The 72,089-nt window shown below is 36.7% G+C and overlaps 5 protein-coding genes across 8 annotated transcripts; 2 read left to right on the forward strand and 3 right to left on the reverse strand.

Annotated features, from left to right (window-relative positions):
* Window positions 1-1,431: 1,431 nt before the first annotated feature.
* LOC104215784 (uncharacterized) lies at window positions 1,432-5,582 on the forward strand. Its single transcript, XM_009765681.2, has 2 exons — window positions 1,432-2,760; window positions 4,682-5,582. Exons 1-2 carry the CDS (start codon window positions 2,240-2,242, stop codon window positions 4,893-4,895), a joined length of 735 nt encoding a protein of 244 aa, XP_009763983.1. The 5' UTR covers window positions 1,432-2,239; the 3' UTR covers window positions 4,896-5,582.
* Window positions 5,583-7,316: 1,734 nt separating this feature from the next.
* On the reverse strand, window positions 7,317-11,476 carry LOC104215783 (uncharacterized). 4 transcript variants are annotated; one of them, XM_009765678.2, is made up of 5 exons: window positions 11,332-11,458; window positions 8,954-9,063; window positions 8,577-8,680; window positions 8,236-8,312; window positions 7,317-7,558 (listed from the first exon to the last, which is right to left on the reverse strand). In XM_009765678.2, exons 3-5 carry the CDS (start codon window positions 8,675-8,677, stop codon window positions 7,419-7,421), a joined length of 318 nt encoding a protein of 105 aa, XP_009763980.1. In that variant the 5' UTR covers window positions 8,678-8,680; window positions 8,954-9,063; window positions 11,332-11,458; the 3' UTR covers window positions 7,317-7,418. The 4 variants fall into 4 exon arrangements, with proteins under 4 accessions (XP_009763980.1, XP_009763981.1, XP_009763979.1 ...); XM_009765679.2 differs by having other exon boundaries at window positions 11,319-11,449; XM_009765677.2 differs by lacking the exon at window positions 8,954-9,063 and having other exon boundaries at window positions 11,332-11,476.
* Window positions 11,477-13,406: 1,930 nt separating this feature from the next.
* Window positions 13,407-20,446, forward strand: LOC104215782 (mitochondrial import inner membrane translocase subunit TIM10-like). The gene is made up of 5 exons (XM_009765676.2): window positions 13,407-13,539; window positions 14,861-14,912; window positions 15,122-15,174; window positions 15,394-15,502; window positions 20,085-20,446. The coding sequence occupies exons 1-5, from the start codon at window positions 13,472-13,474 to the stop codon at window positions 20,133-20,135; spliced, it is 333 nt and encodes a 110-aa protein (XP_009763978.1). The 5' UTR covers window positions 13,407-13,471; the 3' UTR covers window positions 20,136-20,446.
* Window positions 20,447-43,939: 23,493 nt separating this feature from the next.
* LOC138886185 (uncharacterized) lies at window positions 43,940-44,404 on the reverse strand. Its single transcript, XM_070167230.1, has one exon. The coding sequence runs from the start codon at window positions 44,402-44,404 to the stop codon at window positions 43,940-43,942; it is 465 nt and encodes a 154-aa protein (XP_070023331.1).
* A 2,501-nt stretch (window positions 44,405-46,905) lies between these two features.
* On the reverse strand, window positions 46,906-49,448 carry LOC104215781 (UDP-glucose iridoid glucosyltransferase-like). The gene is made up of 2 exons (XM_009765675.2): window positions 48,860-49,448; window positions 46,906-47,951 (listed from the first exon to the last, which is right to left on the reverse strand). The coding sequence occupies exons 1-2, from the start codon at window positions 49,347-49,349 to the stop codon at window positions 47,068-47,070; spliced, it is 1,374 nt and encodes a 457-aa protein (XP_009763977.1). The 5' UTR covers window positions 49,350-49,448; the 3' UTR covers window positions 46,906-47,067.
* Window positions 49,449-72,089: the final 22,641 nt, after the last annotated feature.

Here is a 72,089-nt window from a genome sequence, read left to right on the forward strand (position 1 = left end):
GATAAAGACACCATTAGAGTTTTAATTCTTCTTCTTGTTATCATTATTTTGTGAATTATGAATGATTTTATGGTTTTATCTTGTTTTACATGAGTAGATAAACATTTAATCTAGGGTTGATGGAACCAATTGTTAGATAAAGTTTTGACTTAGTTTTGTTATAATCGAGTCGGGTTTATTATATGATTGTTGAACTATATTTTGTATGGTGATTAATTGAATGGACTTTTGATTAATCGTGTTTAATTGCCTTGTGTTGCTTGAGAAAGAATACTAGGTTAGATTGTTATTGAACAATACCACTTTTGGATAATTAAAGAGATTCATTACTTGAATTTAAAAGTGGGGTTAGAGATAACGAAACTTTGGTGGGATAATTCAGAGCTGCATAAATTATCAGCTAGAGTAGTTCCAGAGAATGCTCTAGTAAATTATCGTAGTTGATCGAGAGATAATTGCGATAACCCATAGCTCATAATCCTCATAGAGTATTACGGCGAGATTATAGCAAAAGAGTTAAGAATTAAACTACCAATTGGGGAAATCAATACCCTAGATCTTTTTTACAATTGAATTATCTTTAATTTGGAATATTGTTAGTTTTAATATCATTTTACTTTAGTTAAACAAAACTCAATATTTATTGATAAAAATCTTGCATCTGAAAATTGTTTGAGCTTGTACTAGCATCACTAAGAGTTGTAATAGATAGGTTAGTTCCTTGAGGATTCGACTCCAGACTTGTAAACCGGATTATATTTGCAACGACCGCTTTGTCTTTTATAAGGCATAGTTGGGCGTGATCAAAATATAAGAAGGTATAAGGGTGGTATAAAAATTTAATACTATCTTAATACTCTGTTTGGTTAGCAAACCATTTGACACCGGGATAACTTATACCTTATAGAAGGTGGGGTAATTAGCACCAGTATAACTTATACGTTCTTAATAGAAATTATGCAATTGTCATTCTTAATACAACATACCAAACAATGAATAAACAACAATCCCAACATAATTAATCCCAGCATAACTTATCCCAATATAACTTATACCGGCATAACTTATACCGGCATAACTTATACCGATATAAATCGTATTCCAACCAAACGACCCAAGTTATGCTGAGATTAGTTATTGACTGTTTGATATCTGTTTTATTAATTCTGAAATTGTCGATTTTACTGCTTTATCCAGGAATCTTAATTTTGGGATTACGATTCCACCGTTTAGTAGATATAAGTTATCCCGGTACTATTTTTAATTATGGGATAACTTATCTCAGAATTAATAATCAACAAGCAATAAGACAGTACTAAATATTTACCTTAGGATTATTTTGCTTATCCATCGTACAAATCAATACCCAAGAAAAATGGAGAAACATGAAATTTATGTTCCTAAGACTGAGCAGACACTTTTGGCAGTTCCCTTGTACAGAAGGGTCATTCTGTCCCTTGTGCACCACAGAAAAAAGGAAACTGTATGTACTCCATATAGCAAATTGTGTCTCCTTTTTCATCTCTTCTCAAATACATGTCCATTTGTCACAATTACTCATCCACTTTGAGAAAGCAAAGATAGCAAATTGTTAAAGCACTAAAAAACCCAACATACTCATAAACTATCTTCATTTCTTTCCCTCACGCTTCTCATCATCATCTTTTATCAACTCCTTTAAAAATTCTTCAATTGCAACATCTTCTCCACAACCTGCGATCTGAGAAACAGTTTCTGGAATACTAATAAATAGTCATTCTTCTCTAAATGCTTCAACTTTTCCATCTTTTCTTCAATCTTTTAGCTGCAAAAGAGATTCTTGGGTAATCAAATACAGGCCTTTCTTCAATCTGTGATCTGAGAAAAAAATTTTGTAGTAACAAAACAGAGTTTTTTTCTTTTATGAACTCACTTGAAATGCTTTAATAGTTCCATCTTTTTGCTCACTCTGAGCAGAAAACGGTTTTTTTTTTTTTTTGGGATAATGGATACTAAAAAAATGTCAGAATTTTAACACTTCACATCAAGAACTCTGGTAAATCCTCTAAATTCTACAATTTGTCTATCTTTTCTCTATCTGTGAGCTGAAAGACAGCTTTTTGGGTAAATGGTACTGAAAATTTTCAACTTTTAATGCTTCTCATCCTGAATTTTGATGAATTTCCTTAAACTCTTAAACTAATCCATCTTTTTTCTCAACCTGTGAGCAAAAAGATAGTTTTTTTTTTTGGGTTAAAAAATGTCAACTTTTGAAGCTAATAATGCTGACATAGAGAGAAATGGGAGTAACCGGAATGGTAGTTCCCGCCGTCACCGCCGCCGTAGACGTCGCCGGCGGCCGTCAATGGCGGCAAGCAGTGAGACAACAACTACAGATGGGAGTCTCAACTTCACTGATTCAGACTCTGACCAGTCTTGGCACTCACCTTTAGGCTCTATGGCTGGTGAAAGTGAGGGTATTTTGGTAAATTGTGAACCACAGAGGGACAACAAGCAAAAAAGAGGGTCATTCTCAGATGAGGAGATTGATTTGGAGAGTGGTGAATTGGAGTTGTTGAAATTGCATAATAAAGAAGAGAGGGATTGTAGGATTTGTCATTTGAGTTTGTTGAAAAGTGGTGGCATTAGTAGTAGTGGTGGAGATCAAGTGCAAGAGCATTCTATAGAGATGGCTATAGAATTGGGATGTTCTTGCAAAGGTGACTTAGGTGCTGCTCATAAACAGTGTGCTGAGACTTGGTTCAAAACCAAAGGAAACACGTGAGTACTATAACTCTCTCTCAATAGTCAGTCTCTCTCCCATTTTGTAGCTCCTTAATTTTAGTTTGTGTTTCGGTTGCATTACATGGTGTTTAGGAGTGGAGTCTTGGCGTAACAGGTAAAGTCGCTGCCATGTAACCAGGAGGTTACGGGTTCGAGTCGTGGAAACCGTCTCTTCTTACAGAAATGCATGGTAAGACTGCGTACAATAGACCCTTGTGGTCCGGCCCTTCCCCGACCCCGCACTATAGCGGGAGCTTAGTGTACCGCGCTGCCCTTTTACATTACATGGTGTTTGTTTTGTTAGAGACAGACTTGTATGCAAGTATTGAATAAGTGAAAAATTGACCGGAATAGAGTGGAACAAATATAGAGTAGCCAATGAAGGGCAGAGTTACCTTGCCTGAACAGGGTTCAATTGATTCACCTTTTTTTAGAAAGTTATATTGCACAAGTAGGGTAAAAATAATTTTCTTTTGTGTATAAATAAATCGTTGTATCCTATTAAACATAAGGAAGCTTCTTGTGTAGCGGTAAAGGTGGCAAAAAAAATTTCTTTAGATCACATGTTCAAAACCCAAATGTGGTGTTTTTATATTTCTGAGATTCCCTTGTGAGAATTCCGGGTCCGCCACTGACAACCAATCCCAATATTAGTGTAGGATTGACGCGTATTTGATTGATTGGTTAATCTTCTAATAGACTTGCATGATTGGAATAATTTTTATGTTTAAGTGAATCCTTATAATCTGCTTGTGAAGTATAATTTGTGATCTATTTCTCCTAATATCTGATGTTTTAGTGAATGTGAGAGACTCCGGGGTACTTTTTCCATGGCGCCATTTTCTCAATACCCTTTTCTTATTACATACTCTATGTGAACCACAAGTCGACCATCCTCTCTCTCATTTTCTAACTCTCTCAGTAGTTCCTCCACCTATGGTGCATCCATAGAGATATCCAATAACATTACAGTTCAAGAACCTGATAACAGTGGCGTGGTTTGTTTCAGTTCAGGATAAGTTTGTGAATGGTCATTTAATTGTTCGGTCGTGGTCTGGTATAATCCTCTCTTTATTTGAGCACCTGGATTCTGTTTTCTTCGTGGTAGCTGCTAATAGTGATAGAAGCACTGAATTTCTCGAATCTTTGTTATTTAACTGTCTCCTGCCAAGAAAGATTATGTTCGGAATTCTTCTGCATACCAGGCATCAATAGCAATTGTTGTTATATTCGTAACATTTGGTTCTTCAGTACACAGAATTCTTGATTAGTACTACTATGTGCTGGAAAATTTACTGAAGGAAGCTGAATTTAAGCTGTTACTTTTGTCATTTTCTAATAATTTAAGGCATCATCAGAGAATATCAGCTCAGACATCTACCTCCATCTTCCTATATTGAACGGATTGATGCATTTTGCTGATGTTTGACTCTATGTCCAAATAGTTTCTGCATTGCTCGTCCACCATTATTAACGTTTCATGTCGTCTTTCTTTTGCTCTTTTTGTTGTCATGTGGTATCAATTAGAGTGCAATTCTGTACTAGGAGCCGATTGAATTATCTATGGAACGCACCATTAATCATCACATGTTTCCTTCAGAAAAATGGAAAAGTTTCTAGTCTTAGTTTTTTAAGGGCCTTTAAATTTGTTGAATGTTCTTTTCTCACATATAGTTCATTTATATACTTCTGTTTATCTACTTAATTTCTTGCCTTTGCTTCATGCAGGATTTCACTATATAGACGATTTCTTACTATAAGTCTCCTCTAGTTGCTTATATCCTATCTGATGTAAACTGTAATTCTTTTGTGAGCCAACATGAAAATGTGTGATCTGATATGCAATCATCTGCCCTTGTGTGTATAATAGTATCTCAATTTGTTTTTCATATGCTAATTTCTTATATGCGTAATTCAGAATCTGTGAAATCTGTGGTGCCAATGCACTGAACATTGCTGGAGAGCAGACAAATGAAGCCAATAACGCTACAGTTGCCAGTGTTGCAGCACCTGTAGGCCTTTCTGAAACCCGAGTCTTCTGGCATGGACGCCGTGTCATGAATTTCCTACTTGCATCCATGGTTTTTGCCTTTGTCATCTCATGGCTGTTTCACTTCAATATATTGCCCTAGATGCAATTGAAGATAATTGTCCTGGCAGCAAAGGTTTCTTAATTTGCTACTTTAAACAACTCCACCAGCCGGTAGAGGTATGTGTAGGCAGAGGAATACTCAGATATTATCTTGGTCGCACTAGTGTATGAAAGGTGGCGTGGTATCTGGTACAGTTGCGTGGAAGTATCCGGTATGGGTATGTCAAGTTTCTTGCTAATTTTTAGTACATTTTGACGAATCCACATGAGATATCCACACCCTTATCACACTCTCTGGACGCGGATGTGTCAAGACAAATGAAGGACTCGCATAATATAGGTGTATCGAAAACAGCCTCTCTACCCCCTCGGGGTAGGGGTAAGGTCTACGTACACACTACCCTCCCCAGACCCTGGGAATTCACTGAATCGTTGTTGTTATTGCATAATATAGGTGTAATGGTATAGGCCATGCTGCAAACATATCGGTTTCAACCATTAGCTTCTAAATATTGTTCGCCGTGATGATTGTTTTGCTAGAATGTAAGATAGTTTTGTTCATCAAAACCTCTTGATGAATTTAAAGTTCTTCCCAGCTAGTGTACGTATGTAAGTATATGTATAGAAGTACGGCGATAAGGTATTAGCATTCTGTTGTATATCATCCTTCAAATTTCTGTACAAATATCTCACGGCTCTTAGTTGAATTGTAGCTATGTTAATCCCAGCTGTATGGTTGTTGCAATCAACTCTGTTAACACCTGAACTTTTTCTTTGTCTTCGGGCCACCTTGGGCTCATTTGGACTATTCTACGAGGTCAGCACAGATATCGGGCAACTATGCCCACCATGGTTTAGGTAGATAGGAAGAAAATCACCAATTGTGTTAGTGTGTATCCATGTAAGTTTTATCATTACAAAAATTGCAAGCTATGTGGAGAGCTGGTGCTTCATATGGTGAAGAATTTAACATGTATGATCAGGCTGAAAATAGATTTTTAGATAGAATTTAAGGTATATATACGGATAAATCTAAAAATTTAAGGTATATATACGGATAAATGTAAAAAGAATTTTTACATAATCAATGTATTTTTACCTATTATAGCAAGTTATTTACAATTTATTCTTAGTTATCAATTAATGCTTATTAAAGTAACTTGCAATTGAAGGGGAGACTTGGAGCAACAGTATAGTTGTCTCCGTGTGACCTATAAGTCACAAGTTTGAGCCGTGTAAGTAGTCACTAATGCTTGCATTAGAGTAAGATGCTTTGAGCACCGGACTACCCTTTCATAATAACTTGAAGTTACTTTTCAAGTGACTTGAATGTGTAAATATTTTGACACTTTCAGTACGTAGAATATGAATGATGGTTTCAAATATACCTTTGGATGTGAATTTAATTTGTCAAAGCAAAGGATGGTCCCAAATTCTCTCAGATGCTACGCAACCTTCATTGACCAGAATCATTTGCTTTGTGTTTGAATTTGTTTCACTGCTTTAGTATAATTATTATTATTACTTTCTAATATTTAGACAAACCAAAACTGGAGCGGACACAATTCTCACTTCAAAGGCTTTGGAACATAACTACTCAAATGGAAAACGAAGACACAAAATTCTTCTCCTTACACCTTTTTTGGCATAGGAAAAGGAACATCATAGCATACTGGTTCATACATGTAGCTCTAATCTTTGACAAAAAAACATTTCTCCTTACAGCAAACTGTATACACTTTTACGCGAAAGCAAGCTGATAAGAAATCCATTATTCACAAGCACATAAACTAGAACAAAGAACTACTACTTATAGCAAACTGTATAGGCTAGTAGTGATAATCCATCGCGACCAATGTGCAGATTAATATTTCTGAAAATGTTGGTTTATGTTTAGTCAACAATGGCATGCTGAAAATGTTGGTTTATGTTTAGTCAACAATGACATGCCAATTGGAAGAGTTGGTGGAAAGAGTTGGTGTGGATGCTAGGAGGAAGCTTCCTCCTTTGATGTCACCAATGACATCAAGAGGAGGTTTTTACCTCTATAAATAGATGCACTCCTTCACTTGTAGAAATCATCCCAAAATAATACAATACATTGTAGTGAGTAGAGAGTTAAGAGAGAAATTCTCTTAAGTGTAATTGGGAAATCTCCCCTTCCTTTGTTAATATTAAAAGGGCAATTGTTCTCTGGTGGACGTAGGATTATTTTGATCCGAACCACGTTAAATCTTGTGTTCTTTCTTTTACGTTTCCGCTAACAATTTCCATACAAAAAAGGTACATTCTTTATGTATCTGAACCTAAACTTGCTGATATTTGCACAGCCATAGATAAGAAGACTACCCAATTGGCAGTTGATGTGCGCAACAAAAGCATAAGCATTATCGCTAACAATCTGATGTAACATCTTTACGGGATAAAATGATTCTGCAAAAAGCAACTTTTTGTGCAGATATGCACGAAACAAATAGAGCACTCACATTTAAAAGTCTCGTTGTGTTTGAAAAAAGTGACAATTTTACTAGGATAAAAAGGTTATATAAACTTTACGTCAAAATCATTTCTTGAGATCCACAGCGCTCAGACCTTTTTCGGTTTTAAACGTTGAAATAGCCTGATCAAATGTGCCTCTAACGTGCTGGCAGATAAGCATTAGATCCTGACATGAATCATTCAATACCTCCCTTGCTGGATCCCCTGGAATAGAAGCCAGATAGACCACCAAAAGTTGCAGAAGATTTTAAGGTACCAAACTTAGAAGATACAAAACATTTCTCAAAATGTAAGTGTATACAAATATGGAAGCATAAAAAGGCTACTGCAAATTATGTTAAAGGATTTCCAAACGGTCGTATTATATGATGTATATAGATTAAGCATGTTGTAGCAATCTCTAACAAAACAATCTACTACATGGACTAGATCAAATAAGCTCGCAAAAGGAAATATATCAACAGGAAGGGCATCAAGATATTTCTCCAACAAAACAAACTGGCCAAAAAGTGATACCAACCAACTATTGATTAACAAGAATGATCCTGAACAAGCCATTTAGAAGTCTATGACGAAAGTTTTAGCAATTATCAAGCATGTTACATTAGTATGGAAAACGGATGTCAATTTGAATGATAAATAAGAAGCAAAAAAAAAAATTTGAAAAAAATATCAGAAAATCTGGTGACAAATACATGAGGGAAGTGACACAACCTCTAAAAGATTACCCCTGTATTCCTATCACGAGAGAAATATTTAAGCTATTTTTTTATAAGGTAAAAAACTGTTAAGTGTAAGTGAAAGAAATGTTTAAGCTTTTCTTTTTTACAAGTAAGAGAAACTGTTGATAAGGATAAATTTGAAAATTATTTAAGCTTTACCTGTAGTCTGAACTCTTATGTTTACTCTAGCATCAGAGGGATGTGGAATGCTGTAACCACAGAATGTTACTCTGGGACTGCAAGAAAGTAAATATCAGTTAATCAATGTCCTAAGCTTGCCGCAAAAACCACTTTTTTTAAAAGCTAGGGAAGAGACAAGATTAACAAAGATCAGCAGTATGTAACAAAATGAGATACAGAGGCCATCTATTTTACCAGTGGAGTATTAAATTTCAAGCAAAATTCTATAATATTATTTATATCAGGAAAAAAAAATAGTACTTGTAGTGATTACTGCATAATGAAAAAAGAAAGAAAAAAGGAAGAGATGAATTACTAACTCTTGATTTAAAGTGAATCGGATAGCATTTGCCAGCGTATGGTCCTCATCTGTCAATGAGAACGTTGCTTTTGATGGATCTTCGAATGAACCATGTTCCATTGACTGTTTAAACAAATGAGGATCATTCAAAAATTATTGCCAAATTTTCAGAATTCGAAAATAATGAAATTTATGTATACCAGGAAAAAAGAAAAGAGGAACCATCAAAAGAAGTGAGATTAGAGTTGTCCAATGGGTATGAAAGCAAACTTCTTTCATTACAAATGTTTCTACTGAATCCTGATTAGTGCTTTTCAGTGAACTATTATCTTAAGATCAAAACACACTGTAGTAGTAGTATTAGTACTATTAGAAAGCAGTCAAATCAGCAAGGACCTTAATGATGCAGTCCAATGTCTTAAAGGCCAAAGCATAAACAACAATGAATGTTCAACTGGTCCAAGTCACTGCTTCTAGCTTTTGTTTACATACAAGAATATTTGAACCTACAACAAGGGGGATGAAAAGAATGAAAGACTGCCAAAAGAATAGAAACTGCAGGAAACAAAGTAATCACAGACAGAATCGAAGTGGAAGAAAGTGCAGAGCCAAGCAAGCAATGCTCGCACTATAAAACTCAGGTTCTTTGCAATTATTTATCTAAATCAATCAAGTGATCTACCAACTGCCCCTCATTTGTAAACTAGTTAAGCTTGGATATATGAAGCTTCTGTATCCATAATCAGAGTTCATCATACTCGAGACTATATTTTTACTAGTTATCAATCTTCGCAACTCTCTTCCTTTATCTTTTTATTTTTTTAAATCAGCCGCAACTCTCTTTTTTGATCCAAGCTTGAGAATATGTTTTGTGAAACTCATAAAGGCATAATTAAATAAAATTTTATCCTTACTGCACAAATTAGTATTCCATCACAATTTTCAGCTATTATGACATATGAATTAAAAAAATGTTAACTTGTAAAATCAGAAGGAAATATCATATCAATGGGGTTTTATGTGTAGAAGGAGTTATCATATCAGCATCGAGACTTCCTTTTGAGAAATGAGAGAAAACAGAGCATTATAATCCAGTTAAGCACAACTCTTGTTTTTCCATTGAAAATCATTGGGGGAAAAAAAGGTTTCGGACAATAGGTGTTCATTGCGGAAAGAGATGGAAAGTAGTGCGTTTGTGCAAAGGAAGGATAGTGCGATTCTGAGGCTTAAAGCAGTTGAAATTCGTGGATATGTTTAGTTTATACCCAAACGACTAGAAGTAATTTCAGCTTCGCCCCAAACATCATTTGATTGGTAAAACGCATCACTTCAAATATAAGCATAAATTTCAAAAGGACTCTCTAATTGTTCCATTTAAAACAGTCTACTGTTTCATTTATTTCCCTACTCTCTGACTTCAAATAGTAAATTCCCATATGACCTTAAAAATCGATGATAAGGTCATTGATACTTCCACCAAAGTAAATAATTGTAAAATGCAAACTTTACCTTTTCCAACAAGAACAATACTAGCAAAAAGAAAACTTGAAAAGTTTAAACAGACATATAGACGTGCCAATTTAGACTCGGTGTCAAACCTAGAGTAAAATACAAGAGTTCTTTCTAGATTCAGGAATCAATGAAACAACATACAGCCAATTCCAAAACCAACTAATTCAAAATTTCGCCTTATTACCGAAGATTGTAAAATATAATCAAGGCAATTGAATCATTGAAAATCTTGATGCTTCACTGCCAGCAAAAGCTTAAATTTAGGTTGAGAAAAAGAACTATGAACTGAGAAGTGAATCAAAGAGGTGGCAAAGGACAGAGAGAAGAGTGTGGGAGGGACAAACAAGCAATAAGAAGACCAGAAAAATTAAATAGGCACATAGATGTGCCAATGTGCACTCACAACTTGTCTGGATGGTTGTTATGCATTGTTTCAATATGTATTGTATTATATTGTATTGTACTGTATTGTTTTGATGAATACAACATTTGGATACATTGTATTGTTCCCCGCCATTTCATAATGTCATGCACCAACAATTTGAATAATAAGTTTACAATATTACAAATAAAAGTAGAGTACAAGGTATATATTTATTATAAAAATGGGTAGAGTAAAGGGTAAAATATGATTATTAAATAATATTAAGGACAAAATGAGGGTAATAACGCGACCATACCAAATGGGACGTTATATAAAATGGAACATTTCATCGTTACGTAAACAATCAAAACAAATATTGTATCTAAAGTAACAACACGATACAATAAAATAAGTAAAAACAATGTCAAACCCAGAATAACACAAAATAATTCAATCTCCTTCTTCTGTTCTTTTCATATTCAGGAATCTATATCTTACTATTGTTACTACTTATTGCAATGTTTTTTTCCAAACTTTTCTTTAGCCGAGGGTGTACTGAAAACAACCTCTCTACCCTCCCAGGGTACGGGTAAGGTATGCATCCACACTACCCTCCCCAGACCCCACTTGTGTAAATTCACGGGGTTTGTTGTTGTTGTTGTTGTTGTTGTTGTTGTTTTTTATATTCAGAAATCTGACTCAACAATATGCTGTAGCAAATTCCCATAAAGCAACTACTACAATTAATCTAAAATTTTAGCAGAATTGTCCAAGATCGCGAAATACAATTAAAAAGATTGAATCTTTGAAAAACTTTCAGAAACGAAGCAAAGGGAATTAGGAGGTGCGAGATTTCAGTAATGGGAGATAAAAGTAAACACTTACGACAAATGGGTACCTTAAAGGCGTAAACTTTGATTGAAAAAACAACTCTGAACTGAGAAGTGAAGCAAAGTGTGATGGCAAAGGCGTGAGAGGCGTCTGGTCGAGGAAAAACCTTTAACCCTTTCGAATACAGACAGGGCTTAGGGTTTAAGCGCGAATATGTTGGTTTGATAATAAATAGATTTAGACAATTATTAAGCTCGTTTAAATTGACTTTTTTCTACTTATGAAATGGTTTATACTCTTTTCAATATTTTGGTTCGATAGGAAATAATAAGTTGTTAACAATGTCAAAATAACTCTAATTATTCCTTCCACAAAATTAACTTTAACAACGGGTTGAAATTCAAAAATAGCCAGATTTACAACTGGTCGTTTAAAAATAGCCCAATTTCAAAAGTAATCAAAATTTAGCCACTTTTCATGTAAAGATAAATCTGAGCGAAAACACTATTCAAAACCCGGAAAATATATTAGTATATTATGCTGGAGTTCCAGCATAAGTATAATTGAACTCCAGCATGTTATACTGGAGTTCCAGGATAAGTATGTTGGAACTCCAGCATAATATGATGGAGTTCCAGCATAAGTACACTAGAACTCCAGCATAATATACTGGAGTTCCAGCAAGTATACCGGTCCAGCATAATATACTGGAGTTCCAACAAGTATACCGGTCCAACATAATATACTGGAGTTTGGAGCACCGGTGCTCCAGTCTCCAGTATATTATATTGGAGCCAGCAAAGTATACTGGTCCAGCATAATATGTTAGAGTTCATACACAGTTGCACCGAACTCCAGTATATTATGCTGGACCGGTCTCTGTTGCAGCAAAATAGTGACTATTTTTCATTGACTTGGTAAATGCTGGCTATTTTTGAATGACCAGTCCGAAAACTGGCTATACCGTGCTATTTTTACTTAACAACGGCTGGAAAACGGAAAAGGACCAAAAATGTCCTTGAACTATTCGAAATAGCTCAAAAATATCCTCCGTTTATTTTTGGTACCAAATATATCCCAGCCGTCTATGTTTTGGACCACAAATGCCCCTAAACCGTTAGTCTTGCCATTGAAGCTGACATGACAGTCCAACTAGGTTAGATTTGCTTACATGACCATCCACCTAAGCAATCCAGCATGGCAAAATTATTTTTTCGAAAAAATTATTTTTTCGATTTTTTTTATTAAAATACAAAATCAACATTTATTCCCAAAAAAGTAAAAAAATATTTGGAAAATTTATTTATTTTGGATTTTTTTATTAAAATACAAAATCAACACTTATTCCGAAAATAGTAAAAAAAAAATATTTATTTATTAAAATATTATATATAATATACAAAATAAATTATTTTGGGGCGTGCTTTAATATATTGTTCCGGAATTTTTTTACTTTTTCGGAATAAGTGTTCGACCGTAAAATTTTTAAATTTCACTTAAAGTTAAATTTCGGCATTTTTGAAAATTTCAAAACTCCAAAAAATATAAGAACTTCGGATGAACAATTGATACTTACAGTATAGGTGTGCCTTTTGTGAAGCTATAATTGGTAAGTATCTAAAAATTAAGATAAAACTAATCAAAAATTCACAAAAGAGAACTATGAAGTTTTTTAATCAAATCATAAAGCCCAATCAAGAATAATGTTTTCGAATTTTTTTTACTATTTTCGGAATAAGTGTTGATTTTGTATTTTAATAAAAAAAAATCCGAAATAAATAATTTTTCTAAATATTTTTTACTTTTTCGGAATAAATGTTGATTTTGTATTTTAATAAAAATTTCCGGAAAAATAGTTTTTTCGAAAAAATAGTTTTGTCATGCTAGATTGCTTAGGTGGATGGCCATGTAAGCAAATCTAACCTAGTTGGACTGTCATGTCAGCTTCAATGACAAGACTAATTGTTTAGGGGTATTTGTGATCCAAAACATAGACGACATGGATATTTTTGGCACCGAAAACAAACATAGGATATTTTTAAACTATTTCGAATAGTTGAAGGACATTTTTGGCCCTTTTCCGGCCGGAAAAAGAAGGAAAAAAAACACTAAGCGGGTCAAGTGCTCCATGAACTAGAATTCGGGTCGGGTTCCACCCTCCAAAAGTTCTCCTTCACTTCGAATAAACCTTAGTTAAACCCTAATAAATGAAAAATCCTTGCTTTTCTCCCTTCCTCTGTAAAAGACGAAAGAGAACAGAAGACACCATTCATCGGTAAATTTCATTAGACTATTTGCTTCATGCTTGTTTAAACATGAATTAGCTACTTGCGTAATTGTGAAGATTTAGGAATTTTTGTCAGTAGCACGAAAATTATCACTGCACGCGATAATCTTTTGTAGAATAGATTCATATAATTGTGTGTTGAACAGATACATCAATGCGAAGGCGTTAAATAAATCCACACTAGTAACAAACTAGAGGTGAATCCAGGATTTGAACTTTATGAATTTGGAATGCCATTTTTTAGTCCTCTCCCTTAAAAAACGGAGCTGCTTGAAAGCAGATTTCGAAATTACATAGGTGAATGTTCGGTGTCCTACTCGAGACATTGTACTTGTCGTCACCAAACCAAAAGGGATGAGGGAAAAAGGCTAGAGAAAGAGTCCTTGGAAGGGGGAATATCGGAAAAATTGTTAGTGAATCCACCATTTGGGTTACTGGGTTCAAAATTTAATATTTGTACATATTTAGTAAATATTTTAATACATATAGGGTCTGAGCCAAACTACTGGGTTTGGCTCAATGCGTAGCTAATACTATACATCCGCTCCTTCTACAAATGCAGTAGATTCGTTGCCCACTTGACGTTGTCCTTACTTCGTACATGTAGTAGTAGTAGTGGTCAATGTGATCTAGCAGGTGAACTTACAGAAATGCTTATAGACGAGGTAGGCTAAGGGTAGTTTGCCGGCAAAAGGTGTGCGTATACACATATGGAGTCTAAGGTAGTGTTGTTGGGTAACACTAACATCCTGCCTATGGCAAGGCCCACAAGGGGGCTTGGGTGGCCCGAGTCGGAATCATGATCGAACATGGCGCTTGCTTGGTGGGCTTGGTTAAGAAATAAAGTTGCGCCCTTGCTATCAGCTATAACTTATGGCACAATGGTAAGCACTTGATCCTAACTAGTGTGTGCATTAACACTTGCTACACATATAGCAGATTCATTGTCCAGGGCATAAAGGGGTATGATGATTGGGCGTCATCCTTTAGCTGAATTTTTCTTAGCAGGTCTGCTGTATGCTTCTTAAACTGGATTCAGACCTGTAATAAGACTTCTTGTACACAAACATGTACACAACATCTAATTGAAGGCAGTGGGTGCAGTAGTGATTTCTAAACATACAGTAAATTCATTGCCCAGGACATAAGGGGTATTGCGATTGGAAAATGTCCTCACATTCCTCGATTTTTGTTTGGCTATACTGCTAAAGTTCTTTTAGCATATTTTGCCGTATGTTCCCTGTTTTTTTCATTGGGTTCAGACCTATAATTAGACTTTTTGATGTAAGTGTTGCTTTCTGTCTCACAGGTCCGTAAAGATGGGTTCCAATAACCTACCTACAACAGTTGACAAGGAGCAGGTTCTTTACTTTTGTGATGTGTTTATCATTTAGTCTTTGTTTATCTGTAAGGAAAAATGCTTTCTGTGTAATTTTCATACATTTGTTAGTAATTCCAGCTTCCAAATTTCAAAATATTTTCATTCTATGTAAGACGTTGAATGCAGAACTTTTCAAGCTAAAATGTTTCTGGTTCTTACACCCCCTCACCTCTTTCCTTATGTATGCAGATTTTTGGCATGGCCGAGAAGGAGATGGAGTACAGGGTTGAATCATTTAACAAGTAAGGTGTTCCACATTGTAACTGTTTCAATCATAAATCTTAACCTAATAGCACAAAAGAAATCTTAAGTAAAAAAAAACTAAAAGATTTGGTGATTATCCATATGATTCAGTTTTCCTTCTAATTCAGCTCCAGTATTGTTTCCTAGTTACTTCCATTGAAGGCATGTGTACAAAATTTCTGAATTTCCATACATTGATGTTTATTGTTGTGATCTAGGCTCACTCAGACATGCTTCAACAAGTGTGTCGATAGAAGGTACAAGGACCCTGAGCTAAATATTGGCGAAAATAGCTGCATTGATCGTTGTGTATCAAAATATTGGCAGGTAAATGATTCAATGATTTCATTCTAATACTTTTTTTGTTTCCTTTTGGTGGGATGATAAGTGATCTGGTTGCAGTTAAATGAGCTTTAATGTGGGGTGTGTTTGGTATGAAGGAACCAATTTTCCCATGTTTGGTTGGCTTAAATGTTATGGAACTCATTTTTCTCATGAACTCATTTTTCTCCAATTGGAGAAAAATGTTTTCCCTATCAAGAGAAGGGAAAACATTTTTCAAAACTCTTTTTTAACCTTCCCCGCCCTATTTCCCATCCCTTACCAACCCACCCACCCCCATAATCAAGAATATTTTCTTCCGTGCTTTCGCCCACCAACCCCCACCCTACCTAGAAATATTATTAATGATACTTTCTTTTCATGTTATAGATAGAGTACTTTTTTTTCATTAGAGTATTTTTCTTTTCATGATATAAAAAAGTATTTTTTTTCATGATGTAAAAAGTAATTGCTTTCCTTTCAACAAAATAATATAATAAAAGTATTTTCTTTCATTTCAACAAAAAAATATTTTCATCATGTTGAAAGTGTTTTCTTTCATTTCAACAAAAAAATATTTTCTTTTCATGATGTAGAAAAAGTATTTTATTTCATTTCAACAAAATAAGTACTTCATTTTCTACTCTCTAACCAAACACTAGAAATTATTTTCCGGAAAATTTTTTCCACTCACCAACCAAACAAGGGAAAATAAGGTATAAAATCACTCATTTTCCATGAAAATATTTTCTAGGAAAACATTTTCCATGGAAAACATTTTCCTTCGTACCAAACACACCCATAGTATTGTCCTTTTCATTGGATTTCACTTGGTTTGGTGTTTGTTGTTGCTGCCTTTTTACTCAAAAAACAGTGGAAACTATGACCATTTTCTTCCTTACATTTTGTGTGTCATGCACTTTTGCAGGACCTCTATCAGTTTCTAGGTTTGGATAATAGTTCATATTCTAACCTTATCAAAAGGAAAACCAGTTTATATACTAATTTTTTTCCAGGCTGTCTTATTGTTGTGGACTAAAGCAAACAAGTATTAATTTTTAATCAGAACAAAGCCTCGTACTGAATGGTACTTCCTACCTTTTTAGCATGGGGGTTGGGGTAGAGCCGTAAAGGTCACTGGATGGGGTCACCAGAGGTTGGGGAAAGGGATAGGGTGGATAGCCTCAAGAGTACTTTAGTCAGTATACAATGGATTTAGGAAAAGTTCCATTCTATAAAGTCTAGGGCGGGCCTTGTAATACTCATGCTAGTTTAAGATAGAAATTTATAGTGTGTTTGGTCGTGCTTCTAAAATCAACTTATTTTGAAAGGTTCTTTTCTCAAAAGTGCTTTTCAAAAAATTATTTTTTGTGTGAAGCAGTTTGTGTTTGACTAATCAATATGAAAAGTACTTTTGAGTAGCAATTAGTATTTGTCCAAGCTTTTAAAAAGTGTGTCTAAGTGTAGTTTTGTCAATAGTATTTTTGGACAGAAGCTACTTTTTTTTGCTTCTCATAAACTGCTTCTGCTTCTACTCAAAAGTACTAACTTCCTTCTAAAAGCTTGACCAAATGCCTCAATTTTGGAAAAAAGTACTAGCCAAAAAAAAGCTCGACCAAATTCATTTTAGTCCATGAAAGCTGATTAAGACTTGGGAGTACATATTGCAAGGTGAAGGGTACTATGTCTTCGAAGTTAAGTAAAATAACTAGACTCTAGTTTGTAGTAAAAAGATTTTTATTTTTTCTTTTGTTTTTAAATGAAAGCTAGTTGGTAGAAGAAATTTGAAAACAGGTAATTGAATAGTTTAGTGGATTCCGGACTAGTTACTTAAGACTTAGGGGGGGCAATTGGAAGGCAGTTTATTTCGATATTGTGCAGGTCAAAATGGGCTGAGTCAACAAGTAGATCATCGCGCAACCTGCCAGTATTTGGACCTAAATGAGTTGGGCACAATTTGACCTTTTTGTTCATTCTTTTTTGAGGCATCAATTCAGATTCTCAACCTGCCCTCAACCAGTCTTGTTTGTAAAATCAATAGCAGAGATTCATTTTTTTCATACCTATTTCTCTTATTTATATAACATTTTCTATAATTTCCGTCGCAGTTAATTGATGTATTTAATTTTAGCACATAACTGAAAAAACATTGTGAAAATAATAGCCTCACCAATAATGTTGAGACTTCAAAACTTTTTAAAAATTGTAAAAATGCTACAAACATATTAAATTAGCTCTTATTAGTTACTGCCATCACTTGACATTTAGGATGTGGCTTTACTAGTGTCAACAATCAAGCTTAGATAAAATCACTTCCAGGAAACTAATACGTGGGACCCACTTATCCTTCAAGAAAGAGAATTGAAAACAATTTTTCATATTCGTAAATAATTTGAAAATAATAATGAACAAAAAGTAGAGAGAAAACTGGAATATGACTTTTGGAAGATTTCAATTGGCAACTGTGTGGGTTTATAAAGCATATACGGGTATAGATTAGGAATAGAACTGAAGAGCAAGGGTTGATCTCGTTTTATTATTGGATTAGGCATGAGTGTAGGGGACTATTTACCTACTAATGCCTAGCCCAAGGGTGAAGTTAGGGCACGGGTCAGTATCAGACATGCACAGCTAATTCAGCTACTATTTTCTAATGGATTACTCTGGGCATAGCCCAAATAAATAGACCAATAAAACACATTTTGTCCTTGCGGTTAAATCTTTGGCAGGTTGGGTGAGTTTCATATTATTGGGTCAATTTTGCCACTCCTAAATTGAGATGATGATGCTTGCGCTAATAGAGAGTGAGAGGATGTCGTTTCATTATTTTGGAAGGGTTTCTTTTTAAATCTTGGGATTGCAAATTTGGTCAAAAGTCTAACCCGCCCCGAAATTTAATGGGTTGGATAAAATGTATTTTGCTGATGGGATGATTTGGGCTATGGCCAAAATAACCCATCAGAAAAGAGTTGCCCAAGTTGATCCGTGAAAATGTGCAAATTGGCCTATGTGATGCCTAAATCAAGATGCAGTTCACAAGCCGATAATCAACTTTCTATAATCTATATATCCTATTGCGCTAATTGTATGAGGAATTATTCATCTCTTGTGAATATCAAGATTTAGTTGATGTATATTTTTCGATATTTTGGGGAAAATAATCTTTGACTGGATAACAATAATTAGTGTTTAATCATGCTTCGGTGCAAATAATAATGTCATTGGCCCAAAGTAGTTGAATATGAAACTAAAATTTTAAAAGGAGCTTATGTCAATTTTGTATCAATATCTATCTATTTCTATGTATATATAATTATATTATTGGAGAGTAGTGAATAAGGATCTTAAGAGCATGTTTGGCTTAGCTAACTTAAAGTAGTTGATAAGCATTAGGTGGTGAAAAACACTTTTACTGCTGAAGTTGATTTATTAATAATCAGTTACGTATTTGAATAAAAGTGATAAAATGATAATAAGCAGCTGAAGTATTTGATAGAAATCTCCTTGAATGTAGGTGCACCTAGTTTGGAATTATTTAGGACTTGAGGGAATACAATGTAGGCTTTTGAATAGGGGGTAAGATAGAATTGTGGGTAGTAAGTGACTACTATCTTACTAAGCACTACACAATTCAACACTCAGGTTCTTTCCTTTTCACAATTTTCACGCTTTGCTTATTTTTCAAACTTTATCACCCCTTTATTTCACAACTCCTTTATTTTTTATTTTTTATGAAGACCTGAAGCACTTGGCGACGCAGGCTGAATTTTTGCTCCTTCAGTTCCTTCTTCAGTTTTGGCCTTCTTTGCTCAATTTTATGCGATTGTTTGATGCTATTCCATTCTTTAAGCTCTCACATCAAACCATAGTTGGTCAATTGATCACAGTAAATGGGGCATAAATTTATCAAAAAGCATAAGAGAAGTTGGTAAAAATACCAACTTATCACTGCAAACAATATAAATCACACTACTTCATCCAACCCCCCCCCCCCCCCCCCCAAAAAAAAAGAACCCGACCCCCAACCCAGAAAAGTGACAACATCATTGGCTCTGTTGGGATATGTGATTCAGGATCTATAGGCATGTCGATGCTATATGGTAGTTGATGCAGGTATTGGTCATATATTCTTGGTTAAAGAGCCCTAATTTGAGCCAAATCAAAGTTCAAATCTGAATGTAGTGAACAGCTATTTATAAGTCGCACCTCTTTTTAGTTGCTAATTTGTTGCTGCTTGAAAGATGAATTATGTTTTGTAATTGGACGCAGAGTAATTGTCAAACAAATCGTATAGGTGTTACTCTTATGTTTTTTGTGATTCTTCAGCTTGTGGTAAATTCATGCCAGTTGCCACATGCATACTTCTCAAACTCTATGCTACATTAACGGGGTTCTTGAGTTGAATATAACTTCAGCATACATTGTTATCCGTTTTTGTTATCCGTTTTCTTTCTTTTAACTAGTATACTGTTTAGTTCTTCCAACCATGTATCAGATATCTTCTGGTAATTTTATATTGAAAATGTTGATAGCTTTGGTACATCTATACTTGTCAAATATTCGAGTCACTTTTTATTTTTATTTTCAGGCGACAAACCTTATTGGTCAGATGCTTGGTAATGGACGATCACCGATGTGAAATTCTTCTACGCCTGACCATATAAAGTTCTGAAGAGCAGGATGACTTCTTGCCACCAAAGCCATGAAATTTTGATGTTTTTCTGAGATTTACAGTAATGTATTTTAGCGGTTGATAAAGAAATGCAGATAAGCATATAGGTTTTCCTTTTTTTTATTTTTAAAAAGGATTAGTTCCAGCGCCTCCATTCTTTATATGCAAGTATTTTAATTAAAGCTTTGCCATATGATCCTTCTAATGTAACTGAATTTCCTCTTTCCACATTTGTCATGTTAGACGAATTTCCTATCTAAACTTCCAATTTACTATGACCTTTCTTGCAAGCATGGTCCTTATTGATGTTAGAAATGTTATTCTGTCGACGGAAAAAGGCCAAATGTGTTCCTCTATTATCGAAAATTGTTTAAACTTACCCTCCGATACACTTTGGTCATTTCAGACCCTATTGTTATACTATAAATCACATTTGCCCTTACTTTTTTTATGGAGGGCTACGTGGCACCTCCTCACTAAAAGACCCACCCTCCAATTTAATCTACCCGGTTAACAACTCAACTACCCATGACCCGGCCCATTATGACTCTTCTCTTTTCTCTTTTTGTTTTCGCTGCCCTCTTAAGTTGGCCGTCCTTGCCGCTCGCCCATTTTCGGCACCATAGCCACCATTTGCTGCAACTCCAACCTGGCCACCTCCCTTACCACACCCACCTCGGCCTCTTCACTCTAACTGGTCTTCTAACCTGCAAATCTTTTCACATTTATTTTCTTCTCAACGGGTTTGATGAAGTTGTTGACTGCAGTAATACTATGATTTCTTCTCCTCATCTATCGTCCGCCAGTACACCTTCTTTCCACCTCTACATAAAGCCCTTTATTTTCTAGAAGAAACAGGGGTCCAAAGATGTTGATAGCGAAGGAGATAACAAAGTTCACATTTTTTGGGATCATTCCAAAGCTAAAGCAAACTTCGGCGGGAAAAAGAGAGAAATCTCAATTGATTGCATGATAGGGGGGGAGATCCAAGGTTGTATTTCAACGTGGACAACGAAAGGGTATTGTAGTTTAAGCTCTTGAAATGAAAATTCAGGAGCAGTGAGAGGATTGAAGTTGATATGTTTCATAGGATGTCTCTTGGTTGTTTGATGATGACGAAGAACACATTATTAATTTTTTTCATCTAACACAACAATATTCTATTGTTTAAGAGTGAAATATTAAATACACTGATACTGTGAAATGTACTTATCCAGCAATTGTAGCAAGAGCAACAACATATTCTTGAAAGATGGCACGCATACTCCAGGCTAGTCGGGAAGATCCATTAGGAGGATCAATTGGCAAAATATACTGAACGTTGGGAATATTGGAGGGCCATAATTACAAAAGTTGCTTTCATATCAGGAATTAAGAGATTTACTTAAGTCCACTTGTCCAAACACGGCAGAAACAACACAAAATAGTAGCAGTTATACCTTGAATATTAAGAAGTCCAAACATAGTACTGATGGAGAACGAAGCCCTAAGATGGCTTTATATACGTAAGAGTAAAATTATAATGTTATAAGAAAGCCCTAAGACTTTTACCCGAATAGTGGTATCAGGGTCAATTTCCACAGGGAGTTTGGAATGGAGTTGCGTATTTGTTCAGACTAGGAATGCGTGTTTGCTCCTAATTGTACTTCTGTCATTTTTTGGGTCGATTCCTAATTGTATCAACTACAAGTTTAAGCTAATTTATGCTAAAGGGAGATGTTCTAAGTTGTGATTAATATAGAGAAAGGCACTAGGGTCGTGGCATCACCTAGGTGGTTAACTAACGGGTAGAGACTACTAATAATAGATTGACATATTTGGGATCAATGTTATAACCGTTGCACAATTATACCCACTCTCACACCTCTCGGTAGAGTGAGCGATTTTGCCCAATTGACTCTCTCGAGACCAATTGGGTAGGCCAATTAGACCAAACAACTAGGGTTCAAGTAGGGTGATTACTCTCTCGAGGTTTAACCCGTTAATTGGGACTACCATTTCTCATGGGTCCACCCCAATTCCTTGTTGGGTCAATTTTGGGGTCATAGACTCTCTTTCTCAAGAAGAGTCAAGACCCACTAAGCTAGAATCAATGTTTGCAACCATCAATCCTTAATTAAACCATAAAATTAACCCAAATAACAAACACCCAATATCAATCTATCATTAAGAAGCAACACCCATTAATTACCCACACTAGGGTTGAGCCACAACCCTAGCTAATGGGTTTAGCTAGACATAATTAAAGAAGAAAATGAAGAAATAGAAGATGAAACAACCATATTAATTAATTGCTAATGTTAAACTACAATAATCTATGATGAAACTAAGCTAAAAATGCCCAAGATAGGCCAAAACATAAGTCTCACGAGTGCAGCAGCTATCAGATGTACCCAACTTAACCTAAAAATGGTAAAATATTCTATTTATATTGAGCTGGAAAAACTGAACAAAACTGCCCCTGCGGGGTTAGTGCGGACCGCACAAAGATGGCACGTGGCCGCACTGGGTTGCTTGACCTCTGAATCTTTCTCTCTGAAGATGGTGATGCGGACCGCACAAAGTTGGAATGCGGCCACATGAAAACTGGCGCGGACCGCACAAAGTTGTTGTGCGGCCGCATGAATGGTTTTGGCAGCTTCTCTGAACTTCACTGATGCGGGGCGCGTGACCATAGAGTGCGGCCGCATGGAGAGGGCCGCGGGCCGCATGAAGTCGGACGCGGCCGCGTGGTTTGCTTCTGGAATATGACACTCTCTGAACTTCTTGGACGCGACCGCATAGCAAGATTGTGCGGCCGCATGAGTAAAACGCGGGCCGCATGAAGTGGGACGCGACCGCATGAGCTTGACTTGTAGTTTCACAGTCTCTGAACTCCTATGGTGCGGCCGCATGACATGATGGTGCGGTCCGCACCAAGTTCTGAATGTCCTTACTTTAATGATCTTTGACACTTGAGCAGGTTTCACTCCGATTTGAGCCGATCTTTGACGATTTGTCACTTTATAGCTCAAACCTGCAATCAAGCGCAATCTGTAAGCATTTTAGGACTATTTTGTAGCAAATTACACTCAAAGCGCAGGCAAGTATGAGTATAAAACATGTTAAAATCTTATTTATCAGTCAACTTCACCTTGTAATAATCTACAATCTGTCGTTTTATGACCATGATTGTTGTGAAATTCGCACCAATGATCAGGATTGCGCCTGTTTGGATTTGATCTCATTTCTTTTGGCCACCGTACCTTATCTCCCATGCCTCTTAATACCGCTACTAACTCTGAAGTGCTGACATTGAAATTATAACCACCAAATCTTGCCTTCAAGTTTCTATCATCATCTCGAATTTCTCGTGTGTTTCGTTTGTTTCCAAACCTTGATGATGAACCCGACTCTCTATTTATCGATTTGTGATCGTACCTTGAATTATCCTACTTTGATCGTGAGTCTTTTCCTGCTGGGCCCATATATGGCTCGTATCTATTTTTATCAGACTGATAACTAGGGATTTTAACGTGTTTCATGCTCCTTCTTGCTTATGCTTTGATTATAAATTATTACAAAATAGTCCCAAAAGGCTCAAAAGTTGTGCTGATTGCAGGTTTGATCGACAAAGTGACGAAATGTCAAAGATTGGCTCAAAAGGAGTGAAACCTGCTCAAGTATCAAAGACAAGGCAATCTGAGAGCAAAAAAAGGCCTAGTGCGGCCGCATTCGACTTTGTGCGGTCCGCACTAGGTGGTTCAGAGAGTTGGAAAAAATGGGCTTCAGGTAACAGGACCGCAATACACATTTCGTGGTCTGCAGTGAAGGCTCCGCGACCGCACTATCATTATGTGCGGTTCGCGAATAGAGATTCAGAGAGGTGAAATTTGCCATGGTTCAAGCTGCGCGGTCCGCAGTCATACTCGTGCGGACCGCATTAGAGATCTCCGCGGTGCGGTTCATTCTTCGCGGTCCGCGGAACCCAAGTTCAGAGAGCCCAGAATTGAAGTCCAAGAGCCTAGCACGGCCGCGATCCATTTTATGCGTCCCGCGCTGACACCGCAGGGGTATTTTTGTCCAGTTTTTCCAGCCTAGTATAAATAGAACATTTTGCCATTTTTAGGTCATCAGTCATTTTCTAGAACGTAGTTGCGCTCGTGATAAGCTATCGTGTAGCCATTTTTGGCATCTTAACTTAGATTTTACGATAGATTCTCTGTATTTACATTAGTTTTTAAATTAATATGTCTTGTTCTTCATCTTATTTTCTATTTTCTCCTTCAAGCATGAGTAGCTAAACCCATTAGCTAGGGTTGTGGCTCAACCCTAGTGGCTCAACCCTAGTGTGGGTAATTGATGAGTGTTGCCATCTATTGTTAGATTGACTATGAGTGCTTGTTATTTGGGTCAATTTTATGGTTTAATCTATGAATTGGTGGTTGCAAACACTAGTTTGTGCTAAGTTGACTTGGATCTTCTTGAGAAAGAGAGCCTAAGTCTCCAAAATTGACCCAACAAGGAATTGGGAAGGAATCAAGAGAATTGATAGTCCCAATTAAAGGGTTAAACCTCGAGAGAGTAATTACCCAACTTGAACCCTAGTTGCTTGAGCTAATTTGCCTATCCATTTGGTCTCGAGAGAGTCAATTAGGCAAAATCACTCTCTCTACCGAGAGGTGTGAGAGTGGGTAAAGTTGTGCAACGGTTATAGCATATTTTCCAATCATGTCAATCGAACCTTAGAAGCATTTACCCGTCAATTAGCCACCTAGGTGAAATTCACTACCCTAGTGCCTTTCTACCCATTAGATTCTACTCTAGCAATTTTCTTATTAGCATAATTTAATTCTAATTAGTAATTGATAATATTAGTTTGTTAAAGAAAATTCAAAAGATGTTTGGAAGTGACATTTGGAATAATTACACAACTGTAGTCTAGATAGATACTCGACTCTATTCCTAGCTCCCTGTGGAAATATATCCCGACCCTCATATCGGGTAAAAGCTATTGCGACCCTCTCTTCCTACTTTTTAGTAGTGTGGAGTTGGCAGCGATCACAGACCTTTTTTGGTTTCTGAACGTTTTGAACTTACCTTTTCCTCTTTCTGAGATCGGGAGATAGTGTCTTCTTCTATCCTCAGCTTCGTGATGTATCTGTTATAAACATCATTCCAGGTTGTTGCTGGAAATTCATGCAGACTTTCCTTGAGTCGTCTCGTGGCTTCTGAACTTTTCTCATTCAAATTGTTGGCAAAGGCCATAGCCGCCCATTTATCAGGTACGCGTGGTAACGTCATTCTTTCATGCTGGAACCTATCCACGAACTCTCTAAGCATCTCTGAATCCCCTTGCTTGATTTTGAAAATATCTTCCATTCCTTTTCAACTTTTTGAGCTCCCGAATGCATTTTGATAAAAGAATCTGCAAGTTCAGCAAAAGAATTTATAGAATTTTCGGGTAAAAGGGAATACCATGTTAATGCTCCCTTGGTGAGTGTTTCACCAAATTTTTTGACCAACACTGATTCAATTTCTTGCTTGGTTAAATCATTGCCTTTCATAACAGTTGTGAATGCGGTCACGTGGTCTCGAGGATTAGTTGTGCCATCATACTTTAGAATATCAGGCATTTTGAACTTCTTCGGGATCGGTACCAGAGCTGCACTAGGCTTCCATGGTTGTTGTGAGTACTTATCCATGTCTATTCCTTTGATTACAGGTGGTACTCCAGGTATTTTGCTCTATACGGTCGCTTTTTTCCTTGAGCTACTTCTACAAGGTTACAACTAAATTCTGTAAATCAGAATTAACTATGTTACCTAGTTCGCCATCGCGAGATTCGTTTGGAGTTCCACCAGTGCTTGAGTTAACGAGCCCAGAACGTGGGTTTTCCAAAGTATTCTGATTCGGAGTTGGTGTTGGTGGTGCAATTGGCAATTGGCTGGTAAAAGCTCGGAGGGCATTGCTGACTTGTTGAGCAATGAGATTTTTTAAGGCATCATCAAGTGCTTGTTCGTTTGCAACTGCATTATTTTTATTTGCCTCGAATTCGTTTTGATTTGCAACCCCATTATTTGTTTTAGAGCCATCTGGAGTTCCTTCTCGTGACCGGCGTTGTGAATCACGCGGTGAGGGAAGTGGTGTCCTATCACTCGCATAATTCTCCTGATGTTAAGGATTTTGTTGGTTGTTGTCGTTGTTATTCTACATGGTAAGTTTTGATGACAGAATTGATTAAGAAAGTAAACGATTATCAGATTCCCGGTAACGGAACCAATTTGTTTAACCAAAAATAGTAATTTTGGTCAAAGCTTTATTTTAGAAGAACTCGGGTTACTGATAATCAATATATAAAATGAATAAAAGAAATTGGTTTTGATAATAATGAGATGAACAGAAGAAAGCCAAGTAAATCAGTATATTCCGATGATATTTTGTGTCCTTACAAATGATCAATCTTCTCCTTTTTATAGCTATTTCTAAGTGGTACGTTTCGTTTCTTCCATAATCGAGCCATTATTGTCAATTAATGGCATTTAATATATATTTAATATAACATTACAATCAACAATCATATTTGATTCAATACAGATTCCTTAACGTTCCGCGTTTAATGCTCAATAGTACGTATCTATTCCTTATTTACTGTTACATTCATTCTCTTCCATCATAAAGAGATTCGAGCACCTGTCTTTCTCGCCTTTTATCTGAATGTCTGCCCGTGCCCATTAAAGCTCGTGCCTCTTTGATTATTCTTCATCACTTATTCTTCTTTAACTGGTCCACGTGTCATGACATATCATCTTATATTGAATTCAACATATAAACTTAATTTTTCCCAATACAAAGATCTCAATAAAAATTCTTGCAACTAAACAATTCCAACGATAATTGTTAGAACCATAGCAACGTAAAATTATGCGGTTCTAGAGGAGTGCGATGCAATTTTTTTTCAAGAATATTATACAGATTTTTCTCTACTCCAGGTATGTTAAGGCTATCCCTTCTTTCTTTTAGGCATGATCCAAGTAATACAAATAAAACGAGCAAAATACACAACTTTCATAAATGACTCAATTCATATAAATACTAAGGAGTGTCAATATTCTTGATTCCTCATGTGGATTATTATTATATCTGCCGTTCATGGGTCTCAGACGAGGTTGCTACTTAATCGTTCTTCCCCATAAGAATTAGTAGGTTCTTCACAAATCGAGAGCATTTCTAATTTTATGATAAATGCATAACACATATTTTTCTACAATAGAAATGATCCTTTAATAAGGATAAAATAAAGTGCGCCAAAAGATGTATTGGAATATTTCAGAAGCATTGGTTCTCTAAATCCAAGACATAAGGTGAATGTCTCTTTTGTAACAAGGGGTTTTATTTAGTCCTCGTGACTTATGGATAAGTCAGTGTTTGATAAAGTTCATCTGAAAGGCATATGAATTTTTATGGCATTCCAAAAAAATCTTATTAACGTATTTCATATGCATTTCATGCATTTATACATATACATTTACCCATGACCAGATGGCATTATATATGCATATATATGTATATTATATTTATATGGGATACAGGAAAAAGGTTACGACGTTATATACGCACCACCACCTGATCAGTTGGTATATGTTGATGATGTTGCCCACAGTGGCCAAGACGATATGATGAAATGCCCTCAGAGACTTGATGATATTATGTACACCTATACACATGCATGACATGACATTTATATGCACGTGCATGACATTATAAATATTTCAGAATTTACAAAGTTATTCAGATTTCTAGATGGATTTCTTTATTCCATGTTTCATCTATGTCTTGTTACGTACTGATTTTCATGCCTTACATACTCAGTACATTTTTCGTACTGACGCCCTATTTTATGGGGCCTGCATTTCATGCCTGCAAGTGCAGGTATGCAAGCTGGCGGTCCCCCTTCTTAGGATCCTTGATCAGCGAGCGTTGGCGGGCGCCACTTGATCCGGAGCAGCTTTTGATTTTTGTACGATATGACATGGCTCAGTCCCGTCTTCTTACAGTTGTATTTCTATTAGAGGTCTGTAGACAGTATGTCTAGTTGGATAGTATGTGGCCTTGCCAACTTCCAGTTTTTGAGGTATATAGTTGTCTATAGCAGCCTTGTCGGCTCGCCCTACGTATGTTGCACGTATATGTACATATGTCTTTTGGGCAGGTTTCCTTCATGTATATTATTTTTGTAATTCAGCAGATGTTATTCAGGTTTAGATCCTAGACGTATGCTTAGGGGTGTTTGACAGGTAGGACTCGGGCACCCGTCGTGGCCCATCGGTTTGGGTCATGACAAAAGTGGTATCAGAGCAGTTCTGTCCTAGGATTGTCTACAGACCGTGTCAAGTAGAGTCTTGTTTATGGATGTGTTGTGCACCACACTTATAAACAGGAGGATACAAGACATATAGGATGTTATCCTCTAGATCGTGCAATATAAGAATTCATGTTCCTAGCGATATGTTATATTTTCAGCGATGCCTCCAAGGACTACAACAGTCCAAACGGTAAAGTCCGTGGCTGGTGAGACCACTAGTCAAGTGCCACGAGTTACCAGGGCTCGAGGAGAGTCTCATAGTGAGATTCCATCTCAGACTTCACATACCCCGCCCTTTCCAGAAGATTTACGAGGGGCACCAACTCCAATGACCGCCCCTGTATGTCCCGCTCCTCAGCCAGATGCACCGGGTCAAGAGATGAGAGATGTTATTAAGCTATTAACCCGATTAGTAGCTACACAGGCTCGGCATTAGGAAGCAGGTATTGGTCATGCAGATAGGTCCGTCAGTGCGAGGGTTCGTGCTTTCATTAATTTAGACCCTCCGGTATTCACTGGGGCAGATCCAAACAAGGACCCTCAAGTATTTATTGATAGAGTGTAGAGGACGTTAAGGGTAATGAAGGCCACTGCGACTGAGTCAGTTGAGCTAGCTTCCTATAGACTCCGAGATGTTGCGGTTAATTGGTACGAGTCTTGGAAATTGTCCAGAGGTGAGAATGCCCCTCCAGTAGTATGACAGGAGTTTACAGAAGCTTTTCTTCATCATTATCTGCCACCAGAGCTTAGACAGGACATAGTTGATAGGTTCTTGAACCTTCAGTAGGGTAACATGAGTGTTTGGGAGTACAATCTTCAGTTTGATTCGTTGTCTAGGTATGCTCCCACTATTGTATCTAAGATGGAGGATCGGGTTCACCGATATGTGATAGGATTAGAGCCTCACTTGCTTAGTGATTGTATGCCGGTCTCACTTCATCCAAACATGGATATTTCTCGTATTCAGGCATACTCTCATGGTGTAGAGGGGCGTAAGCAGAAACAGAGGACCGATCGTGAGCATAATAGGGCCTAGAATAAGAGAGCAAGGCCTTCGGGTCCTTCCGGTGAGTTTTGAGGTTATCCGGGCCACATTATGAGGGATTGTCCGACGAGAGGTGATGCAAGCATAACTCAGCCAGCAGGATCTGTAGCTGGTTCTTTATCATCAGTACGCTCTCCTAGGCTAGGTCCACAAGCACCAATGAGTCATGGTAGAGGCAGATGCGTAGCATCTAGCTCGAGCAGTCCTCAGAACCACATTTATGCGTTGGCAGGACGACATGACCATGAGTCATCGCCTGATATTGTTATAGGTGTATTATCAGTCTCCTCATATGATGTATATGCACTGATTGACCTAGGTTCCACCTTATCATATATTACTCTGTTGGTTGCTAGTAAGTTTGGAATAAAACCTAAATTGGTTAAAACTTTTGAGGTGTCTACACCTGTTGAGGACTCAGTGATAGCTAAGTGAGTATATAGGGGTTGTATAATAGTAGTTCATGGTCGATCTACCGTAGTAGACCTAATCGAGTTAGATATGGTAGAATTTGATGTTATAATGGGTATGGATTGGTTGGCTTCTTGTCATGCCAACGTTGATTGTAGATCAAAGATAGTCCGATTTCAATTTCCAGGGGAGCCTGTTTTGGAATGGAAAGATAATACGGCGTCGCCGAGAGGAAGATTTATTTCATATCTCAGGGAAAGAAAGATGATCAGAAAGGGCTGTATTTATCACTTGGTTTGGGTTCAAGATATGGAAGTAGAGTCACCAACCATTCAGTCCATCTATGTAGTTAATGAGTTTCCCGATGCTTTTCTCGATGAGCTTCCGGGTCTCCCGCCAGAGGGAGAAATTGAGTTTGCTATTGACCTACTACCAGATACTCATCTAATATATATTCATCCCTATAGAATGGCCCCCGCAGAGCTGAAAGAGTTGAAAGAACAACTAAAGGACTTGCTTGAAAAAGGCTTTATCAGACCTAGTACATCACAGTGGGGAGCACCTGTGTTATTTGTAAGGAAGAAAGATGGTTCCTTACAGATGTGTATTGATTATAGACAGTTGAATAAGGTGAAGATCAAGAATAAGTACCCGCTCCCGAGGATTAATAATTTATTTGATCAGTTGCAAGGTGCCAAGTGTTTTTCAAAGATAGATTTGAGGTCCGGGTACCATCAGGTAAGGGTTAAGGAGGAAGATATTCCGAAGACAACATTCATGACCAGATATGGGCATTTTGAGTTGCGTGGTATGTCATTCAGTTTGACAAATGCCCCAGCAGTATTCATGGATTCGATGAACCGTGTGTTCAGGACCTTTTTAGATATGTTCGTAATTGTATTTATCGATGATATATTGGTATATTCTCGTTTAGAGGCTGAGCATGAAAATCATCTTCGTACTATGCTCAGAATTCTACAAAAAGGGAAATTGTATGCAAAGTTCTCTAAATGTGAATTCTGGTTGAACTCTGTAGCTTTCCTTGGGCATATCATTTGGGGTGAAGGCATCTGGGTGGATACACAAAAGATTGAGGTAGTAAAGACTTGGCCTAGACCGACAACACCAACAGAGGTTCGTAGCTTTCTCAGTTTGGCAGGTTATTACAGGAGATTTGTAGAGGGATTTTCTTCCCTTTCAGCACCTTTAACAAAGTTGACTCAGAAGGGAGCAAAGTTTTAATCTATTGATGCTTGCGAACGGAGTTTCTAGGCATTAAAGGACATATTAACTTCAGCACCAATTTTAACGCTCCTAGAAGGGACCGATGGTTATGTGATCTATTGTGACGCTTCAGGCGTTGGATTGGGTTGTGTGCTGATGCAACATGGTAAAGTTGTAGCTTATGCTTCTAGACAACTAAGAAAGCACGAGAAGAACTACCCGACCCACGATTTAGAGTTAGCCGCGGTGATTCATGCACTAAAGATGTGGAGGCACTACTTGTATGACATTCATGTTGATATCTATACAGATCATAAGAGCCTCCAGTATATCTTCAAGAAAGGGAATTAAATTTATGTCAAAGGAGATGGTTGGATCTACGTAAAAACTATGACGTTGATATTTTATACCATTCGGGGAAAGCGAACGTAGTAGTCGGCGCCCTCAGCCGTAGATCTATGGGTAGCCTGTCATATTTACAGCCGGCAAGGAGGGAAATATCCCATGAGATTCACCAGCTAGCTGGTCTCAGAGTTCGGTTACTGGACTTAGGTGATATTGGAATTACTATTCAGGATACAACAACATCCTCTTTAGTAACTAAAGTGAAAGAACGCCAGTACGAGGATCTTGTGTTAATTCATTATAGGGATATCACCCCTCAGAAGGAGAAGACACCGTTTGAGATTACAGAAGATGGGGTTCTCAAATATCGAGGACGATTATGTGTCCCTAATGTTGCAGGGCTACGTCAGCAGATTATGGGAGAAACTCACTATTCTCGTTATTCTATCCATCCAGGAGCAACAAAGATGTATCATGATATCAAGAAAGTATATTGGTGGGATGGAATGAAAAAGGATACAACAGATTTTGTGCTTAGTGCCCTAACTGTCAATAGGTCAAGATTGAACATCAAAAACCTGGTGGGTTATTGCAGGCTATAGAGATTTTGACTTGGAAGTGGGAAGTAATCAATATGGATTTCATCGTAGGCTTACCTCGTACCCAGCATAAGTTCGATTCGATATGGGTGATTTTTGATAGGCTTACAAAGTCAGCCTATTTTCTGCCCGTTAGAACTACATATTCCTTAGAGGATTATACAAGCCTTTATATTAAGGAGATAGTATGACTGCATGGTGTCCCTTTATCTATTATCTCGGATAGAGGAGCTCAATTTACATCTAACTTCTGGAGGTCCTTCCAAAAAGGATTAGGGACTCAAGTAAGTCTTAGTACAACATTTCATCCCCATACAGACGGACAGGCTGAGCGTACTATTCAGACACTAGAGGATATATTACGAGCTTATGTGATAGACTTCAAAGGTAGCTGGGATGATCATCTGCCGCTTATTGAGTTCGCATATAATAATAGCTACCATTCCAGTATTCAGATGGCTCCATACGAAGCTCTTTACAGACGGAAGTGTAGATCGCCTATAGGATGGTTCGATGTTGGGGAAGCTACGTTAGTAGGACCAGAGTTGGTATAGTAGACAATCGAGAAAATTAAGCTTATACAGGAAAGGCTATTAGCAGCTCAAAGCTGTCAGAAATCTTATGCGGATAATCAATTGCGAGACTTAGAATTTTAGGTTGACGATTGGGTATTCCTAAAGGTATCACCGATGAAAAGCGTTATGAGTTTCGAAAAAGGGAAAAACTTAGCCCTCGGTACATTGGACTATATAGGATTATACGCAAGGTAGGCCAGGTAACATATGAGTTAGAATTGCCCTCGGAATTGGAGTCTGTCCATCCGATTTTTCACGCATCTATGTTACGGAAGTGCATTGACGATCCTACCTGAGTGGTGCCCACGGATGATGTACAGATTACAGAGGACTTGTCATACGAGGAAATTTTGGTTGCTGTCCTAGACCGATATCCGCAAGCTACAAAACAAAGAGGTAGCTTCCGTGAAAGTACTTTGGAGAAATAACAATGTGGAAGAAATGACTTGGGAGGCCGAAGAAGACATGAAGTCTAGATATCTTTACTTATTTCCTCCTCCAAAGAAAGGTCCGGCTGGGACATCACAACCATAACGTACGTGCATAAATTCTTGTGTTGGTTATTGTCCTTGGTCGTGTGAGGCCATTATCGTTATTGATGGTTGTGGTCCTATGTGGCGTCGGATTATTGAGTTTCCATAGGAAAAGTTGGTAGTAGTATTGTTACAAAGGCGACTCTGCCAAAGTTATATAGATCCCGAGGAGTTGAACATTCGAGGACGAATGCTTCTAAGGAGGGAAGGATGTTACATCTCGCATTTTCGTACGTTAAAAGCTTCATCTTCAGTTAATCGACGTAGACTTGGAGATAAGATTATCTTGAGGTTAACGTATTTGTGCTATTTATAACAAGCAATAAGTAAGTGTCATGAAGGATAAATGGTACGCGAATTAAAAAAAAAACGAGTTTCGTTGAATGGGGCCGATTCGGGATAAAATAAGGGTTCGAGCGTTAATACTCGATATTTATGGAGTAGTAACATACAAGGTACTATATGACCACGATAGTATGATGTATAAAGTATATTAAAAATAAGTAATATTTTAGGTAATTGGGATAAATCTTAATTATACGGGTAATTGGTTAATTACCGTATAATATGACATTACCTAGTTAATTACTAAATTGTAAAAATAAGACGTGGCAGCAAGCCACTAATATGGCCTATGACTCTTAGTCATAGTAGGCTTAGTGTCCATTTAGAATCATAAGACCACTTAGGTGTAAGACCTTATGAAAGCTTGATTCCATACTATTACAAAACTTTGTTTCTTCCAAATATCATATTCAAGACATCTTCAAACCATAATTTGTTTCATAGCCATCACGGTTCAAGCTCCATCTAGCAAGATCTCAATAAAAATTCTTGCAACCAAACAATTCCAACAAGAATTATTAGAACCGTAGCAACGTAAAATTATGCAGTTCTATAGGAGTGCGGTGCAATATCTCCGAGAATATTATACGGATTTTTTCTTACTCCAGGTATGTTAAGGATATCCCTTCTTTCTTTTTGGCATGATCCAACTAATACAAATGAAACGAGCAAAATACACAACTTTCATAAATAACTCTATTCATAAAAATACTGTGGAGTTTCTATATTCTTGATTCCCCATATGGATTATTATTATATCTTCTGTTCATGGGTCTCAGATGAGGTTGCTACTTAATCGTTTTTCTCCATAAGAATTAGTAGGTTCTTCACAAATCGAGAGCATTTCTAATTTTATGATAAATGCATAGCACATATTTTTCTACAACAGAAATGACCCTTTAATAAGGATAAAATAAAGTGGGCCAAAAGATGTATTGGAATATTTCAGAAGCATTGATTCTCTAAATCCAAGACATAAGGTGAATGTCTCTTTTGTAACAAGGGGTTTTATTTAGTCCTCGTGACTTATGGATAAGTCAGTGTTTCATAAAGTTCATCTGAAAGGCATATGAATTTTTATGGCATTCCAAAAAAATCTTATTAACGTATTTCATATGCATTTCATGCATTTATACATATACATTGACCCATGATCAGATGGCATTATATATGCGTATATATGTATATTATATTTATATGGGATACAGGAAAAAGGTTACGACGTTATATACGCACCACCACCTGATCAGTTGGTATATGTTGATGATGTTGCCCACAGTAGTCGAGACGATATGATGGAATGCCCTGAGAGGCTTGATGATATTATGTACACCTATACCCATGCATGACATGGCATTTATGTGCATGTGCATGACATTATAAATGTTTCAGATTTTACAAAGCTATTCAGATTTCCAGATGGATTTCTTTATTTCATGTTTCATCTATGTTTTGTTACGTACTGATTTTCATGCCTTACATACTCAGTACATTTTTCGTACTGACGCCCTATTTCATTGGGCCTGCGTTTCATGCCCGCAGGTGCAGGTAGCCCTTCTTAGGATCCTTAATCAGCGAGAGTTGGCGTGCTCCACTTGATCCAGAGCTGCTTTTGATTTTGGTACGATATGCTTGTATATATATGGGTATGACGTGGCTCAGTTCCGTTTTTGTACATTTGTATTTCTATTAGAGGTCTGTAGACAGTATGTCTAGTTGGATAGTATGTGGCCTTGCCAACTTCGAGTTTTTGAGGTATATAGTTGTCTATAGCAGCCTTGTCGGCTCGCCCTACGTATGTTGCACGTATATGTACATATGCCTTTTGGGCAGGTTTTCTTCATGTATATTATTCTCGTAATTCAGCAGATGTTATTCAGGTTTATATCCTAGACGCATGCTTAGGGGTGTTTGACAGGTAGGACTCGGGCACCCGTTGCGGCCCATCGGTTTAGGTCGTGACATATAATTTTGATAAAGCTTATTGAATTATCTGTTAAACCGTTAATAAAATAAAATAGGACAAATCGAGACCCGAACCGATAACTCAATAATCAAATGACACAAAACCGTTACCGAATCATTAACTCAATAACCCGATATCGATAATCGAATAATCTTTTTTCGGTTCGGGCTATCGATTTTACCCAATATATTCCAGCCCTGGAGCTGAGCTAATTTAGTTCCAACCAAGGAAATTAAAGTTGCAATTGTCTTCATTCACTAACAGGTCGGGTTACGGGTAGGTGAGTTGTGAATCGGATAAATTAAATTGGGGGATGGGCCTTTTATCTAGGAGTTGTCACATGGCCCTCTGTGATAAAACAAGGGCAAATGTGATTTATAGTACAGCGATAAGGTCTGAAATGACTAAATAGTGAAACGGAGGATAAGTTTAAACTATTTTTGATAGTAGTGGGGTATATTTGACTTTTTTCTATTATATCAAGCCATCCTTTACTCCAAATGAAAAATATATAGAACTTGTCGAGGTGCTTGCACGTTGATTACAAAATTAAAAAGGCAAACTGGCCAAAATTGGTGTTAATGATATTAGTGGTAAACTAGTAATTATTTAATTTTATTTTTATCAACTTTAACTATTAGTAATTGGGTAAAGGATAAATTGTTAGATAAATTTATGTTGGACAAAATCATCATTTAAGTTTATCCCTAATATTAGGTGTTCTAAATCATCTAAATTTTGTACATTAAATCTTTTTTTTTAATTTGAAATATTATGTAAGAAATTTTAATATTTAGTACTTTAAAATCAGTTAAGATTTGTCGCATTTAGATTCTTTTCAAATTTGAACTTATTGTTTACATAAAATTGTAGAGTTTACATGGAAATTTAGATCATTAATGCGTGGTGTATAACTACAGCACCTTTTATAAGCTATATTTTCCGAAATCCAAGTTTAGCTAATATATAATTGAGGTTTATTTGGTTGAGTATTTAAATCATTAAATGTTGGTTCATAGGCAAAACACTCAAACTTTTGTCCAAACTAGAATATACTGATCTTTTGCTAAGTCTTTTTAATATTTATATAATGTTTAATCAATAAATCGAAACTAAAATATATGGCTCATACTCTCTTTTCCGGAATTCTTGTTGAGGATGCAAAGAAACCAGCATTCGTGTGTGGTTTTTATCTTTCATTCATATTGCCTTTCAAGGCTTATTTTTATTAAGCATAAATGGATGTGTATATATGTTTGAGTGTGCATGCGTGCATGCATGCATACATACATACTATATATATATATATATATATATATATATATATGTATATTCTAGAAAAGTTAAGGATTTACCTCATTATGGAATGATGAAAAGGCGAATCTGTGTGCCTTTAATGAGATGATCCGAATCTTCTGCATTTATGATGGTGAGACCAATTCAATGCACAATTCGATAGTAATTTATTGGTTATGTAGAAATATTATTAAAAAGATTTTCTTTTAATACTGGCATGAAGACAAAAATCTTTTTATGAATTTTTTACTTACGGGGAGGGAGAAAACAATATATATGTATATATAGGCGTTCTTTACTGTATGTTAGAAGCAAGTCATCATTTAAATTTGAAGCAAGTTAGTGAGGCAAAACTTGTAACGAGGAAAAGCAGAGTTGCGAGTTCATTTCTATTGAACCTTTGAGTTTTATCCTTGGAGCAAATGATGGTGTCAATAAGAGCTGCATTTTAAGAGACGCTACGCTGCGTGGAGCGTTAGTGGATAAAAACACTAGGCCAGACGGCATAGAACCGCTGCAGAAGGATACTGAGTCTTCTTTTGTTGACCCGGACATGGTGATGGAGCCGATGAAAGTGGGGCTATGCAAAGCTTGTAAAAGGGGAGAGGCGAGGGTGATGTTATAGCCTTATCATGACCATATTTTGTCAAGGTTATGACATCATTTTCGCGTCTTCCCTTTTCACATGCTTTGCACCAGCCCATTTTCGCCCGCTCCACCATCCTGTCTATGTCAACAAAAAAAACTCAACATCCTTTTGTGGTGCTTCTGAGCCATATGGCCCGGTGCCTCCATCCACAAACGCACCGCGAAGCGTAGCATCTTAAAATGCAGCCCTCGTTGACGCCGTCAGATTCTCTAACGTTTTTAGGTTGGTCTATAACATATGGGCTTGGTTCATCAACCGTGCAACCATTTGTCCCACTTTGGCAAGAGACTCGTGAAAAAAAGGATTTTTTTGTATATATATGAAATTATAAACTCATTTACTCGGTTTTAACTAGGTTTTTTCATTTATAAAAGGTAACTATAGTTTTTAAAATGTATACAAATTCGATCAAAAACTACAATTATATACAACTTAAATATAATTTTATTATATTTTCTTTTTCGAGTTTCAATATAAAATTTTAACCAAAACTAACTCATCATCACCAAAATTTCTAAAATTGAACTATAAACTCCAAAGGATATTCTCAATTATTTGGAACAACACCCAATCCAAATAAATAATACTTTTGCAAAATACGATTTTCAAATTCAAGGCTTCAAAACTTTTTTATGGGCGTCAATAAAGTTTTAAATGGATTAACAGGTTTCAATTCAATCTGCTTGGGCGGTAGAACGACATTATTTTGAAGTTCATACAGAAGCTGAATAATGAAGACTGGTACTGGTTCGCGAGTTTGATAGAGATTCTAGTGGGGAAGAAAGCAGATTATCACTAATTTGTATATAATCGTTAATTTGTATATGAGACTATAATTAAGTGATAATTTCTTTACTAGGGATAAATAAATTTATAATACAGTATAGTTGGGAAAAAACAGTCAAAAATAGTGAGTGATCCATATACAATTACCCGGACTGCGCACAGAATTAATGAAACTATTGGAGGCTTCGAAACACAGAATTAAGTTCTAAACTCTAGATGACCTATCGGGTCATCACACCGGGTGCCGGTCACGTGAATTTGGATCGTGACATTTTCTTTGCTCTTGGTAAATTGGAATTTCGATTGCAGGAAAGAAAGAATGGTGATGGAACGGTGAGAAGCAGATCGCGGGAGGACAAGGAAGAGGTCAGACAAAGGCAAACATTTTGGCATCTGCTCGGTAAGTCTTATCTTTCTCATATTCTCTAGAACAATCAGGTAAATGAAATCTATTAGAGTATGAGTGCTATATAGTGATGTTGCGTCATAATAACAGCAGATTATTTCCAGAAAAGAACCATATGAGACAGTATGTGTAGTTCCAGCAATGTGACTACAAGCTACCCTTGAGTTTTAAAGTATCTATTGCTCATTTCCTTTCAATAGTTTTTAATTGGATGAAAATTGTTAAACCATGCGCAGCGGAAGCAAGCATACTAATCAGCCATCAAATACATGTAAACTAGACAACGCAATAAAAACGAGATTAGAAGCACTAACCTCTTGAAGTAGTTGCACAAACCTTCCAAGCAACAAGAATTTAGGGCTGCAGTCTTCTGCTATTTGCCTAGTAAAACCTTGGACGATTTTGCTATTGGGTGGGCAAGAACAATACAAATGAAAAGTAAGTTATTAGGTTGAACTAGTCTTCCTTTAATAGACCCGAAATTAAGCCACAATAGGGGCTCAAAAACGTGTAGGATTCTGCAAGTAGAATCCTACTCTAACTCAAAAGGATAATTTTTCTCCCAAGCTACTTTTTACCCAAGTCTGTCCAGGTTTTTACTAGGTATAGCAGGGACCACAGAAATAATAAGAGGCTACTAATTCGAAATTAACATGACTTAACATGACTTAATTCTTACTATAATTAATTACAATTGATTCCACTAAAAAACTGCAATTGAACTCCTCAATATGAATTTCGAAAATTCATTAACACTTATTTTAACTCCCCATGTTAAGATTTCAAATACCAGTTAATTAAATTAAATCACATTTAATTCAATTAACTAATTAAATCCTTTATAATTCCGCTTAAACTATATCATGTGATGGATACAAAATTCACCGGCCGGGTTTTCACATGAAAACCTATAAGCTTACATAGAGGGGTATCATCAAACCCAAAACCGAGCCATGGATTCTATCAACTAATTATTATTCACAAATGTTATTTGTTTGTCCAATCTATTAGGCATATACTAACTCTAAATAGAGTCGTACCTTTTGATAAACAAAACAATAAATAAATTACATTGATCATAATAATTATATCAAGATTAGGAGTACAAGCTCATTTAATGAATTAGAGAAAATGTTTTATATATTCAGTACAAAAACATCTTTTCTCTACTTGGTTCGTTCAATATACACTGAGTATACTAGCACAAAAAGTTGGAGTAAAACTACTCCCATAATCAAGATAAGTTATACGATAATCTTGTGCTACAATCATCAAGATATTTGTCCAACAATATCTTTTCTTGTGAACATAATTTATTAATTATGAGAACCAACAATTTAATCTTTTGTGCATGAGCTAAGACTCCATACACTAAATTGTCTACTACATAACTAAAAGGACACACATGTAACAAATGATCTATTTAAAATAGTACTTTATTGAATTGAATAAATTAAATAAAAAATTGTTCCATAAAAAATAAAATATAATACTATGTCTAAACCGCATGCTTAATAGTATATCCCAACTCATAACCATGCGTCTACTACTCTAACACCCATTCTTTCTACATGATTGTCAAAAATCTTTTGTGTCAAGCTCTTTGTAAACGGGTCTACCAAATTGTCATCTGACGCAATCTTCAACACTCTTGCATCACCTCTCTGAGTTATGTCCCGAATTAAGTGATATTTACGCTCAATATGCTTACTCCTTTTATGGCTTCTTGGTTCCTTCGAGTTTGCAACTGCACCACTGTTGTCACAATAAAGTACAATTGGTGCTTGAACCGAAGGAACCACATTAAGCTCTTTCAGAAAGTTTCCGAGCCAAACAGCCTCTTTAGCTGCCTTAGATGCAGCCACATATTCGGCTTCCATGGTGGAATCAACAATACATGATTACTTGATGCTCCTCCAACTTATGGCTCCACCTCCTAAGGTAAAAACATATCCTGAGGTAGATTTTCTAGAGTCTCTATCTGACTGAAAATCTGAATTAGTATAGCCAATGGGTGCAAGATCACCTGAGTGATACACCAACATATAATCCCTAGTCCTCTTCAAGTACTTGATTATATGCTTAACAACAATCCAGTGTTCTTGACCAGGGTTAGACTGAAATCTACTAACCATGCCAACAACAAAGCAAATGACAGGTCTAGTACATAGCATATATAAGACTCCCTACAGCAGAAGCATAAGGGACCGCCTTCATATTTTCTATCTCATCAGTCGCTTTTGGGGATTGATCTTTTGACAGAGAGATTCCATGTCTAAAGAGGAGAAACCCTTTCTTGGAATCTTGCATGCTAAACCTGGTAAGAATAGTATCATTATAAAGTGCTTGGGACAAGCCTAATATCCTTTGCTTGCGATCTAGCATAAGCTTTATCCCAAGGATATGTGCTGCCTGTCCCAGGTCTTTCATATCGAAATGTGAGGACAACCATTCATTTACTGAATTCAACATGCTCACATTATTTCCTATGAGCAAAATATCATCTTCGTACAAAACCAAAAATGTAACTTTATCTCCATTCCATTTCTTATAAACACAAGACTCATTTTCACATTGATCAAAACCGAAGGTCTTAATCGATGCATCAAAACAAGTGTTCCATGTCCTAGAAGCTTGTTTCAATCCATAAATGGATTTCTTTATTTACACAACATGTGCTCATTGCCACTTTTTATGAAACCAACTGGTTGTGCCATATAGATGCACTCATCAAGACTTCCATTTAGAAAAGCGGTCTTGAGATCCATTTTCCAGATCTCATAATCGTAATGAGCAGCAATGGATAAGAGAATCCTAATGGATTTAGGCATGGCTACCGGCGAAAAAGTTTCCTCATAATCGATCCCTTTTTTTGAGTAAACCCTTTTGCAATAAGCCTAGCTTTAAAAGTTTGCACTTTTCCATTCACTCCTCTTTTTTTCTTATAGATCCATCTACAATCTATGGGTTTGACTCCAGTAGGTGGTTCTACAAGATCCCAGACTTGATTGGAGTACATGGACTCCATTTCAGATTTCATAGCATCAACCCATTTATCAGCATCTGTATCATGTAGTGCTTCGTCGTAATTAATAGGTTCTATATTAGGCTATTCAGGGATTCTATCATAAGATTCTCCCAAGAGCGCAAACCGGAGAGGTTTTCTAATAATTCTCCCACTACGAGTAGTCACTACAGGTAGAGGCTGATTTTGTTGTTGAATCACAATATCATTTCCTGGAACTAAAGCCTCAATGTTATCCTCCACACCTTGTAGTGCTTGGATATCATTAACTTCTTCCTAGAGTGCAGGTTGCATAACAATTTCAGGTTGCTCAACAATCTGAGGTTGCTCAACATTACTCCCACTACTTTGGGGTAGTGAGATGTCATGCAATTGATCTTGTGCAATCTGCTGCCTATTGACATTTCTCCCACTACGATAATGCAGTGGTATGTCAATACTGGCTTCCGGGATACGTTCTAGAGATGAGTTTTTAGTTACTCCATTGTTTAATTCCTGTAAAACTAGTTTACTTCTAGGAATATGGTTCGTTAGATAGTCCTCTTCAAAAAATCTGGCATTTGTCGCAACAATTACCTTCTTTTCTTTGGGACAATAAAACAAACTGCCTTTTGTTCCTTTTGGATATCCAATAAAAATGCATACTTCTATCCTTGATTCCAATTTATCCGCTTTCTCTTTCAACACATGTGTTGGACAACCCCAAACCCGAATATGCCGTAAATTTGGCTTGCGCCCATTCCACCATTCTACTGGAGTTGAAGGTACTGACTTTGAAGGAACCAAATTTAGAATGTAGTTTGTTGTTTCTAAAGAATATCCCCAAAAGGAATAAGGCAAATCGGAATAACTTAACATTGATCTAACCATTTCCATAAAGGTCCTATTTCGTCCTATTTCTTCTTTCTACCACACCATTTTGTTGTGGTGTTCCTGGGGAAGATAATTGAGATGTAATTCCATTATCTGATAAGTATTTTATGAATTCCGCAGAAAGGTATTCACCACCACGATCAGATCACAATGTTTTGATATATTTATCATGTCGTTTCTCCGTTTCCGTCTTAAATTCTTTGAATTTCTCAAAGCATTCAGACTTACGTCGCAACAGATAAATATATCCATATTTTGAGTAATCATATGTGAAATTCACAAAATACTCAAAACTACCTCTTGTTTGTATATTCATAGGACCATACAAATCAGAGTGAATTAATTCTAGCTTATCACCGGCTCTATTTCCTTTTGAGGGGAAATGTCTCTTAGTCATTTTGCCTTCTGAACAGGACTCGCATGTTGGTAGTGACTCCACTTTCATGAACTCAAAGGTCCATTAGAGACCAATCTCGAAATCCTATTTAGATTTATATGGCCTAGACATAAGTGCCACAAATAAGTTTGACTCAATTCAGAAATACGTTTTCTTTTATGTGGTAGATTAATGTTATTTAGTTCTTTTGGTTGTTGTAGCACATGAGGAGATATATAAAGAATAAAAAGGTCATGTACTCTAGCAGCAGTGTAGATAAAATGTTTATTAAACTTAATAACAGCAGAGTTGTTAGCAAAATAAACATTATAACCAGCATCCATTATTTTCGAAACCGAAACCAAATTCCTTCTAATAGAAGGTACATAGAGAACATCTTTTAAAACATAAACTGTATCACTACTAAACGAATCTCTAATATCTCCTAAAGCTAAAGCTGGTGCTGGCTCGCCATTGGCTTGAAAAATGCAAACTTCATTCTCACTTAGCCGTTGCGTTTCCTGAAACCCCTGTGCAAAGTAATTTAGATGTGATTAGTGGCTCCCGAATCTACACACCAAAACATGGTAGAAACAGCCGCTAAACAAGTTTCAACGACATTTAAATTTGAATTACCTTGCTTATTCAACTTTGCCAGATAGGCAGGGCATTGCTTCTTGTGATGCCCAGGTTGCTTGCAATGATAGCACTTGCCTTTGGGCTTTTTCACACCTGCCGCACCACCAGGTGCCAGAAACTTTTGAGCCTTCTTCTTTTTCTTATTGCCTTTCGACTTAGAAACCGAAGCTTTTTCAACATTGAGTGCCACAATTGGAGCTTGTTGTTTGATAATAGATTCTGCCGCTTGTAGCTCATTCAACAATTTCGCTAGTGACAAATCCATTTTGTTCATATTATAGTTCAATCGAAACTGTTGAAAACTGTCAGGCAAAGTCTGCAGGACCATCTCAACTTAAAACTCCTTATCAATCACAGCTCCAAGGATCTCCAGTTCATTCAGAAGACTCACCATCTTCAGAACATGGTCTCTGATCGATAATCCTTCAGCCATATTGGTGTTCAAAAGGGCTTTCATGGATGTCTGTTTAGCTGCACGATTTTGTTCATCGAACATCTCTTTGAGACTTTCGAGCATATCATAAGCAGACTCCATAGACTGATGCTGATGTTGCAAAACATTCACCATAAAGGAAAAAATGTAACATCGCGTCATCTCATCAGCCTTAACCCATTTGTCATAGGCCTTAACCTGATCATCAGTAGCATTTTCAAGTTTTTCTGGGCACTCCTCAATGATTACAAATTTGTAACCTTCAGCAGTTAGGACATTATCAAGGTTCCTTTTCCAGTCAACATAATTCGGTCCTTCTAACTTGTTTTGGTCCAAAATTGAAGTAAGTGGGTTGAATGAAGACATGATTAATCAGAGAGATATTCACATTAAATAGATCATTAGTTATGCATTTAGAATGATTAAATTCAAAATAACACATTACACATATAACCATGCTCATTGAACAGTTAGATTCGTTAGGGAAACTTAACTATTCATGCAAAATATATGAGTGATGTAAGATTAACCCCATAAATTTAAACAGGACCAACTCAGATGGAGAGTAAACTGTTAATTTAAGATAGTTAAATTTCACTTTTATAAACTCTAGTTTCATTCAATCAATATGTAACTCGGTTGGAGAGTTAATACAAGTAATGAAATAACTAGAGGCAAAACTACAGTAATCATCTATAATGAATTTATCCGATGTGGAAGAAGACCTATGTCAACATATAAATTCATTATATTACTGTAAAACATGATTGGAAATAATGGGAATTGAACCCTACCATCACAGATTTCTATTAATATTTTTTTATTAAAACAAATTCCAGAAAATAGAAAAAGGGCCAAAACTCCATCTAAACGACCCCGAATGCCCAAAAATGACGTACATCATTAGCAAATTTGATGAGTTTTTTAAGTTGGGCCGTTTCCGATGAACCTACCAAATTTGAGGTCAATCAGAGTTTGACAGAATTTCAGAATTCTAAAATTTCTAGAATTCTGTTTTTGGCGTTTTAAGGGGTTTTAATTATTTTGACTTGTTCAAATCACATAATATACTGATGTTTGTTAACACATGATTTCAGAACTCAAAATATTTTTTTATTTTATAATAAAAACGTGTTTAGACAGAATTGTAAAAATAATATATTTTTCACTAGTCAAAAATGGTACTGTCCATAATTCTGTATATTAATCCAAAATTACAGAACTAATACCATACAAAACAGTCAAGTTTTTATTAATATAACACTGTGATTATGGACAAAACGCAACTAAAACAGATTAATGGTATTAATTCACTGTTTATGCATATGTATATTAACGCATAATTACAGAATTAATATCATTCAAAAACACAATCACGTTTTTATCAAAAAATTGCTATTCAGCAAAAAACGTAATTTAAACAGACTGTTATTTAAATATAACACCACTGTTTATACATGTGTATATTAATTAATAATTTCAGAATTACAAAATTAAGATACTAATAAATACAATCACGTTTTTAACAAAGAATAATCATCACAAACATGTATCAATAAATAACACATTTTAATATTACTCTATGCATGTTGTATTACATTATCTAGTTATATGTAAGACGACGTCTGATACCAATTGTTAAACCATGCGCAGCGGAAGCAAGCATACTAACCAGACATCAAATACATGTAAACTAGACAACGCAATAATAATGAGATTAGAAGCACTAACCTCTTGAAGTAGTTGCACAAACCTTCCAAGTAGCAAGAATCCGGGGATGCAGTCTTCTGCTATTTGCCTAGTAAAACCTTGGATGATTTTGCTATTGGCTGGGCAAGAACAATACAACTGAAAGGTAAGTTATTAGGTGAAACTAGTCTTCCTTTAATAGACCCGAAATTAAGCCACAATAGGGGCTCAAAAACGTGTAGGATTCTGCAAGTAGAATCCTACTCTAACTCAAAAGGATAACTTTTCTCCCAAGCTACTTTTTACCCAAGTCTGTCTAGGTTTTTACTAGGTATAACATGGACCACAGAAATAATAAGATGCTACTAATTATAGTATTAATTCAAAATTAGCATGAATTAATTCTTACTATAATTAATTGCAGTTTATTCCACTAAAAAACTGCAATTGAACTCCTCAATATGAATTTCGAAAATTCATTAACACTTATTTAACTCCCCATGTTAAGATTTCAAATACCAGTTAATTAAATTAAATCACTGAAAATTTAATTCAATTAACTAATTAAATCCTTTATAATTCCGCTTAAACTATTTCATGTGACGGATACAAAATCCAGCGGCCGGGTTTTCACATAAAAACTTATAAGTTTACATAAAGGGGTATCATTAAACCCAAAATCGAGTCATGGATTCTATCAACTAATTATTATTCACAAATGTTATTCGTTATTGTCCAATCTATTAGGCATATACTAACTCTAAATAGAGTCGTACCTTTTGATAAATCAAAACAATAAACAAATTACATTGATCATAATAATTATATCAAGATTAGGAGTATAAGCTCATTTAATGAATTAGAGAATATATTTGATATATTCAGTACAAAAACATCTTTTCTCTACTTGGTCCGTTCAATATACACTGAGTATACTAGCACAAGAATTGGAGTAAAACTACTCCCATAATCAAGATAAATTATACGATAATCTTGTGCTACAATCATCAAGATATTTTGTCCAACAATATCTTTGATTGTGAACATAGTTTATTAATTATGAGAACCAACAATTTAATCTCATGCGCATGAGCTAAGACTCCATACACTAAATTGTCTACTACATAACTAAAAGGACACACATGTAACAAAAATAGTACTTTATTGAATTGAATAAATTAAATAAATAATTGTTCCATAAAAAATAAAATATAATACTATGTTTAAACCGCATGATTAATAGTATATCCCAACAGGAAATATCGTTCCTTTGTTTAGCATTGCAACAATATTAATACACAAGATCTTTCAACTTAGATCTTGATCATAGATTCTTCTGATTAGAATGAAGAGATGAATTCTGTTAAACTCTTCAAGGAATTATGTGACGAGCCACCATCTTGAAAAGACATCTGGAGTTCCTGTTTCATATCAACTACTCTTTGCCTCAATTCTTTGCCTTCTACTTCCACCATAAGTTTTCTTATTGTACTTTCTATGACACATCTAGTCAAATCATCAGATCCTATTTGAAGGCCTACTTTCCATACGTGCGTTATGTATCTTGCATTCACATTCTGATCACCAAAACATGGCCTGCAAATCATGGGAACCCCTTCAACAATACTTTCTAATGTCGAATTCCATCCACAATGACTCCAAAATCCTCCAACTGCACGATGCGCCAATACTTCTTTTTGTGGTGCCCATTTTACTATACGACCTCGATCTCCAACTGCTTCCAAGTAGCCATCAGGTAAGTCATGTTCAATCGACGTTGAACCATCTATAGAACTTTGCCTAACTACCCACAAGAATGGTTGGTTACTATTGAACAATCCCCAAGCTGTCTCAATCAACTCCTTTTTATCCATAACAACTATACTCCCTAGGCTTACATAAAGAACAGAGTTAGTGGCTTGAGTATCAAGCCACGAAATGCAACTGGCGTCCTCTTCTGCTAAACTCGTTTGCAAGGAGGACGCCATTTTGTGTAAAGGTCCTATTGTGAAAATAGGAACTTGATAATGTTGTCGGAGCCATAACAATGCTCGGTTCTCAAGATTCTCAGTAGTGTTCCCAATGATAGCCACAGAAGATCCTATTTTAGTCACCTTTTCTAATAACTGCAATAGAGGCTCTGGAATTTCGGACGTCAGAGCAAATGGAAGATCCTTGAACCTGAGGGCTGGTATTTTGGGCACTGGATCCAGCAGCTTAGCCTCTGTAATTGTATAAGTAGGTAAATTAGTCTTAAAGCTCAAGACCAGGCTGTGACAATACTTTGTGAAAGACTCTAATTTGAGAAATTGTTTTCTAGGTTATTGATTGCACAAGATATATACAACAACCCAGTATAATTCCACAAGTGGGGTTTGAGGAGGGAAGTGCGTACGCATACCTTACCTTTGCCTTTAAGAAGGCTGAAAAGCTGTTTTTGGAAGACCCTCGGCTAACGAAAGGGAGGGGGAGGGTCGCACAACATATATACGATAGTAAATTAAAAAGAATGTTTTATTAGTGATAAGTTTGAATATTAAAGTCCGATGAAGCTGATATGAACTAAAAAACCGAGATATTTATAATCCCTTCCCGGAGGCACAACTTAGATTTTTGGAAAAATCATGTTTTGTATCTGAAGTTGTTGGCCCATGGTCCTCAGTGAGGAAAGGACCTAGAACAGAGAAGAGGACCGATAGGAAGTTAAAAGCAATTCTTATTTCTTCTTTCTCGAAAACCTGATGTGAGGGGGCCCACTGGGATGTCCATAACTGAAGCATTTTTCTTCGTCGACTGTCGGTTTTTTACCAGGTGTAAACTTGATGGTGTTCAATCTCTAAGTTTTATAGCACTAAATTCATTTTACTTTTAGGGTTCAAAACTTAATTTATTTTGGAATGTTAGTGGTTTAAGTTTATAAACATACATAAATATTCCATGTCGAAAATACTTGGTACAGTTGAACTCATTGATCAAAGGATTCATGCCTAGCTCATAAATGGAGTTATTTTTCCTCATTAGGGAAAAAATATTTTTATCGAAGAAAAGATTTTCCACGATTCAAAATAGCGATACATTGAAACTATAACACATATTTTTAACGTACCAAACACAGTATTCTCCATAACCTACCTGGCAAAGGAGTAAACTTTTCTGCCTGGAATTGAAGAAAGGCACAAATAGCTTCCATATAAGCACAACTACTGGACCGGAGGAGAATAGTTGGAAGCTCAAGGTGATCAGCCACTTCAGTTATGAAGTACATAAGATGGTCATAGATTATGCAACAGATTTGACCATAGAGCTCTGGTTTTTCCATCATTTGGACCAAATAGTCTTGAAATGGAACTCTGCAATTCTTATTCATTGCTGGTATAATGTTCAATAGATTCAATAAAGAAGGATCGCCGTTTGACAGGCCATCCTTCAGTGGCAAGAATGTAAATTCAGGATGTTTGGAGCTATCTGGAGGATTCAACTCAGAATGGTTTATAACAATGGAGAATCCCTTAGCATGAAGCATCGAGGCCAGTTGAAGCATAGGCGTTATATGCCCTTGGAACGGAGATGGTACTAAAACCACACAACGCTTTTCTGCTTCTTCTACAGCCATCTGGTTCATCAGTGGCGAATTCAGAATTTAGACGTTGTGAGTTTTGAACTGAGAGAATATTGAGCTCTGAAATATTTGTTAAGTAGTATGTTTATAATTGTTCTTCACAAATCTTTATATGCAGTACATATTGTTATACTATTTGTTTGATCTTTGAATCAAGGAACCCTATTTGGGTGTTGATATGATAGGCAACAGATATAGTAAGCTACAAACAGCCGGCTTATGCTTAACTTTACTGCTTGTCTTTATATGGTTAGACAATAGCTAGGAGTACAGCATATAATAGTTAATGAAAAATTAGTAGTAACTTTTACTGCTTGTCTTTCAATTGATTAATATGGTGGGAGAATAGAAAAATGATAAAAACCATGCAGCTAGCGAAGACTGCAATGTTAGCCGGACCACAAGAGTCTATCGTACGTAGTCTTACCTTGCATTTCTGCAAGAGGCTGTTTCCACGGCTCAAACCTGTGACCTCCTGGTCACATGACAACAACTTTTACCAGTTCCATCTGCACAAAGAGACATATAAATTGAAGGTAACGCCGTAAAGGCATCAGCTGCAACCATTGTCTTCACTCAAACTTTACATATATATAGTTGAAATCTTTTAAATGCATATTTTTATTAAAGCCAAATATATTATTAGAAAAGATATATTATAAAAATCAGCATTAATTCCAGGGCACATGCCTCAGCTAAGGTCAATTGTCTCATTTTTAACTTTTCAGGAAGTGGATCCACTCTTATTTTGAGATATAGCATTGCGACAACACACAAATTTTTCAAATTAAATTTTGATCACAGACTCTTCTGAGCAGAATGAAGAAATGAGTTCTGTTAAGTTCTTCAAAGAGTTATGTGTTGAGCCACCGTCTTGAAAAGACATATGGAGTTCCTGTTTCATATCAAGTACTCTCTGCCTCAATTCTTTGCCTTCTTCCACCATAAGTTTTCTCAATATATTCTTGTGACACATCTAAACTTTGGACACTTCTGAGCAGAATGAGAAATAGTAACTAGTAAAGGAGTTGGCCCGGTCAATAAGAGGGACACTTTGGACAGCATTTTTCAAAAGAAACTAACTGAAAGCCCCTGTGATTTGCTACTTCCAAACTTGGTTGTCAAGACTTGGAGTGAAATCAGTTCTATTTTCAAGCAACCCCACCAATACTTAAGGGCTCAAAATGGTGGATTGATTTAATTCCACGTGCATATTTCAATTATATCTTCCATGATTCTTAGATCCAGAGATAGCACTAGTCCATCAATAGCAGCATCCCTTCCCCTCAAACCTTGTTTAGTATCTCTTAGGTCGATATCCAATAGCTCCGGTAGCAACAGAGCAAGAAGATCAACAATAAAAGGTAACTAACTAGAGACAGAGAGAATCAGAAGCAAGACTTTGCAAGGAGAAGATGGAGCCCAAGATTTAAAAAAAAAGGATAAATTTCACTTTTACCTTACAGACACATATAAATATAATTTTAAATTAAAATCAAATATGAATTAAAAAATACTTTCATTATTATTCAATGTTATTCAACAAGAATTTTTGTTAACTGGTCATGGATGTACTGGTCAGCTTTGGGCTGGAGATTGATGATTAACTGAGCATGCTTTGGCACAAAGTATCGAAAGCGGCCGCCTGCCTTATTATCCCGTGTCTCAACTAACTTTTTTTTCGTCAGAAAATCTCTCTTTTGGCTTTTGAAACTTTGATTCGTGATAGCTACTTGTGCTTCATTAACAACTAATGACTAATCTAAGATTTGTATACTCTTAGCATGATGATAAAGAGATGGTTTTCTTACTGTCCCGGGTGTACTTTAAACTTCCACCAAGTTTGTTAAAGTTAATTTAGCATGATTTAGTGAAGTGGACAGTTGGCACATTTTATGTGCTTTGTTTTGTTGTTTTAAAAGTGATCTTCATTTTTCACATTACATCATGACATTAACAACCTATTGCAGACTTCTCTTGCATTGCTAGCTATAAAAGATGATGTATTGCTATCATTTTCAATCATGTTGATCGGACTTCTATAAAAACTCAGATTATTACGAACATAATTTTCTAATGATAAATAAGTATGGACGCATTCTTGTCATAGAAAATGAGATCTCCGTTGTGTATGTCTATTCATCGAGTATAGAAAGAAAATGTGCTTCTTTTTGATCCTACGAATAGAATTGTTCCATTATTATTAGGAGAATACAATACCCTTGTTGAAAGTAATCGATCGAACTCTTTGTTGTGCAAAGTAGTCTAATATTTTAAAGTTCCAAGTTCATCATTTCTTAGAATTCACATGATTTATGTTTAATGGAAGGTGGTGAAATACCGGGGGGGGGGGGGGGATTGTTATTTATTCTTTTCGCAACTAAGAGTAGATGCAAAGTAAACACTACATAGGTTTGCCACTAGCCGACTAAGACTAGATGCAAAAGTAAACAGTGTAAAGTAAATGATACCGAATATTTTTATACTAGTTCGGATTCAATGTGAATCCTAGTCCAGTCTCCTTGGGTTGCAAGAGGGTTCTATCTTCAAGTTCCTTGAATTTTTTTTTGTACAAGTTAATTGATGTTGTCATGCATGCACCAACTCTTCTTAGAATACAATTGACTTTCTACATTTTGATACAATGCCTCACCAGTGATTTTTCTCTCTTTCTTCTCTCTGCTAATTACGTAGTAAATCTAGAATAGACTATAATGCTTGTTTGGATATATATATATATATATATATATATATATATATATATATATATATATATCTTGAGGGACTATTTTTTAATAAGAGCCTTGATTGGAGAAGATCTTTGAGAGATAGGCAACCCAAAAGAATTGAACTTTGGAGTGAATCTTAATTGATTCTTTCCAAGAATAAGGTTGGAACTTTCCTATAGTTGATCCTTGAGGCTCAATATGATTGATATGCTTCCCCTGAATAGTGTAGCTGATTGGCTTTGCAAGTTTCCCACGCGTGTTTGATGTAATTGTCCTTGACGTTTGTGATTGAAGATCAAGAGTAGATTATAATATTCCTCGATGCCCGTGAATAAAAATTAAGAGTAGATTTTCCACTTGATTTGATTCTGCTATCTTAGCCTTCCTTCTTTGGATAGCTTTCTGGATCCTAAGTTGGCTCATATTTTCTTTCTTAATCGTTCTGCTTCACAACGTCCACTTTTTAGAGATCCTTGATAGCATGCAATAAGAGTAGGTTATTTTTCATTATTAAAACCAAGATGTAATAATCTCTCCCTTTTTTATGATGACAAAAGTAACATAATCAATTCTACTTTCCTGTTTATTGGATTATTCTTGCAGTCGACTCCCCCGCAACTTGTTTACGGGTCTTCTTGCATGTAGTTGATTCCTTTATGAGTCAATTTCCCCTCAAGTTGTTATCTCCTCATGTATAGGTACTTTTCTTCCTTTTGTTTGTAATTGACTCTTCGTCTGTGCTGTAGTCAACTTGAGCTTTAATATCCCTGCATATGTTAGTAATAATCCTTTCTCCCCCTTTGGCATCAATCAAAAAATGGGGAAACATGTAATACCATTAGCAGTTTAGATTATCCTAATAATTACAGTCATCCAAAACTCCCAAAATAAATATCCAAATATCCAAAATACCCAAAAAAAATTAAGATTGTCTGAAAACATCAAAACAACCAGATCAGCGATGGAGAAAATAGGTAAGAGTGTTGCAAACAACTTCCTTGATACGGTCAAAACTTGTGTTCATAGTGACTGGTGTCACACCCCTTTTTTACCCCTCCAAAAGATAATGTGTGTTATGGATTGTGGGTTAAAGAGCTTTTCCAATTAAAGTGACAAATTTGAAATAGTGATTATTTTATTTACAGAGTCGCCACTTGGAATTGATTTTTGCCGGTGTTCCAAGTCACCTTTTATTTGAATCCCTATTCAAAGGAAGGTTTGACTTTATTATTATTGGTCTACGAAAATAAAATCCGGATAAGGAATTCTGTTGACCGGGGAGAAGGTGTAAGGCATTCCCCGAGTCCCATGGTTCTAGCACGGTCGCTTTATTGACTATATTTGGCTTATATTTTTTTTATAACGTGTGTTTTATTGGTTCTCATCTTTTACCTATGTTCGCTTTTATTGCTTGATTAAATTTATGAAAAGGTTATCTTGAAATAAATCACGCGTATGAATACTTATTTTGTTACATATCACAATTATGCCATGGAGACCATACATATAGCCATGATGTTTAATTATTTAAAGCGCACCTAAATAAACTAGCACACTTGAATTATTTTCCTAAAACTAATTTAAGATTATTGTAAGGCCAAGAGTTATGGAATTGTTTGTGGAAGAAGTGTATGATTTTAGATATTTGAATAAATAAGCTATCATATATCAATACCCTTCATCCCAACAATTGAAGCCTAAACTTATTGATGTCCAAATCTTCCAAACTTTAAAGCAAATTTGAAAACTATATTTTCAGAAACATGATTAAGCATATAGCATTTAAGGATTGATTTACATTATTATTTATAAAGTTTAAAGATAAATAAATAAAATCACATAAAATAAGATAAAAAGAACAGAGGGAAGAATAAACCATTTAATGCAAGATTTTCAGTTAGATGAGTCTCCAAGAGTAGGTACAACAACTCAGACGAACATCGAACAAGCATAAGCGAAGAAAAACATCAAAGCTAGTGAACAGAGCTCCAACGGAATCCTCGACCTCATCTATTGACACAACTCTTTGGCATGTAAAAGGGATGTTTTGAAGTATTTTTACTGGATTTTGGGTGGTAAATTGCTGATTCTTTTTCGAAAGAATGACGCGAGTAAAAATTTCCCGTAGCGTAGAAGAAGAAATATTTTGTTTCTCTCAATTCTCTCCTCTCTTTTCTCTTCTTTTTCTCCCCCTTCTTCTCAGATTTTCTTTTCTATTTATAGCAAAAAAATTCAAAATTTTTCAGATTTTTTTTATTTTATTTTTTTAATTTTTTAATTAAAAGAAATCTCACTTTCATTTTGCTTTTCTTTTTTTATAAAATAAATCCTCACCTTTTCTTACTTTTATTTTTTAAAATTTCAACTTTAATTACTTTTATTTTTTAAATTTCAACTTTAATTACTTTACTTTTTTTATTTTCCACTCATTTTACTTTTCTTAAAAAAAACAATACACTTTCTTATGCTTTTCTTTTTAAAATTCTACTTTTTTTTACTTTTATTTTTTTTTAATTTTTAGCTACCTTTACTTTTATTTTTTAATTCCAAATTTCTTTCTTTTTCAATTATTTTAAATCCACCCAAAATATAAAAAATCTTTTAATATTTTTGGATTTTTTATTATTTTAAAAATAATTTTTTAAAAATAATATTAATAGTATTAATTGATCTTTTAAAATTTTGTATTTTTATCCTATAATAAAAAAGTGTAACAAAGCTAAAAATTGTAGGTTAAAACACCTAAAAATATTTACATAAAAACTAAATATTGTCAAAAATTAAGTGCTCACATCATGCCCCTCTTTGCTTGAAAACATGAAGAGCTTTAAAGCAAAAATAAGGTGAGCCATGTGACTAATTTTTTATTATATCTTTGTTCAAAATGGGAGAAATTAGGATAAAAGAAAAGAGAAAGGGTGCAACTGAGTCTTGGTATTGGACAACCTACATATTCCGGGTTATGAAAGAAACATGTCGTGTGTAGTTGAAGGAGAATGGTGGAATGATGGGTTGAAGAGTCGAGTGAGGTTCCGTCGAGGCTCCAGTCCGTAGTTCTATTATTACATCAAAAATCAAAAAGAAACTAAACAAGCCTATCAGCTATGAGTTACAAGATTTTATCTATGAGTCTTCTGAAACTTGTCCTTGAGTCTTGACTGGTTCTCCACGCAGACTCTGATCTGAACCTTGATGCTTGCTAGCTGCAGGTGCTAGTTCATTATTCTACGGCTTCTTCTGATCAAAATAGAAAAATGCAATGCTCGTGACTTCAGTCATGTCTTGAACAACCTACATTATTTTATCTGCTTTTCCATTTTGATACTTCTCTTGGTAATCTCGACTCATGTGCCTTGAGGTAAGACCTGCTTAGATACCAAAACAAACAAACGAAACGAAATTTTTCTGCCGCAGTTTTCACTAGGAAAATTTCGTGAGTTATTGTAATAGAATTCTAAACTACTTTATCAAAAGCAATAAAGTGTCGGGATTGGTGTACCCTAGAAAAATATGATTCTTTAAAAATGGTATACCATGATTGTCTAAATGTTGTCTTAACTAAGGATTGACGTTCCTTATGTTGGAAAAACATGGCTAGAGAATGGAATATCCCGTATTATTAAAGATACCAGGGAGTGGTGTACCCTGCACTTAAGATTATATCAACTAAGGATTGGTGTCCCCTACATCGGAAAACACAACCATGGATTGGTGTACCCTATACTGGTAAGGAGGCTAGGGAGTAGATACCCTATATATAAAATAAAATCAACTAGGGAATGAAGACCCTATGTTAGAGAAGGAGACTAGGGAGTAGATACTCTATATCTAAAATAAAATCAACTAGGGAGAGGAGACCCTATGTTGGAAAATACAGCTAAGGATTGGTGTACCCTATACTGGTAAGGAAATATAACTAGGGGTTGTTACCCTGTATTACTGAAAAGGAATGTAACCAAGGGTTGACACCCTGTATTATGGAAAAAATGTTGAATCCCTCAGGGTGAAAAAGTTCTACTTGCGTTAAAGTAACGAAAAGCAAGCCTAATCGAAGAGTACTTATACCCGGAACAATGAGCTGGATCCCCCTAGGCGAACTGTTCCACCGGAGTTAAGCTGCGTAAAAACAACCTGAGCGAAAAGTACTTTTACCCAGAAATATGTGCTGGATCCCCCTAGGCGAAAAGGTTCTACCTGGGTTAAGCTATGAATACTAAGCCTGGGCGAAGAAGACTTCTACCCGGAAATAGGAGCTGGATCCCCCTAGGCCAAAATGTTTTACCTGGGTTAAGTTGCGTAAAAACAAAGCCTGGGCGAAAAGTATTTCTACCCGAAAATATGAGCTGGATCCCCTTAGGCGAAAAGGTTATACCTGGGTTAAGATGTGAAAAACTAAGCATGGACGAAAAGTTCTTCTACCCAGAAATAGGAGCTGGATCCCCTTAGGCGAAAAGGTTCTAACTGGGTTAAGCTATGAAAATTAAGACTGGGCGAAGAGTACTTCTACCCAAAAATAGGAGCTGGATCCCCTTAGGCAAAAATGTTCTACCTGGATTAATCTATGAAAACTAAGCCTGGGCGTAAGAGTACTTCTACCCGGATATAGGAGATGGATCCCCCTAGGCGAAAACGTTCTACCTGGGTTAAGCTATGTAAAACAAGTCTCGGCGAAAAGTAATTCTACCCGGAACTATGAGCTGGATCCCCCTAGGCGAAAAGGTTCTACCTGGGTTAAGCTGCGTAAAAACAACCTGACCGAAGAGTACTTCTACCCGGAACTATGAGCTGGATCCCCCTAGGCAAAAAGGTTCTACCTAGGTTAAGCTACGTAAAAACAACCTGAGCGAAGAGTAATTCTACCCGGAACTATGAGCTGGATCCTCCTGGGCGAAAAGGTTCTACCTGGGTTAAGCTGCGTAAAAACAACCTGAGCGAAGAGTACTTCTACCTGGAACTATGAGCTGGATCCCCCTAGGCGAAAAGGTTCTATCTGGGTTAAGCTACGTAAAAATAGGAGGTGTGAACAATAGTGATGTATGCCGAAAGTAAAAGAAAAACGGAGATTTTAAAGAGCTTACGTTTGGTGACATTCTTTCTTTTAGAATCACCATTCTGCATGCTTTGTTCCTGCTTCAAAAAACAATTGTGAGTTTTTAAAGTGGTGGATGGTTTGTGGCCTTGATGCCCTAAGTAGTTTGATTCGCGGACACTGCCGTCGAAGAACCGATTCTGTCAGCATGGCACCGAGATGCTTGACTACTCTGTATCATTTTCTGGAGACCTTGGCTTTCTAAACTTTTGCCGAGATGATTGGCCACGTGGGACTCAACCTTTTCAACTTTATTTGCCTTTATAGGAACTTCAATTTGATTTTCTCCTTCCAAGAGTTTTGATTTCGAAGCATCGGCCGCCATGGCCAGTCGAGGCCGACTTATGCTCCCTGACGAGGCTAGGTACCTTTTTGCATATTAGCTTGTATCAAATCAGAACCCTGTAAATCAGTCTTACCATCCTTTCTTTGTTTTAGTTTCGGAACAGAGTTAAACCGAAAGGGATTCAAAGAAAATAAACAATGGAATGAAGAATGAGTTTAAAACAAGATGTGTTGCTTTTGGGAAAAGGAAAGAAGGACTTATCTGGAGTACATGCGGACTTCAATGAACATGACATGCCTTTTGGATTGGATGCCTGATCTGTGTAAACCGTCCGACTCTTAGAAATTCATCACAACTTTTGCCTCAAAATCGAGAAACCTAGCCAGGACTCTGTCGATGCTGATGGCTACAAGAATTCTCTTTTCGATTAGGGGCGCCCTTTGCGGGTTTTCACGAGCTGACCTCTCTCATTTCTCTACTCACTGTCACACCTCCTTTTTTACATCCAGAAAGGGTATAAGAGGAGTTTTTCCAATTAAAGTGACAATAATCGAAACAGTATTATTTTATTTATTTTTCAGAGTCGCCACTTGGGATAATTTATGGTGTCCCGAGTCACTAGTTTAAAATCCCGAATCGAGGAAGTTGACTCTTATTTATGGTCTGGGAACCAGAAATTCTAAATAAGGAATTCTGTTAACCCGGGAGAAGGTGTTAGGCATTCCCGGGTTCCGTGGTTCTAGCACGTTCGCTTAATTATTAATAATTGGCCTATTATCTGATTTATTACATGTTTTTTGAACCTATTGTGCATTTTTAACTTTATAACTGCTTTTAATTATTTGATACCACTTTTTTAGGGTTTATGGAATTATTTCTTGAACAAGTTACGATTGTCGTACACTTGTTTGTTTTGGAACACACCGCGAACCACGCTACATGAAATGCACCCGCGCTTCATGACATGTTTATTTTATTAAAATTCGAAGTTGTTATGATTGGGTTACATGAAATGCACCCCCGAATTTGGGAATTAGGTATCATAACTATATCACGGGAACCATACCCATAGTCATGATGATTTATTAATCGCACCTAAAGTAAACTACAATGTATTTATAAGTGATTATTTCCGAAGCTTGCTTGAGATTGTTTGTGAAATCCTTGATTAATGAATATGGAATTGTGAAAGAAATGTAAAACTTAGCTATTTAGTATTATTCACCGTCTACACTTATAGATTCAATTTCCACTTAAAAGGGACATACCAAGTCCAAATAATATAACAAAACCATTGACCCCATGAAAAGAACTTCTCTTTATTCCTTTCTAATCACAGTGTAGATGAACAATCAGACAACTCAAATAAACACATAATGATAACTATCAATAAATATTTAGTGCAAAAAGTGAGTCTAAAGCTTTACAAGGAATAAGAATATACACTTTAATTGGTCAGTTCCAAATCAAACCCATATAAATGAAAGTTCAATTCATTAAATTATCTATCACTCAAACCTTAAGTACCAAATTAACAAAATTATGAGAATAAACTAAAGATCCAAATTCTAAACCGTGCGTGACTTTACCGCTTAAGAATAAAATCTAACATGTCCATCAACTTTACAAAGAAACACGAAAGGGCCGGAAAATAGCAAATACTCCCTCCGTTTCAATTTATGTGAACACATTTGACTGGGCACGAAATTTAAGAAAAGAGAGAAGACTTTGAATCTTGTGGTATAAAATGAGGCACATGTATTTTGTGTGACTATAAAACATTGTGTAAAGGTAATTTGTTTCCAAATAAGGAAATGTGTCATTCTTTTTGGCACGGACTAAAAAGGAAATAAGTTCACGTAAATTGAAACGGAGGGAGTATATCACATGCCTTTTATAAATTTAAAATAGGAGAGTGAAAATATTAAACAAAGTAAAGAACAAGAGAAATAACCTTTATTGATGAACAAAGCTGAAAATTACAAGTCAATCGGGCTAAACAAAGCAACAATTTTTGGACCGAAACACCGAAATTACAAATCGGAACCTCGAATTGACACCGGAAAGCTCGAAACCAAGATCAACCTCAATCAAACGGTAAACTAAAACCTCCAAATATCTGACAAATATTCTCACATTAGCATCTCGAACATCAAGATCTGCCTAGGTGTAATTGAGAATACTCATTTTTCCCGGATTAGATGTTTCCAGATCATCCAAATCATCATGATAACAGACTCGCTCCAGAATTTGCTCTTCTCTTTAAGGTTAAACAACGAAAATACTGACGACTTCCCTGTTTTACGATTGCCACCCGTAGAACCAAGTGAACTATCACTCATGAACAAGATGAAGAGGAAACAAGAATGAGAAGGAGCGAGCCAATTGAGGATCCAACATTTCTGGAACAGATCTTCAAAGGGGAGAATTTTCAATTTGGAGATCAAGGTGAGAATCCATCAAGCAGATTCATCAACTACGATTGGGAGAGTGGGTCACCGTTCTTGGCTTTTCAATTGAGAGAATACATTCAGTATTCTACATTGGTAAATGGAATTTGTTTTATAGCACTACTTTAGCTATTTGTCACATCTTGGTTTGATTGATTAAAAGACCAATATTTCTTCCCTCTTGTTTTTCAATTGCCTTTTTTTTTTAGGTGCAGGAATTAGGTGGATCAAATGGAGAATGAATATGGGTTTAATATTTTGGGCTATTTTAAATTGGGCCTTTTCAATTAAGACCAAACAGAATTAGCTTCAAATTTCATACTCTTTCTTCTAAAACAAGATAAAAAATATTATATCATTTATTAATTAATCCTACTTAAATAAAATAATTATTAAAATAAAACTATCCGTTAAAACAAACTTATTTTGATATTTTTTTTTAAAATATCATACTAAAAGATAAAAAATAAAAATATTATTGTAAAATTAAGATAATATTCCTAAAATTATTTTTTTGTATTTTTGTATTTTATGGAAGGTAGATAAATTAAAAGTAACTAAATAATAAAAGAAAAATATTTTTGTACTTTTTATTTTTGTGATAAAATAAAGTAAAGAGAGCAATACTAAACCTAAACTAAATATTTACGCTAAAATGTATAAAATCTTGGGGAGGGTCAAAAATTACCTGTCTACACTCACCATCGCCTTATAGTTCTTTTTGCGAGTTTTCACTAACAAGACTCTCTCATTTTGATTTTTTTGCTTACTGTCGCCTCACGGTGCCCGTGTGGGTTTTCACCAATAAGACTCTCTCATTTTATGTCTTTGCTTACTGTCGCCTCACGGTGCCCGTGTGAGTTTTCACCAATAAGATTCTCTCATTTTATTTCTCTCATTTGATTGCATCAGATCCAAGTAGCTATATCCTCCAATTTTGGACATCTTTACCGATTGATCGGAATGATTTGAACAGGATTTGGGGTAAAAAGAGTTTGGACTAAATTACAACTTTGGAACCTTTCAGGCGAACCATCGCCGAACCATCATAACATCTACCCCAGTTTCACTTTTGGGGGAATTTGGATTTTTATTTTGGCGTGACTGAACCCCAAAGAGAGGCTGCCTAAGTATCCTTTCAGAATCAAGTCGAACGTAGTTCAGGAAATTTGTTTTTGATTTTTTCTTTTGTTTTTCTGTTTTGTTTTGTTTTGTTTTCTCTTTATTTTTCCTTCCCTTTTCCTCTTTTCTTTTTTTTCATTTATCATTTCTTTTTCTTTTTTTTTTAATTTCATTTTTCCAATTTTTTTTCAATAACACTTTCAGATTCCAAAGAGGGTAATCAAAGAAGAGTAACCGACTCAAATGGGTTTGCAAAGGGTTTAAGTGTTTGGATAGTGAGAAAAAAAGCTTTTTTATTCCAACCGGAGAACATTAATGCTATATAGAGGATCCAACATAGTACCTTTTGACTGCATTTGCGTTGGCAATTGTTTCAAGGACATTTTCTTTGATGTATCCTAAATACAACGCTCATTTTGGCAAGACTCTTGCTATAATATATGGCCCTTTTCCAATTTTAGAGCAAACATTTCTTCAGCTTCTTCATGATGCGGGAGGATACATCTCAGCATGAGTTGCCCTACTTCAAATTTTCTGAAACACACTTTCTTGTTATAGGCATGAGCCATTCTTTGTCGGTACAACTGCTTGTGGAAGACCGCAGCTAACCATTTTTTAAGTCATTCAAATCAACCATTTTAACCGGATTTTGACACAATCTTGATCCCTGATCTCGGTTTCAACAAAGATCCAAAAAGAGGAAATTTCAATTCCTGCTGGTATCATGGCTTCAATGCCATAAACCAATCACGTAAGAGCGGTTTCATTTGGAATTTGTTTAGGGTTACTATTCCAATTCTTTGTATATTTCATTACAAGCCTTATCTTCAATACATTCTGCTTCGTGATTCATTATTTCGGGGTCTGACATCATTTTAGGATCTGGGCATAAAGTCCGCAAGCATGTCATGTCATTAAAATTTGCATTAATAGAACTCAAAAGAGAATAAGAAAATTGACAAGATTAAGAAAAGAGACATTCATAGACAATGATGAAATATTAATTTCATTTGATTTTTTTTTAATTTTAAAGATAGTAGGGTTTACGTTAGAAAGTAAGACAATAAAGTAAAACATCCGGATCACACCCTAAGATAATCCGGATGCAGAAAGGATAGCAAGACTGGCTACCGAGACTCCCCTCTGATGGGAAACTTTCAAGCTTGGCGACCGTTTTTGGGCTTTTCTTCTATCTCGACAATGGCTACAACGACCTTCAGTGCCGGATCAAATTCCTCATCTTCACAAATCATTTCGACTATTGGCCCGATGTTGTATGCAGGCAACAAATTGTTCATCATATCAAGAGCTTCTTCATCCTGAAAAATAATTCTTTCAGCTTCAATCAAATCTTCAACTGCCTTTTTGAGGGTACAACGGTCCTTTGTACTGTGTCCCACTGCTCTAGAGTGGTATTCATATCTAGCATCAGCACGGTGCGATGGGGACTCGGGGTTCGGCCGGTTCGAGGCCACTGGCTGCAATAGATCTAGCCTGATTAGCTTTTGGAACAAGCTTGAATACGATTCACCAATAGGGTGAACTGATTCTTTCTGAAAGGCTCTCGTGGGCGAGGATTATATTGGGTATCATTTGGTTGAGGATTATATGGAGCTTGGTAAGGATGGTCATTTCTGGAAAGTGGAGCTCGATTTTGCGGATAATGTTGTGGCCGCGGGTAGGGTTGCGCATTTATTACCGCATAGGGAGGCGGTGCCACGACATAAGCAGCATCTTGAAGGGGATAATAGTATGGTGGGACCATAGGAGGCATATATGATTGGCCGAATGACCTGCGGGCTCCCTCGAGCTTGAAACCATCATGGTTCCCTCTTCAACCCCATTTTTGTTCATCAGACCCTCCGAACCATTCTGAACATCTGGTGATGTAGCTTTAAAAGTAGCATGACTCAAGATTCGACCTGTTTTTAGCCCACTTTCTACCATCTCCCCAATTTTGATAGCCTCAGCGAACGGCTTGCCCATAGCAGACATCATGTTCTGGAAGTAGTCCGTCTCTTGGGCCTGTAGAAAGATCGTGCCCATTTCAATTTCATCCATTGGAGGATTTACCTTGGCAGCTTGCTCACGCCATTTGACAACATATTCGCAGAAGCTTTCCGCAATTTCTTTTTCAAATTGGACAAAGAGTTTCTGTCGGGAGTGATGTCCATATTATACTGGAACTGGCGGACAAAATCTCGGGCCATATCATCCCACACGTGCCAATGAGTAATTTCCTGATCCATATACCATTCAGAAGTGATCCCGGTGAGGCTTTCCCCTAAAATAGGCCATTAGCTGCTCCTCTTTTCCACCAGCGCCTCAACTGGTTACAATATCGTTTCAAGTGAGCGACCGAGTCTCTGTGTCCGTTGTACTTTACAAATTTTGGCATCTTGAAGCCATCTAGAAAATGGACATGGGGAAACATACAGAGGTTAGAGTATGAGACACTCTTTTGACTGTTTAGACCTTGCATGTTTTTCAGGCTTTGTTCCAGGCTCTTCATCTTCCGAGCCATTTCCTCTTGCTCGGGATTTTTAACAACCTTTTCTTGATCTATCGAGAGATCATATTGCGGAGGGTTGAGTGAAAGAGTATGGGGTCACATATGTTATTTCTGCTTGAAGCCATGGACCTTGAAAGGTAAACATTGAAGGCTCAATATACGGTCGTGGTAAAGTTGGTTGTGCTCCGGTGCAGATTGGTGTTGTCACACCTCCTTTTTGCGCGCCCGCCCCGAAGGATAAATGCGCGAGGGGAGTTTTTCCAATTTAAGTGACAATATTCGAAATGGGATTATTTATTTAATTCAGAGTCGCCACTTGGGAAAGGTTTGGCTTTTGGTGTCCCAAGTCACCGGTTTATCTTGAATCCCAAATCGAGGAAATTTTCGACTTTTCCAAATGAAGTCTGCGAACCAGAAATTCTAAGTAAGGAATTCTGTTGACCCGAGGGAAGGTGTTAGGCACCCTCGAATCCCGTGGTTCTAGCACGGTCGCTTAAATTGTTATAATGGCTAAATATCTGATTTAAATACATGTTGTGACTTATGTGCTTTTATTAAGTTTAAACCGCTTTTATTATTATCATTTATTTTTATAGAATTGCAACGTCGTGAAAATGCATCTCGAACCACGTCACAATCAATGCACCCGTGGTCGTCGACACATTTTGACTCCGTTGAGATTCGGATTTGGGTCACATCAATGTGCACCCGTGTTTAAGAAGGTTAAATTATTAAAGGTGCGCCTAAAGCAACTAGCGTATTGTTATTTTGGGAAGGCCGTAAAATTCGCTAAACGGCCTGTCCCGAATTCTAAGTATTTTAATATATACATTTAGAGGGCCCCGCAGCTTGTGCATTTTTTATTTAGAGAGGCTCGTCTCATTATTTTAGAAGAGGATATCTTAAAGTGACTACATTTCTATTATTTGTTTCCAGAAATAGAAGAAGAAAAATGTATGCTAATTGAAGTATAGGCTTTGGCCTAAACCGGACTCCTATTAATTTCTGATTAATTACTTATAAAGTGAAAAGACTGTCATACCTTACGGACATGCTTTGGTTGAACAAAGAAAATTACATATTTGATGAAATGCAATACTTAATCCGAACGACGTCCTTAAGTCGAATTCAAACCAAGTTGCTTAAACAGGATTAATGGAGTTCCTTATTAAAAGATGTTACTGATGATGTTCAAAACTCGTCCTATAAACTGCCTAAAGAAATCGAAACTGGATGATTCAAAACTATATTATATCTGGCTAGATTTAACAGCTATTTGCCCCTACCAATTCAAGCATGCTAAAGAATGAGTTTAAGTTTAATGATGGTATAAATAGTATCACATTCCATGGATTGTGTTTACATCCTGTATGCTACTAAACGAATCAAATACCGCAGTTTCAGATTAACATAAAATCTACTTAACTGCAAACTCACCAATGTATTCTCTATTAGCTATAAACTAAAATTCACACAACTTAACAACATTCATGAATAACAAGTGATTGTGACTCCTTCAACTCTTTCTATTCATGCTTTTCAATGTACAATCAGCTACACCAATGTGAGACTTGAGATGTGTACCTGGAAATACTGAAAAATGCAAAGGAGAAGAGGAAGAAGATGGGGAAATCAGCAGCAGCAAGAAACAGGACTAGCAGTAGCAGCAGGACAGAAAAGCAGCAGCAACAGGAAACAGAATAGCAGCAGCCACAACTCACAAAACAATTGGAGTGGGATCAACACCCCAACTAGACCAAGTTCTCGAGTATAACAAACAACAACCAAACAGACTCAGTTGGGAGGAATCAATGTTGCACAAACAGGTCCAGATGTAGTGAAATCAAAAACAGGAAAGAATGCAACTTCTAGTTTTGTCTGTCTGAGTTATCGAACAAAATTCTTTTCCAGTTTCTGTTTCCAGAACTTCACTCTCCTAAAAGTGTCTCCTCTCAAATTACTCTGTTCTTATCAAATGTCTGTCTCTATGTGTGTGTGTGTGTATCTCTCAGTGTGTCTCCTTCAAAAATTCCTCACCGTGTGCCTTCTATGTGTCTCCTGTCTGTGTCCCTCTATCAGCTTTCTCTTTTCTCTTATACCCTCACAGTGTGTGTATTTTTCTCCTCCCCTCTCTTAGGTCTGTCTGTGTCTATTCCCCCTTATCTCCAGCTCCTCCTCCTTTTATAAGCCTTAACACTACCCCTTTTAACAGCCTGTTTAGAATATCACCATACCCCTCCCATGTGCCTTCCATTTTCAGTTCCACTTTAGCTAATTAAGTATTAAACCCCATCATTCCCTTGGCAGGCTTAAACTTTCCCATTTTATTAACTAAAAGCAAACATGGGCAGCAGAATATATCTGACAGCATATGCTGTCAAACCATTTTTAAATCAAAAGCTCTTTTATGCAGGAACCAGGCTGTGCACAATGCACATGCTGTGCACAAGTGCACATGCCATCAACTCAGATTTCAATTACAGACCAAGCCTTAGGTTTCTGAAATCATATTAACAACTATAAGTAACTGAAACTTGCTTCTTAATTGATTCAGGAAATGTTCAATAGAAACAAATCGATTTATTTTTGTTCAGACAGTTGAAACTAATTGACGACATATGTCGACTCGACTATATTAGCATTAACATACACAATCGTAGCAAAAAATCAGACATTTAAACAGTATCGATACATGATTCGAATTATACTGACTAAGCAGAATTGCACTCGAGGAGTCAACTAATCAGCTCAAATTTGAAGCTCATCTATTCGCACAGCACGTACACATATACACATTCAGTAACAAGTAAAAGAAAGAAACAAATTAAACACAAAGGTTCAGGCAAAGTGGAAAGGATAAAGTTAATAGAAACTCAAAACAAAACAGACTTTAACAATCATGAACAGCTTTTAAAACAAATCACACGGACTAAAACAAGTAAAGGAAAGAAAGCAAACTCACCTTAAAACTCGAAAAATCAAAAGTCTTGAACTCGGATTTGAACAGACCTTTTTTAAGGCTGAACGGGCTTTAATCGAAGTGTTTCTCAGGTGAGAAACACTTCGATTAAGGTCCATTAGACCTTAATCCTTTGGTTTGAACAGATATGGACCAGTGACGAAGAATCACAAAGTTCCAAAACTCAGATCTGGGATTCATGCTTCCCTGATCAGATTCGGACCAAACCAAGTATGGTTTGGTCACGAGGGGGGTCTGGGGAGTGTCTGGTATGAATTTAAGGCAGATCGGTGTAGATTAGGCTCCGACTCGAATCTTCAAATGAAGATTCGAGAAGGTGGGATAGGATTCGAGGTGTGTGGTTGGTAGATTTGGGTTCAGGATGGCACGGGGGTTCTATGGTGTTAAGGGCGAGGTCACCGGCGTCCATGCCGCCGGTTTTCATGGTGAAGGGTACAGGGGCGGCTCTAGGGTTCGGAGGGGAAGGGGATGAGGACGAAGGCGGGGTCTTGGATAAGGGGGGCGGGGTATGGTAGGAGGCTTATATATGGAATGGGTGGGTTGATCTCAGCCGTTGGATCACTCGAGATCTACGGTCTGGATCTGAGGGCTTAAGTGGAACGGTGTCGTTTCAGGTGTTGGGGTCAGAGTTGGTTCGGGTAACGGGTCGGGCAAATGGGGTTATGGGTGAGAGATCCGGACCGTTGGATCAGCTTGGTTTGAATGGTTGGGATGGATTGATACTGAAACGACGTAGTTTTGGTGTTAAACTACGTCGTTTTGCTGCCTGGGGAGTGGGCTGTGCGGACTGGTGGATTGGGCCATTCATTTGGGCTTCAGATTTAAATGTTTGTAGCCCAATTTCGTTTCAAAACCAATTTTCTCCCTTTTTTCTTTATTTCTAATTTCCTAAATACACAACCTAATTAAATAAAACTAGACACCCTTAATTAAGCACTTAACATATTTATTTCCTGCGTATAAAATGTTAAAAGTAGGTAAAATTAAACAAGGCAACAAATCAGGACAAAAGAAATGCGTATTTTTTGTGATTTCCTATTTAACAAATCGGATTACGGTTCAAATTACGCACGACACATACATTTTGTATTTTGTTTTAATAAAAATGGGCAAAAAAAAATCATAAATAATTAACAAAATGCCATATAAAAATCCAAATTGGTACAACAGGACCTATTTGTTATTATTATATTTTTTATTATTTTTCTTTTGGAGCGATTGTCGCGCAAGACAAAAATCACGTGCTCACAGCTGCCCCTCTTTGTTCGGAAACACGAAGAGTTTTCGTGCAAAGATAAAGTGAGCGTGTATGAGCGATTTTTGCCTATGGACTACTCCGTGTGAAACACATTTTTTGAAAGATCTGACCGAATCTTGCTTCAAAGATTTCCTACATATCCTGGGCTAAACAGGAATCAGGTCAATGTAGTTCGGGAAGTTTTGGTAGCTGGGACTACCATGGGATTGCAATGCTTGCTGCTACTGCTGTTGCTGTTGTCACTGCTGCGTCACTGACCGCCTTATTACAACCAAACGAAAATTGGAAACTGAACTAACTACTTATATGCATGTCAACTGCTAGTTACAAGATTCCTATCTATGATTCTTTTACGACTTGATCTTGGGTCTTAGCTGATTCTGCTTGTAGACTCCGATCTGAATCTTGATGCTTGCGAGTTGCGGCAACTTGTTTAATCTCTAGGATACTGGGTGAGACGCGATTGGCAGGGTTCAGGACCTTAACCAAATGTTGGAGTCAATTTGCCTTCCATTTATTCCGATATCTCTGGACATCTTCTCTCTTTTTTTTTCTTCTTTTTCTTCGTTGATTCCGAACCGGGACTCATCTCGTGGGTCATTTCGATCCATGTGGCTCGAGGTTCGACCTGCGGGAGAAAACAAACAAACGAACGGAATTTTCTGCCCCAGTTTCACTAGGAAAATTTCGTTAATTATTCGCCAGGAAGTTCATAAAATTGATGAAGGAAGATAAAAATGTTCAGTTCAGGGTTGGAGCCCTAATACCGACTAGCTGGGGGAAGGTTCAGTTTAGGGTTTAAAACCCTAATGCCAAACAAAAGAAGAATTTAGTTTAGGGTTTAAAACCCTAATGCTGACTAAAGGAAAAATTCAGTTTAGGGTTTAAGACCCTAATGCTGACTAAAAAGAAATTTAGTTTAGGGTTTTAAAACCCTAATGCTGACTAAAAGGAAAATTCAGTTTAGGGTTTAAAACCCTAATGCTGATTGCATGGAAAAGAGTTCTCGGGTTATGCCGAAAAGATTCATCGAGTCATGCTGGGAAGATTCATCGGATTATGCCGAAAGATTCATCGGGTTATGCCGAGGGGATTCGGGTTAGGCCGAAAAGATTCGGGTTATGCCGAAAAGATTTATTGGGTTATGCCGGGAGGATTCATCGGGTTATGCCGGGAAGATTCATCGGATTATGCCGAAAAGATTCATCGGGTTATGCCGAGGGGATTCGGGTTATGCCGAAAGATTTGGGTTATGCCGAAAAGATTCATCGGGTTATGCCGAGGGGATTCATCGGGTTATGCCGGGGGGATTCATCGGGTTATGCCGAGGGGATTCGGGTTATGCCGAAAAGATTCGGGTTATGCCGGGGGGATTCATCGGGTTATGCCGAGGGGATTCATCGGGTTATGCCGGGGGGATTCATCGGGTTATGCCGAGGGGATTCATCGGGTTATGCCGGGAAGATTTATCGGGTTATGCCGAAAAGATTCATCGGGTTATGCCGGGAAGATTCATCGGGTTATGCCGGGAGGATTCGGGTTATGCCGAAAAAATTCGTCGGGTTATGCCGGGAAGATTTATCGGATTATGCCGAAAAGATTCATCGGGCTATGCCGAGGGGATTCATCGGGTTATGCTGGGAGGATTCGGGTTATGCCGAAAGAGTTCGTCGGGTTATGCCGGGAAGATTTATCGGGTTATGCCGGAAAAAGGTAAGAGTCTTCGAGTTATGTCGGAGAAGTCATCGGGTTATGCCGAAAAGGAAAAGAGTCCTCGGGTTATGCCGGGACTTTTGGATAAAAAAAAAGTTCCTTGGGTCATGCCAGGGAGATCCGGGGTTTATACCGGGATAGTTGAGGAACGAGGTCCTATGCTACCATGATTTGTTTTTCTTTTGAGATGTTCATTATTATTCCTTGAGATGCCAGAAAAAAAAAGTCATCGGGTTATGCCGAAAAGGAAAAGAGTCTTCGGGTTTTTTTTTTTCTTTTTTTATCAGAAATGCACGAAAGAATTATGGGGAAACTTACCATTGGTCGTTTTCCCGCTGCAAGGCTGTTTCAATGCTTGTGTGCTCCATTTATTTTGGGCTACACCAGCTTCATGCATGGCTGCTTCGGGTCGCACCTGTCTCAATTTCCTGGACAAAGAAAACATTGTCAGTTTGAAAATGGCGGTTGGTTTTGGGGGCCTTGACCGTTCCAATTGCTTTGTCTTAGCCTAATTCTTGTTGAAAAACTCTGCCATTGATTAGATTTACATGCGAAAACCTTTGGACTACTCAGACTTGCGTTTCCCGATTTTGTGATGATTTTGCCTTATAAGGCTTTGGTTTTTCCGTCCCGTTCTGCTTGGGGATTTTATCAGGGAGACTCTGTGGGGATTTGTACAAGAGGAACTCCGTGTGGATTTGTCCAATGCGAACTCTGTGAGGATTTTTTTTTGTAACAAACTTGATGGGGATGTGCTGGGGTGGACTTCTTTGGGGAATTGTACGAGGGGAAACTCCATGGGGGATTTGTAACAAGGGATACCCTGTGGGGATTTGTCGGTTTTGGAAGCAAATCAACTACCATGGCCAGTCGGGATGGGACTGACGCGCTACTGAGGTCGTACATTTTATTTGACTCTTGCCAAACGGAGCCCTGTAAAACCAGTCCTGCCACCTTTCTTTGCGATTATTACGAAATTAAGAGTTAGATCAAAAAAGAACTCAAAGAAAACTATGTAAAGGAGAACATATGAGTTAAAAGAGAAACGCCCCTTTCGGGGAGAAAAGAAGGACTCATCTGGAGTGTATGTCAGTTTCAAACTGACATGACATGCCTTTTGGACTGGATGCCCGACCTCCGAGAACTTGCATTTTTTCATGAATCAAAACAGATCTATATTTTTTCAAAACCCGGGAACCTTGCCAGGACTTTCTGAGGTGGAATCATCTTTTTGGCCGACAACGCCCTTTGCGGGTTTTCGCTAGTCGACCTCTCTCATTTCCCTTCTTACTGTCGCCTGCTAGTACTCTTTGCGAGTTTTTACTAAACAAGCTCTCTCATTTTCAATTTCTCTTCTCGCATCGCCTCACGGTGCCCAAAGGTTTTCACCGACAAGACTCTCTTATCTTTATTCTCCTCATTTGTTGTATCGGACCCAAATAACTCCGTCTTCCTATTTTGGAATGCTTCGTTGATTGATCAGAAGGACTTGAAAAAGGTTTGGGGTGAAAAGAATTTGGAATGGACTACAACTTTGGAACCTTTTGGGTGGGATTATTGCTGAATCGTTATAACTTCTGCCCCAGTTTTACTTTCGGGGGGAATTCCTGGATTTTATTTTGATGTGACTGAACCCCAAGGAGAGGTTGCCTACGTATCCTTTTGGAATCAAGTCAGACGTAGTTCATAACTTTGTTTTGGATTTTTTTTTGTTTATATATTTTCTTATTTTTCCAATTCTTTCTTCTTCTTTTTTTTTCATCATTTTTTTTTTCTTTCAATAATATTTTCAGGTTCCAAAGAGGGTAATCAAAGAAGAGTAACCAGCTCAAATGGGTTTACAAAGGGTTGATAGTGTTTGGGTAGCGAGAATGAAAGCCTTCGTCATCTCAAACTGTCCAAAGATATCGCCAGAGTGATTTAGACATATCACTGCACCTGCTTTCCAAGCAAGGCTAACGTCGTTTCTTCCGACGTCGCCCAGATACAAATGCTCCATTTGGTAACGTTTTTCGACGATGTATGGACCCTTCTTTCTTTTGGTACAATTGCTCGTGACAAACCGCAGTTATTAAGGTTATTATTCTGTACGGGTCTAAACCCATTTACTGCTCTCAAACTCTGTTTTAGTGACGGACATTCTCCAAACCATGAACCAATTTTCTTTAGTTGTTCCTATTTTTCAAATTCTTTATATCTCAAATTTTGACTCATTATTTGAAGTCTGATTGGAGTTCTCGTGATCCGGGCATGAAGTCCGCAAACATGTCATGTTATTTAAAGCTGCATTTATCAGAATTGAAGAGAACACAAAAGAAAACATAGAAGAAGAAAGTGAGTAATCAAGCATGATTTCATTTCTTGGCATTTTGGGGAAGATAAGGAAAAAGGTTGACATTCAGGAAATTAAAAACATGAAACTGAAGAAAGACATCTGAGTCACCCTCTGGGGTTACTCGTGATGCGGAGAAAGTGGCAAGACAGGTTCATTAGGACTTCCGTTTGATCAAGAATGGCGTAGCCTTCTAGTTTTGAAGCTTGGCGCTTGGTCTCATGTACGATACTTCAACGGTGCTAGTGCCCTCTCCTGGCTGGACCATCTGT

Source organism: Nicotiana sylvestris, chromosome 2 (assembly GCF_000393655.2).
Source record: "Nicotiana sylvestris chromosome 2, ASM39365v2, whole genome shotgun sequence".
Lineage (NCBI taxonomy): Eukaryota > Viridiplantae > Streptophyta > Magnoliopsida > Solanales > Solanaceae > Nicotiana > Nicotiana sylvestris.

What these genes read in the sequence shown, in the direction of transcription:
- LOC104215781 (XM_009765675.2), bottom strand. Translation starts at nt 49,349, where the DNA reads ATGAACCAGATGGCTGTAGAAGAAGCAGAAAAGCGTTGTGTGGTTTTA. An exon ending in AAAGTTTACTCCTTTGCCAG is followed by an intron (nt 47,952 to 48,859) that starts GTAGGTTATGGA and finishes ATACAATTACAG; the next exon opens with AGGCTAAGCTGCTGGATCCA.
- LOC104215782 (XM_009765676.2), top strand. Translation starts at nt 13,472, where the DNA reads ATGAAAAATCCTTGCTTTTCTCCCTTCCTCTGTAAAAGACGAAAGAGA. An exon ending in ACAGAAGACACCATTCATCG is followed by an intron (nt 13,540 to 14,860) that starts GTAAATTTCATT and finishes TCTGTCTCACAG; the next exon opens with GTCCGTAAAGATGGGTTCCA. An exon ending in GTGTATCAAAATATTGGCAG is followed by an intron (nt 15,503 to 20,084) that starts GTAAATGATTCA and finishes TTTTATTTTCAG; the next exon opens with GCGACAAACCTTATTGGTCA.
- LOC104215783 (XM_009765677.2), bottom strand. Translation starts at nt 8,677, where the DNA reads ATGGAACATGGTTCATTCGAAGATCCATCAAAAGCAACGTTCTCATTG. An exon ending in CGATTCACTTTAAATCAAGA is followed by an intron (nt 8,313 to 8,576) that starts GTTAGTAATTCA and finishes ACTTTCTTGCAG; the next exon opens with TCCCAGAGTAACATTCTGTG. An exon ending in CATAAGAGTTCAGACTACAG is followed by an intron (nt 7,559 to 8,235) that starts GTAAAGCTTAAA and finishes CTTCTATTCCAG; the next exon opens with GGGATCCAGCAAGGGAGGTA.
- LOC138886185 (XM_070167230.1), bottom strand. Translation starts at nt 44,404, where the DNA reads ATGTCTTCATTCAACCCACTTACTTCAATTTTGGACCAAAACAAGTTA.
- LOC104215784 (XM_009765681.2), top strand. Translation starts at nt 2,240, where the DNA reads ATGTCAACTTTTGAAGCTAATAATGCTGACATAGAGAGAAATGGGAGT. An exon ending in TTCAAAACCAAAGGAAACAC is followed by an intron (nt 2,761 to 4,681) that starts GTGAGTACTATA and finishes TGCGTAATTCAG; the next exon opens with AATCTGTGAAATCTGTGGTG.